Raw genomic sequence first — 71,338 nt, 5'->3', positions numbered from 1 at the left:
CTATGCTGCCTGGAGACTCAACTAACAAAGAGGAGTGTTTCATAGCAAAAGGGTCAACAGAATGTGGACCTCCTACAGTGCTAGATTTCCTCGACTTCTTTACCAAACTAGCTGTCACTTTTGTTGTGCTACGTGGTGTCCAAACCTTTTCAGCACTAGTATTTAACCCGTCAGGATCATTTCCTCTCTTAACTGCTGGAGGCACAGGTGATTTTAATTTGGGAGAGATAGGGGGGGACAGTCCTGAAGGCTGCTTAGTTTTAGTACCTGCGGCATTACCAGCTGGTTGCATTAATGGTATAGGTGGTACTGCAGTTGGTTCCTGAGTAGGAGACTTTGCAGGTGAGTTCTTTTTAAGTGAATTGCGTCTTTCCAAGCTAGGAACTTGATTGGATTTTGGCTGAAGGACCGGGCGGCCATTAATCTTAGCAATAGGAGTAGCAATATTATTAGCACTTCGGTGCAGCCTAAATTTAAAGGAACACATAGTGAATATGTGCTTTGTATGGACAGCAAAAACAGAGGAGAGTGAATGATTTGGGTGCAAGAAATTATTGAGTGAGATGAGAGATGGGCAATGGAGATCGAAGGCGAAGGACTTAAGGAGGGTTTGGGAAGGATGTGGGGTTTATAAACTGGGAAGTGGGGACAGAGCAGAGGGAGTGGTAACATGGGTGGGTTGGGGTCTGCCATACATTTTGTGAGGGGTATTGCTTTTGGGGTAATATGCGAGCACAAAGATGACAATGACTCCACGGTCTAGATTAGAGTTGTTAATATTTCTCTCAAGAAAAAATGAAAGTGTGGGGATGGTGGTAGTGCCAATGCCAGCCTTCACATGGACCCTCAAATTGAGATTTAAAAAAAAAAACATTATCATAGTAAATTAAAAAGAATTAGCAAATTGATATAGGTTCAAAAAGATTCAATGAAATAATATAATTTGACCATATTTTGTTTCAGAAGTGTGACATGATCAAACTCTAATCTTCTACCTCAATCGGTCGATCGTTTGGATCCAGTTATATTAACCGGTTAACCATTTCATATAAAAACCATAATTTTATGAAATTTTTTCTTTATAAATATGTTTTATGAGTTAAAATATACATTTTTGTTCAATTTATTAACTAAAAAATAGACTCCAATTAAAATATCAAAAAATTATTGTTCATATGATATGCGTGATTCTGAGTAGTCAGGTGTAAGTATACCATAACTAAATGAGGATTTGCCCCAAACTGATTACGTGGATGATCTAACAAATGCATTTATAGATCAATGAGATAGGTTTAGGCTCAAAAGAAGGTCTGGTCGCGTTAGACCAGAATAACAGATCATAACAACTCAATTTTTTTTTACTCGACTGTTGAATTGCATTCAAATTTTTACAGGAATTTCTGAAGGCCATTTTCCCTATAGTAACAATTGCTTTGCTACATGAACTATTGGATCTTTATATATTAAAAATCTTGCCGAGTCCTCCTGTTTTGACAGTTTTAAGATTTTCTTTATTATTTTTAGAACCGGTCAACTGAATGAGCCATAAATAGCACAATTTTACCATGTCGCATAATTTGACTGTATCCCGCTTCTAAAGCATGACATGGTCAAACCATGCTACTTCGCAAAATTTTTTTGAATCTATATCAATTCGATATTTTTTTTAATTTATTGAACTAATTTCCTAATTTATCCCTTAAATTGCCTCTTCTTTTTGTGCCTTAACTGCTCAATAGTCCACGATCTCTTCCCTAATCCCAAGTTGGAGTGAGGATCAATGAGAGAATCATTGCTCTCTTGAGCTTGCTGGAATTCTCAAGTATAAGGATATTTGGTTTTGGTATGATATTAGCTTAAGTTTAGCCGTTGAACTAATCAAATTAAAGTGGTTAAAATCTTCTGGGACCTTGTTTTATGGTTATGGCAGATTTTGTTGTCATCTTTGTTTAGAACAGCTTGTCTTATTTTAATCGTTATCTTTTTGAGACGATGAGTATTCATGTCAAATGGTCCCAAATCTCAATTGTGAGACAAATGGACCATCTTCATTGAACTTGAAGACTTATTATTATTTTCTTGAACAATTTGAACTTCAAGACTTTGGATCATAAACCCTTGAGTGTTTTAATTAATAAATGATTGAATTTATTTAATACTATTTAGCAGGGAGTCAATTTGCTGTGTGTGTGTGTGTGTAGTTGAAGAGAGAATATGTTCAACTATCTTAGGCTATACAAAAATCTTTGATGGTATATCCACATTTCCACAAACATTATTGCTAAAAAACATGACTTCCAAGTTAATTTTTACTTGATTTTTAATCAATGGTGTCATTGATATAGATGCATGAGGAATGGATTAGTGGGGTCAGAGGTCTTTCTTTCTCATCAGAGAAATATATATTATACTTCAGTACTGACCAGGAAAGCTCACACATTGAACAATATTTGTCAAAATTGGCACCAGATAACCATGTGACTTGAGGCTGTAGTAGCAATGAAACGAATTTAAGAGCGAACCATGAGCAAGATTTTGGATAGAATATTGCTCCACATAGATTTGGATTGCTTTAATAGCCAAAACAATCTAGTGACATCGGTTGTTCGTAAACTAATTTGAGCCTGAATTCACAATATGATCGTGGAAGCTCTAAACCTAAGTAATTGGTGAAGAAAATGAAGATGTTGCTAGTGATTTGGGCTATATTTTAATATAGAGACAGCTCCTTTATACATGTCCAACTTGGATGAATCAAAACCTGAAGAAGTTTTTAATTTTTTTGCCTGTCCTTGATAAGAAGAACATCATGGATAGGATTTGGGACACACTGACGCGAAAGGGTTCACGCGGAAGGCTGTGGATCCCAGTGATTAGGGCTGCTTTAATAGCAATCAACACTCTAGAACCACCATTGATGCCCAATCTACATCTTGGAGCTTTCAAGCAATTGTTAACAGCGCACATGACTTGAGCAATGATAAGGCTAGGATCATTAATGACAAAAATTGATGCTTAGATATCATCTACAGTTTATTCTGTTGGGTCAATTACATGATTGGCCCGAACATCTGTGTCCTCTACAGTGTATTCTGTAGGTAGAACTTCAAACACAATCCTTCGAGGGTCACACGCAACAATATATATGTATGTATACATACTGTGAAACCAATACGGAATTTGTTAAAAGTGTTATGTGTGTTTGACTTCTGAAACAAAAACGAAGCAAGATGGTAATACAGTGCAACGTATTTATGACAATGATTATAATAAAATCATATTTTACGACCTCATGAAAGCAGAAATGCGTACATATATTTTTCAGTGGGATTGGTAGGGTTCTAAAGATATAGAAATCCCTTTTTTCCCCAGTGTATCTTGAATATATAAATGAAGGAACAAAAAAGATATTCCAGTAAAATCTCGGTCAAAATAGCAATAATTACGTGGCAATGAATTTAGGTTTTTTGTAAATTAAACTGATGAATAGAACATGAGCGTATAAAAACATTTTGAGGCTTCTCTCTATTATCTGGGATGATTTGGTATATTTATTTACAAATTCCTTGTAGCCATCTCGGTTGAAATGTGATTAGAGGAGGAACAAATCATGTGCTTCTCTAGCACACTTGCATCAATAACGACAGACATTTCTTAGACAATTCCATGCGAAAAAGGTTATCGACGTTTTAGACGGTAGGCCGTCTGATTTTCTCATTGATTTGACAAAAAGAGGGTCAATAGTCAATTATATGAACCCCTTCCCCGATTTCTGGAAAAAAAATAATAATTCTGTCTAGTCAAATTCAAAGGATTTATACAGAAAATTATCTTCCTTCTAAAAGAAAATTATTTGGCATCGCAAGTTTGGCCAAATGAAAGAATACATAATCTAGTTGCTCCTTTTTTTTTTCTTAACAGTAAGTTGCTCTTCTTTTGGCCCACGATATAGGGAGGCACAGGATTGTTCAAACTCATCGATCAGTGACAGTATTGTTTATATATATATATATATATATAATTCTATTGCATGCAATCGACGAGAGTTTCTATTTCCAAGAATGACATGGAAGACTTTCATGCAGTTTCCATACATTTATCTTATCAGACCTGTTCTATTTCCGAGAAAGTTAATGCCATGGAACCCTACCATATAGTTTTCATATATTAAGATTAGTTCTTCTTGGTATTGATAAGCACTTTCTTGACGTCTTCTTCAGAGAGAAAACCTTCCAAAATGCATTATTGTACTTCGTGAAAACCAAATGTTGAGTTTTTCTTGTGTCCTCGAACAATCCGCAACAATTTTGAATTAAAACAGTTGGTCACGGGATCATGAAAAGTGCAACTCAATCTTGTTGCTAAGTAAGCTAATCTATGGTGGGACATCCTCGAAATCGACATGCTCTCCAATAATATGTATGATGATGCCCACTAAAGGAAATTTGGGACACAAAACCTTACAACCTGGGTACTAATTAATTACCGGGAGCTGGTTTCATCTGTTTTATTTCTGTCTCAACATAACAGGGTCTAATTATTTTTAATCCCATGTAATATCTATGAAATTATAGCGCATCTTTTAATTTTTCATCTACATGTACCTGGAATAATTTGATAATGTTTTGTTTCCATGCTGAAATTTTGAAGATTTATTCATGGTCTGTTATCGTTGATCAAGCAATATTTTTGCAGATCATCTTCTTTCACTGCATGCAAGCCATACTTTAATAATTTAATCTTCAATAATTCCTCTGGAAACTCACATCAAATTCCAATGAAACAGTAACCCAAAAACAAAAGAAAAAACTAAATGAAGATTAGTGCACATAGTCCTGTCTTATGAGCTGTAACAAGCCAATCTTGATCCTATTGAAAGGGAAGAGCCAGGTGGCTTTGTCCCATTTGTTTACTCTCCAAGTTAACAGGAGGCCAAAGTGCCCCAAGAGGTCGATAATGTGGTTCCGGCATCTCTCAGTGTCAGCATTCTGTCTGACAATTACCAAATCATTTATAAAAGAAAATACAGATCAATATAACTGTTGAGGACAGAGACTTATCATATTGTATATTCAAGTGATTTTAGACCCTATATAAAGGGTGTCCTTGGCAACTTCTGAATTCATCGGGACCGTATGTGTACGGTCCTTCATCATCACAGTTTTGCTAGGTCATGGCTGTATCTGCAACCAGAATATTTTTTTGCCCAACAATCTCAAGTTATTTGAGGCCTGAATGTTGTCTATTAACATTATATATGTCTGGCTCTCCCAATTTATCTTAGAAACGCATCAATTTAGGTCATTTTTTTTTAATGACTGGCAATGCAAAATAGTTGGAATTTGCCAATCATATAGCAGAAAATTCAAAGTGTCCTTCAAATTTTAAAACTGAAACTTAAAAGCAGATTTTATCACGAAAGAACGCGAACATGATCACTGAGGTTGTCCGATTTCTTGTGGGACCTATTGTTGTGGCCACTTATTGAAAATTCCCATCTCTATCCTAATTGAACTTAAACTAGTAACTTCAAATTATCAATAACTAAACCGTGTGGCTTTCTTACATAACGCATTGTTGACTTTTTCACCAATTATGGATTGGAATAATATATATTTTCTGAATTCTCAATTTGGTCATGAAATATTTTTGCACAATTGAGCTTTAGTCCAAATTAGAACTCAATCGCATTTATTTTTCTAAAGAGAGAATTCTTAAAATGGTACTATGGCAATTGTCATAATCAATTTTTAAGGTATTCCATAAATTCATTTTTTTCTTCCAAAATAAAAATAATAAAATAAAACTTGACAATGTGGAGAAAGCAAACCGGGAAGGATTTCAAACATATAGAAAAATCAAGCTGCAATTTTGAATGAAATTCAAAACCTAATTGTACCCTATTATACCCAAGACCAAAGAAACAATGCAATTCAATGTCAAATTAAATGATTATTGGATGAATTTGCATAAAAATTAAAATTTTAATAGGCCAATTTGATTTAATCATGGGCCAAATTAAAGATTAATTATGTTTTAGAATTAATTTGGCTCTAATTAAAGGATTTAATTAGGTGTAATGACTTAATTATACTTTAAATTGGTCAAATTAATTTTATTAGGGGCTTAATTGGTGAAAAATTAAGTTTGGGATCTCAATTTGAGTTTTATTGAGAAGATTGGAATTATAAGAGATCAAATTTAATTTTTACCAAGTCAATTGATTGAAATCAGGGGTAAAATCGCAAGAAATTAAAGTTTTGTGGTCAATTAGAGGTTAAATTGAAAAATATCACAACCAAGAACCAATCTGCAAAAAGTGTTAAACTACAGGGGTTCAATTGATTAAAATCGGGGGTGAAATTGAAGGAAATTGAAAGTTTAATGATCAATAAGGGGGTAAATGGAAGAAATCTGAGATCAAGGATAAAAATGAAAAAGACGTTGAAATCTAGGGCTAAAATTGAAGTTTTCTAGAGATCAAATTGTATGAAATTTAAAGTTTGAAGCCAATAAAAAATATATATGAGATAAATTAGCAATCGAAGGACTAAAATAAACTTTACCAAAACATCATTGTTACTATTCATCTTCTCTTTTAATTTTATATGAAATGACAGCTCAAGAAGGCTAATTTGTAGGTGTATTTAATGCCTTTAACCTCCATCAAATTTGACAACACTTGAATCAAAATGATCACCTGACATTTGACTACACGCCAGTGTGGTCCTTTTTGGCAGATTGACATTACAGAGGTCATGGCGCCGGCCTAAAGAGGCTAACTCAAACAATCTTCAAGTGACAAATTTGACATTTCATGGTGTCTGCTGTGAGCCAATGGTTGAGATCTTTCCCAGTAGAACCAAGGGCCAATATTTGACACAATTAAAGACAAAACATCCCTCTTCCACCCCCTATAAATAGGGGTGGATTTCATGGCCTTAGCATCAAGAAATTCAGGTCTAAAGTTGGCAAAAAACTAGCTTTTCCTACTAGTAATTCTGCCATTTTTTTCTCCCACTCTCCGTCGTTCCAGCCACTAACTACCACCATCTCCCTCACAAGTCAGTAGCATGACCGCCAACCAGCTATCTCCACATCAGGAATCACCATGCTAACTTTTCTCTCTCCTTTGTCGGTTTTTTCTTCTTTCTCCAGCACCAGTAACAACAAACTACCATGCCGGCTCCTCCATGAATGACTGCCATCAACCTCTCGTCGACCAACTCCCAGACCAACAGCTCCTTCAACACCAGGTCAATTTCCCCCTCTCTTCTTCTTCTAAAGGTTTCACTGTCTTTAAACAATGGAACGAGAATTATAATTCACGCATTGTTCATGCATCTTAGTCACTAGGTTGGGCCAGTGACTGAGTTGTGTTGGACCTGTCTCGACCTAGCCCAGAACCCAAAAAAGAGATTTGTTGGGCTGACTTTGGTCCATGCTTTCTGGTCAATTCAGCCCAACAAGGATGGGCCCAACCTAGTTGGCGGGTCGGGCCCAACCCAATATATTTAATAATAATAATAATAATAATATAATAATATATATTATAAAAAATGAAAAAATTCCAAAAAAAATTCTAAAGTCCTTTAAAAAAATTATGATTTTCTTGCATGTTTTTTTTAATCAATTTTGTATAAATATTGGGTTGTATATTTACACTGTAAGATACAAATCCGGACAAAAAAGTTATTAATGTAAAGTGGATTTATAGCATCATCAAGATGGTTCTAAAAGAATAAGAAAAGATTGATAGCTAAAGATTATTTTCAACTGTCTGGAATCGATGTCTATAAAATTTTTGCTTTGGTAGCTTGTTTGGATACCACTAGAGCACTCATTGCACATATAGCTCATAAAGGCTGGTTGTTATACCAGTTTGATGTAAAGTCAACCTTTTTAAATGGGGAGTTGAAGGGAGAATTCTATATGTAACACCCACAAGGTTTTGTAGTTCATGGAAAAGAAGATAAGGTGTATTTGTTGAACAAGGAATTATATGGCTTAAAACAAGCCTCAAGAACTTGGTACAACCAAATTAATAGCTATTTCATTCAACATGGGTTCGAGAGAAGCAAAAGTGAGCCACTTTATATGTGAAGAAACAAGGTGAGAGTGATGTTCTTATTGTTGTATTATATATTGATGATTTAGTGAGTAGTAATGGAGGATAGATTAAAGAGTTTATGAAATAAATGATGAGAAGATATGAGATGAATTATAAGAGGCTACTACATCATTGTTTGGGTATTGAGATTTATTAAGATGATGGTGTTGTTTTCATTTGTCAAAAAAAATATATTGCTAATAAAATCCTTAAAAAATTCAGAATGTGTGGTTGCAAACTTGTTAATGTGCCTTTAATAGTGAATGGAAATTTAATATAAGATGATAGAGGAAAAAAGGTGGATGCTATTTTTTTTATAAAAGTTTGATTGAGAACTTATTGTATTTGATAACTACAAGGTCTGATGTAATATTTGCAGCAAGTTTGTTTTTTTATGTTCATGAATTCTCTAAGTCACTTTTATATTGGAGCTGCTAAAAGGTGTTTAAATACATTCAAGGCATCAAATTTGATAGTCCTAAGCTGAAGTTGATTGTGTTTTTAGATGGTGATTGAGGTGGATGTGTAATGTTTTGAATTAAAGGGATAGGAAAAGGCTAGAAAGCCCTTGAAGTCATAGATGTAGGAATAAGTTAAATGAGGGGTAGTGTGGTAATTGAACAATAGTTGATAAATATAAATAGAGAGAAGGAAAAAAACAAAAAACAAAAGAGAGATCTGAAAATTTGAGAGAGAAACGGCAAGAGAGAAGGGAGAAAGAAGAGGAAGAAGAGAAAAGAGGGAATTAGAAGGGAAATAGAAAGGAGTTGAAGATAATAAGTTTAAATGTAACATTTAGGTTATTAAATGTATAAATGTATGTTAATTGAACTTAATTTCAGTTTTGATTAATGTTAGGGTTTTGAAAATTTATATTTTGGGTTTAATTGATGAATTAAATTGAATGTTATAAGGTTGATTGTTATGGGTAATTGATTAATGAGTTGATTATGAAAGATTGTGATGATTTTGAGTTATGAATTGTGTAAATGGTGAGTGTTGAGTTAGAAATTTGGCAAGAACAGTAGGTAATCTGTGAGAATTCTGGGTTTGAGGTTGAATATGACAAAATTTTGGTTTGGTCCCTCAATTTTGGAAAATTACAGTTTAGTCCCCAAACTTTGAAAAATTACAAATTGGTCACTGGAGCATATTCCGAGATTCTAAACAGAATAACATATGAATTATGGGCAGAATTACTGTATAGATATGAAAATTTAACACTTTCAATTTGGTCCTCCAATTTGACAAAAATTACAATTTGACCCTAAAAATTTGGTAAAATTCCAGAATGGTCCTTGGAGTATAATGAGATGATTTGGACAGAAATGAGGACTAATTATGGTCAGAATTTCAGTATAGTAATGAATTTATGATATTTTTAGTTTGGCCCTTCAATTTGACAAAAATTATAATTTGACCCTTAAAAATATGATAAATTCCAGACTAGTCCCTAGCTGTAATATTAGCTTGTGCAGATTGGTTTGATGAATAATTGGGGGTTATTTAGTGAATTATTGCCAATTTTATTAGTTGTTTTATTATGGATTAGATTTCGGGAAAACTGTTAAATTTTGGGTTTTTGAGAAAAATAACTAGTTTAGTCTAAAAATATATAGGGTTATGCAATACACCCTTAGATAAGTGTATTAAATAGGTTATATATTCTTTTGAGTCATTCTTGAATACGTCTCATTTGTATTCAGATAATCCTGATATTCTACCGGCGGGACGTCAGTAGGATTTCGTTTGATATCAGCTTTGAATTTTGTTGCTTTCGAGTCAGGTGAGTGGATAATTTTTCATATGCATGAGAAATATTATAAATATTTGATTTGCTAATATGAATTGGATCATGCTTCTTGATAATATATATGTTGATTATTATCCTTATTACGATAAAGCATGATCAATTGTTGAATCTGAATTCTTGATATGAACCAGTATATATTTTGAATTGACTTCTGAATTGATAGCTCCTCATTTGATTGATGTCATGAGTTGAGCCTTGAGATATGAATATGTCTGTTTGATTATGATTATGAACCTATGGTATGTCAGTCAGAATACCCATGCTAACAGGATAGTGTTAGTCTTTATGCACATCGTATCTGAACCCTAGTTGGTCGGGGGAGTCACCAACCTGTGTGGACTGATCATCCCACAGTACGGGGCCTCATGCTCATTGCATTTTGATTTTCTAACGAGTTTTACCATATGACATTCTTGTTATGGCCAATTTGAGAAACATTTCCATAAGAACCTAAAGCCATACTTGTATATATATTTCTCATTGTTTTATTACCTCGTGTGTGTATATTGAACGTTATCTACTCACTGAGTTGTTGAACTCACCATCTCATTATTTATCCTTTTCAGGCTTATAGCTTGATAGCAGGTTACTTTTGTTGAACCTTCCGAACCTGTTTTTTGGTTGTAATTTGTACCTTCCTTTTATGTCAAGTTAGTGCTCCAAAACTATGAATTATATTAACTCTTGTATTAAGACAATTCAATTATATTATGAAGTTGATTTTGTTATTAATGCTGCGTTGAACTCTGATTAAGTTAGGATAAGTTTGTGTATAAGTTTGGGTTCGCATAGGTATGGAACCTTGTCTATGTGCCGGTCATGGATCCGGGATTCGGGTCGTGACAGGATGTGTGATGATATGAGAAGTACTTTAGACTATGTTTTTCTCTTGGTTTAGGTGTGTTTGCTTGGTGTTCGAAGAAGCAATAATCAGTAGCTCAATCGTTTGATGAAGTTGAATATGTTGCAGCTGATTTAGCTACTCTGCTAGCTATTTGGTTGAGAAGAATTATGAAGGATATGAGGAGAAAAACAAGAAGATACAACAACATTGTTTTGTGACAATAAATCAGCTATAACAATGACAAGGAATCTAGTTTTTTACAGTAGAACCAAGCACATTCACTTAAACATCATTTCATTCATGAAGCAATTTAGGATGGAGAGGTTGATATGGAGTTCTGCAAATAAGAGGAGCAGGAGGCTGATATCTTTATAAAAATATTGCCAAAGGATAAATTTCAAAAGCTGAGAAATGCACTACGAGTTCAAGTTCAACATATTAAAGGGAAGAATGTTAAGGTTAATATGCTGTAACTAGTTAAGTTATTGTGACAACTATTTAACCTTGACTTTAGTTAGTTAACTTGTGTTAAGAGAAATTAAGTAATTAGAGTTAGATTAAAAGATGATTAAGATGAACAAATGTAAAGCTGAGATGTGTTGTTTTTTTGTATATATTTATGGCTGAATGTTCTGGACATGTATGAGAGAAAAAGAAAGAAGAAAGAAAAGAAAAGGAGTGTTAAGTTTCTGCCGTGTTTTTTTCTTTGCTGTTTATGTTATTCTACAGAAAATTGCCGGTCTGTTTTTCCCTTTAAGAGATTGTATAATGGTGTTGTTTTGACCACACACAAGCTAGTAACTTAGCCAACAATATTATTATTGTTGTTGTCGTAGTTTTCCACCATAGCCAACACACTATGAGTCCATGAATAAATTTCTCTCCATTAGCTAACTTGGACTGTTATAGCCATAATACTATTTAAAAGACAGCACATTGAAGAAGAAGAAGAAGAGGAAGAGGAAGAGGAAGAAGCCTTCGTAAATTAAACAACAGCCTACTGAGACTGTTAAATTTTACTACTCAAAAGCATTTACAGCGTAAATTTGAAAAGGAGAGACAGTATCGATCAGATATTAATTGTGACTACAAAGATTAGATGGTTATATTGATCCAATGAGGTGAAAGAAGCAAAGTAAAAAGATTTGCCTTTTTACAAAGTCAGCATCAAATGCGTTAAGTTATATGAAAAAGACGGTCCTCTAGAGCAAGAACTCGTTCACCAGTTCACTATGAATCCAGGAATGCTCGCACGACATCCAATATTGGAGCTCGACAAATTGGACATTTTCCACTGCCCTGCCGCAGCCCGTGGGCGCATTTGAGACAGGTGCACATATGCCCACATCTGAAACATATCAGCATCATATCAGGCTATTAATGCAGCTCATGATACTGAAGAGAGTAGCAATGAAGGTTCAAAATGACAAAGGGTTTCACAAGCAAGTACCTATACAGAAAAGAGTCGACCTGCTTTCCATAGCAGATACAGCAGCTACGTTTGTTTGGTCTCCTATCAGGCGAATTCTTTCCATTCCCTTGAACTGTATCAATAATTTCAGACTTGAATAGTTTAACTGGTCATTCTTAAACAGCATAGTAATAAAGAAATATATTGAAATACGCAGAAAAGATTAAGGACGGCACTTCTTCTTTCACAACCACCTCCAAGTTACAGAAGATTAAGGTTTACTGTTGAATACACTACCTAGTAATACCCTCTTGCATGACCAGTGCCCAGAAAAAAAAATGAAGCAAATATTTGTAGTAAATGTAAAGCAATCCCCCATTTAAAAATTATATATGATACAATATTAGGTTGATTAAATTATTTTAAATGGGATTAGTTTTCTCAGCTCACCTGGATATACTTCCCGCGCCTTCCAGGAGTTCTGCAAATTCATTTGCATTTCCATGCAGCTCTGAATTGATTTTCGGAGTTCTGACATTTCACGCTGAAGTTGCTCCATATGGCCTTTTAAATCGTACACGAATTCCATTTCCTGATCGTTTAGAGTGTTATTTCTTTCCTCATTAAGTTATTTAAGAACCTGCGAAGAAGGTAACTTCAAACTGTATAGTGAAAAAACTCACAAGTGATGAATGACTTTTAGAGGAAGAGTAACGCCTATCTTGATTGGAAGCTTGAGGTGGAAGAGGTAGGTGCAAAGGTGTAGTTTGAGCCTGTTCACAAAAATCAGCAACTTCATTATCATCACTGTAATTCCATGACCTAGACGGATACGGAGAATGCTGAGATGGTGAGGATTGATCAAAATAGTCAGTGGCTTCCATATATTGATGGCTAGATGGGCTTCCTTCTTCTGATATGCATTCTTCTTCTATTGTCTCTTCTACTTCACTTCTTCCATCCAGTTCTTGTTCTTGTTCTTGTTCATGCTCTTGTTCTTCTTCTTGACTGCCTGCTGGGTGTAAGTGCCTTTGGAAGTAAGACAACATCAGCTGTCCCATTCTCTCCTGACTATCCTCTTCTAGTTCTTCATCTTCTTGACTGGCTTGTCTTTGTGCATGAGACATCATCAATTGGTCTATTCTGTCTCTTAAGTCACTAGCAAGAAAATTTGAGACTGTTCCTCTGCAGTTGTAATGTGAAGCATCAGATTTATGCACCGTGTAAATCAGTCTATTTCTTATTTTATGGAAACTGCTGTTAGTGATTTTTTATTGGAAAATGAAATAAGGAAATCAAGGCAGACTATCTTACCTTTCAAGGAGTTGCCTTATCTCATCATTGTCTGAGCTAGTACCAAGCTTCTCTTCATACCGTGCTTTTCTTTTATCTTCCCAATAACTTCGAGGGCGAGCTATATCACTAAACCAATCATAATTGATTTGTTCAAAATACTCCTCCCCCTCCTCTCCTATCTCATTCTCATCCCAGTCATTCAAGGGTGGTGTTGTTTCAGAAGTTTCTGGTGGATCAAAAATTTGAATCAGCAGGCGTGTTCCTTGCCATGTGATACCCGAAACTGCACAAGTTTCTTCAAGAACTTTTTCGTTGACTTCAGATGTGGCTGATGCTGAATTCTCAACTTGGGGTTCACTCTCATGCTCAGTACTAGTAGAAGTTTCTTGCTGACAACTATCCTGCAGGCTTGTTCCTTGCCATGAGATATCCGAAACCGCATAAGTTTCTTCATGAACTTTTTCAATGACTTCACGTGTGGCTGATGGTAAATTCTTAACTTGGGATTCACTCTCCTGCTCATCACTAGTAGAAGTTTCTTGCTGATAACTATCTGAAGTCAACTCGTTGTGTACGGAAGCATACCTCTGCACAATGCTAGTGACCATCTCTGTAGTGCTTCTTGGAGTAGTAGAGTCACTCAGAGTTGTGGTTTGCTCCACTCCTGCACTAAATCTCTCCCTATATTGAATTCGGATTCCAGGTTAGAAAAGGTCTGATAAAAAGAAAGACAAGTAGGAAATATTACATATATTAAATTGGCCAAAAGAAGCTGAAAGTTGCCAAATGTTTCAGCATCAATTCTCTCAGCACATTTGAGTAGAGTTTCTATGGAAGCAACAATTGGATATAGCCTAGAAACATATCCAAATGGATCCAATTCATACAATATGATTGTTTTCTATAAATTCTCAAGCTATGTCCTAAATTTAGATTTCATTAGTCAATAATTCCCAACAAATGCATCCAAATCACACTCTTCGTGATGCGTACTAAAAAATTCACTTGCTGTTGCCATTCTACTTCTACCAATTTGACAGTGCTATTGCTGATTATTATGATTTGCAAACTTGAATTTTGTTGTATGATGTACATGACAGATATCATCAACTTGTTCAGTAAATTTAGAACAATGTCTTTGAGTTGACCAATTCACAAAAGCGCATGTGAAATGACACCAAGGAAATAATTTACTTGGTGGTAGACATAAAATTATCATAGAAACAATCTAATTCCAGCAATATGAACATTAGCATTCACTTTGAAAACATAATATTTGCATATAGGTGTTGCCAGGCAGTAAAAATTAGTTTTAAGATGCTATGGATCGATAATTTTGCATTAAAACTGGATGGAATTCACAATTTTACAGATGGTTTTCATCTGGGTGTGTTAACTGCCTATGAAAACCTAGATATGAATATTGTGATACCTGAGATGCATGATGGTAGACCCTTGTTGTGAACGGTCACCATTGCACGATGTTGTTGATTGAGATGATCGCGGTCGCTGTTGATCTTCAAACGCCATACTACGATGCAGGAATCTCAGACGAAGCAAGGACTATAGAAGCATTAAAGCACACAAATAACTACATGTTTTCAAATGATACGAACTAAAAAGAAAAGATTAACCAATTACGTTGCAAAATTATGTTAACTTCTGGTATTGAAATCAAGAAATGAATGAAGAACTTGGCTTCACCTGAATGCGGCCACGTTGAGAAAATTTTGAAACAGCTTGGCGTTCTCCTAACCAGCCAAGCTCTCTATGCCTTTCTTGCTCCATTTGCAAAAGTAAATCATTAAAGGCTTGTCGTCCTCTTATCTTTGGTGGATTTACAACCTGTGGCAAGACTTTCTGCTCTGTCCGATCAGAACCTGAAGAATCCCTACGCTCTCTGGATAGGCAATCACCAGCACTGTTCAACTTCTGATCGTGATCATTTCCATCAGATGTTAGTCTCCTAATGATGTCAACAATCTTAACTTTATCGGGCTCTCCTGCATCTGTATCCCTGAAATGTATGGATGAAGGTGCACTCTTCACCGTGCCACAATCCACAAAAGTGTCCTCTTTTGTACTAGAGTCGGCTATATCAGATTGTCTTGATCTCTCTTCAGCTCTGGATGATGCAGTTTCAATATGGCTAGATGCAGGACTTGTCCTGCTATTGTTCTCTTTTGTAGTAGAGTCGGCTATATCAGATTGTCTTATTCTCTCTTCAACGCTGAACAGAGCAGTTTCAGTCTGGCTAGATGCAGAGCTTGTCCTGCTATTGTTCAGGCTACGGGACCTATTAAGGCACGCGTCCGATCGATGTAGCCTTGCCTCCCATATCTGAACGAGAGAAGAGGCTCCGCGATTAGAACTTTCAGAGTTTTGAGAGTTCTGTTGCATCGGAGATGATTTCTTCAAAGATGTAATCAACAACCCTGCCTCCTCACTCTGCCTCTCAATTGTTGACACCATTTGTCGAGCCTGCATAGCGGCCCATTGGTCAAGAATTCTCGCTTGCTTGCTTCTCCTAGTCGAAGAATCATTTACATTATTGGCGATGCTATCTTGGTTAGCGGGTAAGCGCCGTAAGTCTTGATGATGATCATCAATACTGGTATTAATATGATTTCTTGGATTGTCATTAGAGGCACAATCAGAAGAAACAGAGATGCAAGTATGGAGATTTTCTCTAACCAATCCTTGAAGATTCTTCTGAAAAGCAGCAGCAGCAGCAGCCCTGGCATTGCTCTCTCTATTACATCGTTCATGCCGATTGTGATCTCTTAGAACACAAACAAACGGTGAAGACGAAGCAATCTCAATCTGGGAAGAAGCCATAAGTCTAATAATGAGACATCACGACATAGAATAGAGTGAATGCAACAATTTTGTGCAAGCCATAAACGAGATACAACCCATTTTTCCAGAAAAAAAGAGAGGATGTATGGGGGGAAGGGTTGTTAACAAAACCAAACCCAGAAAACCTAAGCGGTAATTCTGGACCACAAAGAAACGTATGAATCTTGTGTTCTGGATGCTAAACTACCCACCACCAGCAATACAAGTCATAGCTTGGCTTTTATTTCCTAATTTTAGGACTCTATTGTAGAAAACTGCTGTATTGCCTTAAAAATGAATGGCCTGGCGTTGATAGGACTAAAATATCAGAAAGCAAGAGAAAGACTGGGATAGGATAGGTGTTATTGAAGGAAACAAATTCTGAGGAAACTTCAGACGTAAAATAAAAACAAGTACTCGTGTTTTTGGTCTGGTGAAAGAAAGCCGTCGTGTTTCGTAGGGGTCCGTAAATCCCAAGTTTAGGAAGAAATCAAAAAATCATTGTCATCAGAGAGCAACTCTTTTCTGTACATACCATATGTGTAAACACCTCTAATCTTTTCACTCGACTGGTTTAAATATGCTATTTACTTTATTAGCTTGCCATGTTTTTTACGCTAAGCTTGATTTTAGTGCATCGTTCCACATTCTTATTGTTAGAGATTGGCAACTCACATGCCTATATTCGTAATGGGATTTTATTTTGTTTATGTACCAATGTTTTGAAACCCGAACCGGCCTGACAGGTAGATCCGGGACCCGGCTGACCCGGGCCCTGGGACTGGTCCGGGTCTAAGTAAAACCCGCTTGGGAGTTGGCCCGGCGAAACCCGATCGACCCGGACAAACCCGGATGAGACCCGACATATATATATACACACACACACACACATAGTCGTGAACGCTGCAGAATTGCAGACAGAGAGAACCTAATTAAAGAATATCAATTTCAATTCATAGCTCCTGTGCCCGTAATACGTTTCCACCCCAAACACGGCGTCCCCTCCGTCAATGGGCTCTACCCTTATCGGCATTCTCTCATAATGATCCCTACTCGTTCCCTTCAATTCATCGAGCCTGGACAACCCTTGCCTCAACACAACGTATTAGAGGTTATTTGATTGAGGAAAAGTTAAATGAATCAACTGAGTTTTATAGTTTAATGAGAAAAGAAGGTGTTGTGCCTGTTTCTTTCATATTTATTGCTCTTTTTAGGGCTTGTGGTGCTAAAATGGATGTGAGTTTGGGGCGGCAAATTTATGGGCAAAGGATTTTGGTTGGGGGGTTTGGTGAGGATTTGCATGTTGGGAATTCTATGATTGATATGCATATAAAATCTAGGTTTTCAGAGTGTGGGCGAAATGTGTTTGATTAAATTTCCAATAGGAATGTGATTTATTGGATGGAGTTGATTTCTGTTTATGTGAAGAGTGGGAACATGGACAGTGCAAGAGAGTTGTTTGATGGGTTATTTGATTTTTAATTTTTTTTGTTGACTCGGGTCAATCCATCTGACCCGTGACCCGATCATTAGACCGAATCGATCACCAGATCGGGTTTCAAAACTATACTGTGAACATTATTTGATGGGATTCAGTTATCTACGTGGGTGTGCTTATCAGCCATAAATCTCTCTCTCTCTCTCTCTGTTTTTTTTTTCTATTCCAACGCTGATTAGGGGAAAAGTGCATCGCAGAAGGGTATACTTACCAGCCAATTCTTATTTAACCATGCGTCTAGCACCACCAAAGAGTGATTAAGGACCTTCACTGACAATTATACTAGAGAGAAGAAAAGAAAGGGCCTTTCGTTTTATGGAAAACTTGATGAAATTGCAAGGACAATATCCTCTCCAAAAAAAAAATAAAAAAAAAATTACATGAACCGGTGATTAATGACCTTGGAGTGCAGGAGAAAGCTAAATGAAAATAATTATCTCCTTGGGCAAGGACGAGGAAGATGAAAGTTCTTTGATTATGGATTTTCAAATTTTAACACTCAGGACAGCTACATGATTAATTTTCAATATCGGAAAGAAACTTGACCATCAAAATAGATCTCTTCAGTGTTAAAGAGATAAAAATGTAATCTGCCACTATAAGATAAAAACGACATTAGCTGTAACATTTTGTTTTGAGAGGGAAACTTCGTGTATCTTATTATTTGAGGCGGTAACAATTCTAGAAAATTAAATATTGTCCATGTAATTTTATTTTTTCTATTTGGCGAGATAGTTTTTTTATTTTTATTTTTCTATTCAATATTATTTTTTTAGTTTTTTTTTCTATATAAAGAATTGTAGTAATATTTTGATATGTGAGAATAGGATAAATAAAAATCAAATATTTTTATTGTCTTCACATAGTTAGTGCTCTTGATTTTTTAGAGTTGTAACTTGTAGTAGTTTTCGTTATGTGATGTCGAATCACCATGGTTTAAGTTTGTAGAGGATATCTTCATGGTGAAAAACAGTTTTCGATTGAAGAAGATCTGCTTGAAGAACATTATGTGGATTGTTTTTTTTTTACTAAAGAGGTTTTGCTTGAAGAATGCCATGTTAGACTTTTTATGAATAATTTGAACTCAAGAACAAGTTTTTTCCAGTCTAGTGAAACTAATGCAAGAGTAGTTTTAGAATATTAAATATTAGCTTTATAATTTTATTTTTTTTATTTAGTTTATGAATTTCTATATTAACTCTAAAATTGTTTCTTAGGACTTTTTTTCGCTTTAAGGATTAAGATTCAGACTTCAGACTAGTATAAATAGGGTTGTTTGACTTGTATTTTAATTAAACATAAATGAATAAAATTAAGTATTTTGGTGTCTTTCTATAGTTATGGGTTTGCTTGGTCTTAACTAGTCAACCCATATTGACTTGACTTATTTTTTGTGTCATTTTTTTAATTAAAAGTTTTACAAATCTCATCATTCAACATTTAGTTATCTCATTCTCATTACTAGAGTCATGAATCTGACAAGTTAATTTGGGTTAAATCATATCATTTTTTAATTTTATTTCAATGAGGTTATCTCAATCTCATGACCTGAGTCATAGGTTTGACAGATTGACTTGATTTATTTTTTATATTCTTTTTTTAATTGATTTCTTTTTTAGTCTCATCATTCAATATTGGACTGATTGAGAATTGAACTTCATAATTTGTTTTGATTTTTTTTTCTGTGGGGTTATCTCGGTTTTCTGACCCAATTCGTGAGTTTGATAGATTAACTCGGGTCGTTTTTATAGGTCATTTTTTAATTGATTTTTTTTTAATTTTATTCTTCAATATTGGGTTGATTAGAAATTAGGCTTTATAATTTGTTTTGATTTGTTTTCTATGAGATTATCATAATCTCATAACTTGGGTCATGAATTTAAAATGTTATCATGGGTTAACTCAAGTTAATTCAATATATTGTTATTTTAATATTAAAAAAAAAGATGTCATCTTGAAAAAAAATTGAGTGAAATTATGTTTTTTATAGGTCGTCTAGTTTGCTTTTGAACAAGCAAAATCAATCAGGTTACATCGAATCAACCCCGATGCAATTAAAATTTTTTTTACACTGAAAAAACATTACTAATATCTGAATACTTTTTACAAGTAAATATTTTTTAATTATAGTGTTGATATAATGGTTATAATGGAGGAGATGATCGTGGTGATGGTGAGATGATGGTGATGATGGAGGAAGTTGTCATGATGAGGGTGAGCAGGAGGTGGTGGTGAGACGGTAGTGGTGATGACATGGCGATAACAAGATGACGATGATGATGAAGAAGATGGTGGTTATGAGGTGGTGGTGAAGATGGTCATGATGATGATGAAGGTGAAGAAAGTGATGACATAACAATGATGATGAAGAAGGTAATGGCGAGATAGTGAAAAAGAAGGTAACGATGAGATAGTGATGGAGGAGACGATAGTTGAACTAGTTAAATGAGATGGTAAGTAGATTAATATTTTTAAAATATTTTATGGTATTTTATGAGCTATTTTTTAATAAATAAACTAAATTTAAAGGTTGATTGTAAAATATTTTATATGGATTAATTTTTCTACAAAATATTTTACATGAAAAAATATAAATTTAAGAAATAAACATAGAAAACAAAACAAATCTACCAGTAACAAATGTAATTAGACCCAAACTGAAAATGAACTTATGTTTTTGTACTGACAAATGGGTTAGGTGATATCGAATTAATTGTTAGTGTATATACAATATAAAGGCTCCGGCTTAAAATAATGGGCTTCACGAAGAAAATATCCAGTGACAGAGCCCTTAGTAAACCCGTAGCCCACCTCCCCTTAAGGAAAAAAAAAAAAAAACTCAACATGGCAAGATCGAACTGATTTGGATGAGAGTCACAAGGAAACACAAAGACAGAAGCAGAAAATCCTCAAAATAATAAATTGGAAGTGAAGTGGAGCGAAGAAGGTTGAAAGAAGGAGATTTGTTAGAAAAATCTACCAAAAAAAGATGGTATTCAGTGCAACAGTGGTAGGAGCACTGTTGGGGCTGGGCACCCAGATGTACTCCAATGCTCTCCGCAAACTTCCTTACATGCGCCGTAATTATTTTCTACCAACAAATCACTAATCTTTTATCATTGATTTCCATTTTAATCTTAAAAAAAAACTGATTTTGATGATGATGGTCTTGTTTTTTTTTTGTGTGTTTAAAGATCCGTGGGAACATGTGGTGGGCATGGGATTAGGAGTTGTTTTTGTGAATCAATTGGTCAAATGGGATGCTCAGCTTGAACAAGACCTTGACAAGATGCTTCAGAAAGCTAAGGAAGCCAATGAGCGCCGTTACTTCGGTACTCTCTCTTTCTCTTTCCTCGATCGTATCTTCCAGTTTCAGCAATTTTTGTTTTCTGGGTTTGCGTTGTTTTTCCTATTTTTACGTCATTTTGATTGGGCCTTCAGTTTTCCTCCTCTCAAGCTTGGGTTTTTCTAATGTACTTGATAATTGGGGGTTCAATTTTATTAAAAAAAATTATATTGTGAGGACAGTGGAATTGTTCAAATTAGGGCAAACCTGTTAATTAGCATTTGTGTTGGGGGTTTTCTAATCAGTGTAATAGTAAAGATCATGAATATTGTTTTTGTGTGTGTGGATGAGGGAGACGAAGAAAAATTATTTCTAAAGTGGATTTTTAGGGAAAGAAGAAAAAAATGGGAAGACAATTTTTGGAAATAGGGGATTGTGGAAGACTTGTAAAATGAGAAAAGGAAGAAAATGGAGGTTGTTGCTACAACCTAAGCTTGCACGAGTCTAAGTTTTTGTACTTGAAACATGCAAACATGATGGAGCTGGCAACATCCATAGTAAGTCATTCAGAGAAATGTCTTGGAGTCTAGATTTGATGATGCTCCCCACAGGAATTTAATGTGCCTGCTCCATCATAGTAAGTCATTCAGAGAAATGTCTTGGAGTCTAGTTTAAATTCCTGTTAAACATCACTAATGTTTTTTCTTAATGCACCACCCCACAGACAAAACCCCTTTAACACCACCACACCCCACCCCCCCCGCACATTATGAGTGATCGTTTAGCTGAGCTTGCTTTAAGTTTCGTTGTGGTGAACTAATCCATGATTACTAGCCCTGGCATTTCTTTGACCTAGTTTCTACCTAGAAGAATTGAGCTATGAATGTAATACATTGTTGTGATCATCTCTGAGGCGCTGACAACTTAATACATGACCATATCATGTGGATATCTCTGTCAATTTCATTTTGCAAGCACTCCTATGTTAGATTATAGGAGGAATGTGTTCTCTAAAGCATGGAAAAGTTACAAATTTAGCATTGAAAACTTGTAGCAGTGGCTTTGGACGTGTGTTAATCTAGAGTTTTGTAACAGGTTTTGCTTACATCCAGTATAGGTGTATGCTGACCTATTCATAGATAGTGTAACCAGCATGATTAGATTGAGATGTGTCAACACTGATACCCTAAGTCCAGGCCAGTTCAGATCTCAGTTAATAGAAAATGAGCACATAATTCTGTAAGACTTATTCTCCAACATTTTGATCATCTTCAATGGTGGATTTCTTTGAAGCCCAAATTTGAAGCCAACTTCAGTCTCTGGTAGTGGATTTTATGTTGATATCTTTTGTGGATTTGGGAGGAGGAAAAAGTGTAAGACTTTGTGATTTTATACCATCATGCAGTCGTATAATGTACATGGCTAGAATTTTTCAGAACCATTGCACTTTAAGGCGGCTATGTTTATTTCCCGGAAAGTGGTTTCCGGAAAATCACTTTCCAAACTTTCCTATGTTTGTTTGCCATTAGGAAAGTTGATCGACGGAAAACACTTTCCAGTCAAAGGAAAATTTGGCTTGGTTTTTAGGAAAGTGTTTTCCTGGAAAATTTGAGCGAAAAACACTTTCTGGAAGTTGTGAAAAATTTAGAAATGTCAAATTTGGTTCTCAAATTTTTGATTGATATATATATATATATATATATATTTTAATATTTATTTTTCAATTTCATCTCTTAAAATTTAATTTTTATTTTAACTTTGGTCCTCATTTTTATAATTGTTATTTGCTTTTCCCGTATTATTTTTTATTGAAATTTTTTATCTATCAAATTTGATCCTCATTCTTTTTATTGTTACTTATTTTATTTGAAATAATTTATGAAATATTAATTATTATTATTTTAATTTCTTCATCTTTCATTTTTTTTATTTTTTAGATTTGATCTCTATTATTTTGATTATTATTTATTTTATTTGAGATAATTTATGAAATTATATTTTTTTTCAATTTCATTCTCATTCAACTTTTTAATTTGTAAGATTTATTTCTTATTATTTTAATAAACTTGAGAAAAATAAAATATTAATAAGTTATTTTTCAGCTCATTTTCCATAACATAATTAAACACTGGAAAATGTTTTTCACTTATTTTCCATTACACTACCAAACATCAGAAAATAATTCACTTTTCTGAAATTCACTTTCCAAAAGAAAACTACTTTTCAGCAAACAAACGGGGCCTAAGACAATTGTTGTGGGATAGGATAGTGTCCTCTCTTCTTTTTTGTGTCATGCTTTGGGTGTTTTTAGGGCTGTTTCCTCTTGGCTGATTTTCAGCGGGATTGAGCTGCCATGCTTTTTTTTCCCTCTCTATCATGTTTTGGAGGATAACTTCATTCTCCGACATGCTTTGTGATTCTTTTTAGTCGGTTAATCTATTTTTTCTTCATCTAAAAGTATTAGTACCTAGGGGTATTCAGAATCCACTCTTTTCATGTCCAAAATCTATTTATAGTTCTGATGGTAATATTTGATGATGATAATTATGCAATTTAATGGATCAAATTTTAATTTTATATGATCCGACTGATTAGATTAATACCAGAATCTGCTTATTAGCAGGACATCAAGTGGAAATAATCTTGTGGGCTTAGTGTAATATTAGAAAAATTCTTTGGCTTAGAGTTTAAGACCCTAGGACGGGCATTGGTTTTGGCGTCTCATGGCATGTTTATCTGTGAAAGATGAGGTTTGGATGAGGACCCTAGCAAGGGTGATGTATTTTTTTGTGGTTGAAGTTAATGGAGAGCTCTTTGCACTGTCAACACTTTCATGCAAGATTCCTATAGTAGCCCACACTGTTTCCAATGCCTGCCATTTTTTCCAGTTTAGGAAGATTTTTCATTTGCATCTTTGTTTTTGTTTTAATGTATAATTCTCTTCACTGATTTAAGTTTCATTTCCTTTGCAGATCAAGATGATGATTAGCGCATCTGGATTGATGTCCTTTGGCATAGACAGCCCGTTTCTTTTGTTGCTGTGCTAGAAATCTTGTGAGATGTTTTTCTTGCTGTTGCTGCAAATGAGATTTAGGATGCTTTCATAATGTGGACAGCATGGAGTTGGATCTCCAATAATACCTTGAAGCAATCTAGTGATTTTCTCCACTGGAATACAGTTTTTATTATGATTTTGCAATGCTTGTCATGAATTTTGGGTCCTTCATACCTTGCCGCTTGATCAAAAGTTTGGAACAGATCACTCTTGAAATAAGTTAAATCTTGGATTTGCCTTGGATTATTCCTTGTGTAACTGTTGCTACGTTTTAATTTTAAGGTTGCTTCAGTCAACATGGGTGCTATACCAAACTACCAATGTGCTATAATCATAACAGCTTCAACCGTGCTTTTGGGAAAACAGTGCATGGTGTTAGAAATCTTAAATTTCAGAAACTACAGTTTTAAGTATAGAAGAAATAGCTACAAAAGAGCATAATTGAGTAGAAAGATCAATAATATTTCATTAATTTCAAATGTTCATATATAGACTTATATAGAACTTATAATGGATTGAAACTCTCAACAAACTTTGAGAGATTATTGGAATTGAAGTAACAAACTTAGCAGAAAGTTCTTGCTGCAAATCCTGAAGCTAAAGAAGAAAAACGATTACATAAAATTCAAATAACATAACTGCACTTAACTTTATCTTTCTCAAGGTAGAATCTCATAATTCTAACACTCCTTCTTGAGACTTCTTTTGGACAAAACAAGTTTCATCCTTAGAAATTCCAGCCTTGATCTAGGAAGAGTTTTAGTCATTATATCAGCAAGTTGAACATCTGTTGGACAATAGTGTAGCTTTATAAGCAGATTCTTCTCAGCTTCTCTTATAGAATGAAATTTCACATTGATATGCTTGGTTCTGCCATGTTGAACATGATTTAGAGCAATAGCAATAGCAGATTTGTTGTCACAATAAAGCTCAGTTGGTGAGTTTTGATCTTGACTCAAATCAGCAAGCAACTTGTTCAACCAAATTGTTTGATTTGCAGCAGCTGCCATGGAAATATACTCTGTTTCTGCAGTTGATTGTGCCACCACCTCTTGCTTCTTTGCATTCCAACAAATTGCACCTGAACCAATGTTAAAAACATACCCAGAGGTGCTTTTCATGTCATCAACACTCCCTGCCCAGTCACTGTCTGCATAACCAATTAGTTTTACTCCTCCTGTCTTCAAGTACCAGATGCCAAGATCAGTTGTTCCTCTAATGTATTTCAACACCCTTTTAGCAATTCCCATGTGAATATTGCTAGGTGAGCTCATGAACCTTGACAGCAAACCAGCTGGAAACATCAAGTCAGGTCTAGTTGTTGTCAAGTATAGTAAACTGCCCACTAAACTTCTAAATCCAGAGGGATCTTTAAGTTTCTCACCATCATTCTTTGAAATCTTTCATTTTGTGCCAAAGGAGTTGCTACTTCTTTGCATGACTCAAGTTTGAACTTCTTGAGTATATCAACAATATATTTCCTTTGTGAAACAAAAATACCCGAACTGCATTGATGTATTTCCATTCCAAGAAAGTAGTTCATAATGCCAAGATCAGACATTTCAAAAACATCTTGTATTTCTGTTTTGAACTCTTCCAGCAACTTTGCATTGCTTCCAGTAACTAGCATGTCATTTACATAGAGTGATATCACCAGCTGCAGACCATCTTCATCTTGTTTCAGATACAAAGTAGCTTCATTTTCACTTCTCTTGAATCCCAGTTGAATCAAATGAGTGTCAATTCTGCTGTACCAGGCTCTTGATGCTTGCTTCAAGCCATAAAGAGCCTTGTGTAGCTTGTATACTTTGTGTTAATTACTAGCAACTACAAAGCCTTCTGGTTGCTGAACATAAATTTATTCAAGAAGTATTCCATTTAGAAAAGCAAACTTAACATCTAAATGATATACTCTCCATCCTTTTTGTCCCGCAAGAGCAAGTATGAGTCTTATAGTGTCATGCCTAGCTACTGGTGCAAAAGTATCTCTATAATCCACTTCAGCAACTTGAGCAAAGCCTTTAACAACCAATCTAGTCTTGTGTTTGAAGATTGAACCATCTGGATTGAATTTGGTTCGGAAGACCCATTTCACTCCAATTTCCTTTTTATCTTCAGGAAGTTCAGTCAATCTCCAAGTCCCATTTCTTTCAATGGAATCAATTTCTGATTTCATTGCTTCAATCCAAGCTGGAACTCCTGCAGCTTCAGTATAGTTTGTAGGCTCAACATATACAAGATTACATCTTTCGTACACATCAGACAATAGCCTAACCTTAAGTACTGCTGTATCTGAAGTTGCTTCAATGTCTTGTTGAACTTCAACACCAATACTTCATACTGCTAGTTCAAGTGCAACTGTGATATTCTGATAAACTCCTTTTAAGTCCCAATTCTAGCAAGAATTCTCATCAAAATGCACATCTCTGCTGACTTGAATTTTAGCTGCATTCAGATTGAAAATTCTGTAACCTTTTGATTCTGTCGCATATCCCACCAGAATTCCTTTCTCTACTCTTTCATCCAGTTTCCCTCTTTTGGTAGATGGTACAAGAAAGTAGCACAATGATCCAAACACTTTGAGATGTTTGGCAGTTGGCCGGATACCAGGTCGTGCTTCCAATGGTGTTTTGCTTTGAACAGACTTAGTTAGAAGTCTATTAAGCAAATATACTGAAGTATTTACTGCTTCAGCCCAAAGAAACCTTGGCAACTTCTTTTCAAACAAGATACATCTGGACATCTCCATCACAGTTCTGTTCTTCCTTTCAGAAACTCCATTATGCTGTGGAGAGTATGGAATTGTCAGCTGGTATACAATCCCAACTTCTAAACAAAAGGCATTGAACTTTTTTGAAATATACTCTCCTCCATTATCAGTTCTCAACACCTTGATCTTCTGTCCACTTTGAGTTTCAGCCATGCTCTTGAAGTTTTTGAACATTAATAGTGTTTGTGACTTGGTTTTCAGAAAATAAACCCAAGTTATTCTACTGAAGTCATCAATGAACAATATAAAGTACATATTATTGCTTAAGGAGGTTGTGCTCATTGGTCCACATATGTCTGAGTGGATTAACTCCAGCTTGTGAGTTGCTCTTTTAGATATACCTTGAGGAAATGATTGTCGGTGTTGCTTTCCTAGTTCACAGCTTCTACATGTATGAGCAGTAACATGAATTTCAGATATGTTTTCTACCATTCCAGTATCATACAACAACTTTAATGAATTGAGATTGTAATGACCAAATCTTTCATGCCAAAGAATGCTTTCATTTATCTTAGCACTAAACACATGTCCTTTAACAGCATCAAGCTTCAAATATAAGCTATTACCATCCATTTTGATTTTTGCTATCTTTGAATTATGTGTATCAGTGATAAAGCAAAATTTCTCTTTAAAAGAGACTTCATAACCATTCTTGAGCATCTATGTAACACTAAGGAGATTTTGATCTAGTTCTGAAATGTAAAGAACATTTGTGATTTATTTGTGCTGACCGCAACAGTGCCTTTCCTCTTAGCCTGCACAATATCTCCATTTCCCAACTTGATCTTCGGTTGAACTGATCTGTCAATAGAAGAAAAGATTGACAGAAACTTAGACATGTGACTTGTGCAGCCACTGTCTATAAGCCATGTATTTAGTTCAGAAGTATTGCTAGCTTGTGATGCCATAAATAAATGCTCTTCATCATTTTTGCCTTCTTCAGGAACATTTGCTTGTTATTGTATTTATTGTTGTGATTGTTTCTTTTTGATTCTGCAAAATTTCTCACTATGACCCAGATTATTACAGAACATACACTGGAGAGAAGGTTTACCCTTAAACCAACAATCTTTTTCAGTATGATTAGTTCTTCTGTAATAAGGGCATGGTAAGAAAATTTGTCTTCTTGAAGGTGTACTTGTTTTCCTTTTAAAAAACTTGACAAGTTTGTTTCTTGTCAGGTTACCAACACTCCTTCCCTTGTTGTTTGCTTGGAAAGCCCCTTCAACAGTCTCATCATCTCTCATATGAACCCTTTGCTCCTGAACATGAAGTTTGCTAATTAATTCTGTAATAGTAAGATTTTGCAGAGATCTTGGCTTCAAACTTTTACGGCACTGACATCATAAGTTTTTCTACTACCTTATGATCTTCAAATGTATTTCCAAGAAGTCTCATTTGATTTACAACATCCATTAATCTGCCAGAGTAATCTTTGACAGATTCATTGTCTTTCATCTTCATCAACTCAAATTCCATTTTAAATGCAAGAAGTTTTACTGCTTCGACTCTGTTGCTGCCTTTAAATTCAATTTAGAGCTTATCCCATACCTGTTTTGGTGTTTCCAGGTTCATTATCTTCGTGAAAATATGATCTGCAAGTCCAGAATGTAGGCAGGTAATGGCTTTGTCCTTCTTGAGTTTTTCTTCTTCATGTGCTTTCATTTGAGCAATTGTAGGATTTGCATTCAATGGTGGTGGATCAGAATCAGTCACCACAACATTCCATAAGTCTTGAGATCTTAGATAAAATCTCATTTTGACAGCCTAAATATGATAGAGTTCACCACTAAACATTGGAATTACAGATGCAATATTGCTTGAAGAAGACATTGATAAAAAACAGAAGGAAAATAACTCATTAGTATTTATGCTCACCCTCTCTGTGTTTAGCAATTAGAATACTTGCCTCACCCTCTTTGTTTTTATCACTTAAAAGAAAGAAAATGCTTGCCTCACATCCCGTAGGATTTATATGCTCTGATACCACTGTTAGAAATCTTAAGTCCTAGAAACTACAGTTTTAAGTATAGAAGAAATAGATACAAAAGAACAGAGTTGAGTAGAAAGATCAATAATATTTCATTAATTTCAAATGTCTATATATAGACTTACATAGAACTTGTAATGGATTGAAACTCTCAACAAACTTGAGAGATTATTGAAATTAAAATAACAAACTTAGCAAAAAATTCCTGCTGCAAATCTTGAAAAAAAAACGATTACATAAAATTCAAATAACATAATTGCACTTAACTCTATCTTTCTCAAGACAGAATCTCATAATTCTAACACATGGGAGGTTGCAAGAGTGAAAATAGCATCAACAAATGAAGAATGATACCTTCTGAAGACTGACCTAGTTAGCACAAGATCTACAAAACAAGAATGATGCTTAATATGATAATTGGCTTCGTCTCATAAATATAGATGTCATCAGTTATGCATTAGGATCTATATTCATGTCAAAATCCACCATTCTATTCTTGTACAAATGTAGTAATTGATCACATGCATGTCGGGAGGAGGGCCTCTCTTGTGGGGTGGTTTTTGTGCACTGCAGTGCAATTTCAAGCATTTGATACGCCGCAGATTCTTCGCAAGGCACGAGTGGTTTCAATGCAGGATCGATCAACTCACGAGCACTTTCACCTTGCATTTCCGTATGTTTTTCTACCCATCTCACCATGTCCATATCGACACCAAAGGTTGCATCAGTTGGCGTTTTTCCACTAACGAGTTCCATCAGCACAATACCCATGCTATAAACATCACTCTTCTCTGTTGCCTTGAACGAGTATGCATGCTCTGAAAACGCATAAAATTAGTTATGATATGGAGTAAAAGATGAACTAAAAGCAGCATAATTCAATGCAGAAAGTGCTATAATACCTGGAGCAATATAACCGTAAGAGCCCGCAAACCATGAATGCGACTCTGTATTGGAGTCATAATTCTCCTCGAGTGCCTTTGCCAGTCCAAAATCCCCTAAATGCGCCTCCATATTGGAATCAAGCAATACATTGCTAGATTTGATATCTCTATGCATGATCTTTGGTACACAATCATGGTGAAGGTACTCCACTCCCTGGGCTAATCCCACACCAATCTTTAATCTCGCCTCCCAGTCCAGGCTTTGCCTCTGCTTGCTGTTCACTGGTTGTTGATGCAGCCAATCCCACAAACTCCCATTCTCCATGTATTCATAAATCAAAAGATTACAACCCGCCCCTTTGTTGCTACAATACCCTATCAGCTTCACTAGATTCCTGTGCCTAATCCTTCCAAGTGTCTTTACTTCTCTTGCGAAGCTTTTATTAAGTAGAAACTCATCTTTCCACAAAATCTTCTTCACCGCTACAGTTTCTCCACTTTGAAATTCAGCTCTGTATATTGTTCCAGATCCACCCGAGCCAATGATGAACTCATCACTAAGATTGTTTGTCGCTTCCATAAGGTCATCCCACCTGTAGTCTCTCTTGGCAGTACCCTTCAGAAAGGGTGTTTTGCGAGCTTGGGAAGAAGTGGAAGAGTAAATGCAGTTCCCTTCACTCACGCTTTTGAGGAATTCTCGCCTGCGTTTGAAGAAGAGAGCAAGTCCAAGTGCGAGCAGAGCAATGGCAGCTAAGGAAGTAATTGCTGAGATTACCACCACTGATAACTCACTTAGGCCTGACTGCTGATCACTTAAGATAGAGCAGCGATTAAGAGGGTTTCCACAGAGCTGCAGGTTTCCTTCAAATGCTTCAGGTGGCCAGTGTGAGAATTGCTTGTCCAGTTTGCCTTGGAGATTATTGAACGAGAGATTAAGCTTGCCAAGACTGCTCAAGCTACCAACTTCAGGAGGGACAGCTCCAACTAGGCAATTGTGAGACAGATCAAGAGCTTCAAGTTTGGACAATGTACCAATAGAAGGTGGAATTTGACCACCGAGATTGTTGTAGCTGAGGTCTAAAATGCTTTGGAGATTCTGGAGTTGCCCAAGTTCAGAAGGTATTTCACCGCTGAAACTGTTATTCGAGAGCCGAAGCTCATACAGCTTGCTCAGCTTACCCAGGGCCAGAGGGATCGATCCTGATAATTGATTTTGATTGAGATTGAGTACATTTAGAGATTCTAGATTACCAACCTCCACAGGAAGAGTTCCATTCAGAAAGTTAGCATCAAGGGAAAGCACCAACAATTTAGAACAATTGAATAGCTCTCGAGGAAGAGACCCTGTAAATTGATTGGAGAAGAGCTTAAGCTCCCCTAACTGAGGCAAATTTCCAAGCCATGATGGAACAGACCCATAAAGAAGGTTGTTGTTGAGATCAACGTGTTCCAATTTCATGCACAACATAAGTTGTGCTGGAATTTGTCCTGTGAGCAAATTCCCTGACAGGTCTAGCAACGACAACTCTCGGATGTGACCGAGTGTCCATGGGATTTTGCCAGTAAACCGGTTGTTCCCTAATCTAAGCCTTTCAAGAGAAGGTGAATTTCCCAACAGGGCAGGAATTTCATTCCCAAATGCATTGCTTGTGACATCAAAAGAAAGAAAAGAACTCGAGCCACATAATGCAGAGATGCTACCATTGAATCTGTTTTTAGACAGATTGATTCTGGTCAGATTTCGTAAATTGGTAAGCGAATCGGGAAGGTTACCTTCAAGGGAATTGTTGTAAAGCATGAGTTGCTCAAGAGCATGAAGAAATCCAAAAGTAACTGGAATGCCACCAGATAGGCCATTATCTGCCAAGTCTAGAATAGTTAGTTGATGACAGTTACCCAAAGTGGCGGGAATATGACCGAAAAGCTCATTTTGTCTCAAATGAAGCAGATTCAGTCCCTTCAGCCTCCCAATAGTAACAGGAATCTCTCCACTGAAATGATTTCCATAGAAATCAATCATTTGCAAGTCTGAACAATTGCCAATCTCCATAGGAATCTCCCCAGATAAGAGATTGTCGTATAGATACAAGACTTTAAGATTTCCAAGCATTCCAATCTCCTTAGGCAGATTGCCTAGCAAATTGTTGTGATACAATGCAAGCTCCTTCAGATTGCTTAAGTTTGCTATCAAAGGGGATATTGAACCCACCAAGCTGTTGTTGTGGAGATAGAGATGAGTCAACTGAACGGACTCATAAATTTCATTAGGAATGGATCCATTAAGGCTGTTGTTGGACAAGTCAAGCTGCATCAGAGATTGACACAGCCTTAATTCTTTCGGAATGGGGCCAGAAAGTTGAATCTCTGACAGAATCAAGCTCTCCAAATTGGTATTGTTTGAACATAGGCTTGTTGGTATCACACCGGAAAGATTGTTATTTGATAAAACCAAGAAAACAAGCTGAGCCATGCTGCCCAACTCCTCTGGAACGCCTCCAGTGAGCATGTTCATTGATAAATCAAGATTCTGAAGAGTACCCATTTTTGCTAGGGACTTTGGGATTGAACCTCCAAGCTGGTTTCCCATGAAATTCAGGTAGACGAGCTGACTCATTTCCCCGAGTTGAGTCGGAATTTCTCCAGAGAGACTATTGTTTGCCAGGTTTAGTATTTGGAGATTTTGAAGACGACCCAATTCTCCAGGGATTGATCCATTTAGATTGTTGAGAGCTACAGTGAAGACAGTGAGGCTCGAACAATTCCCTAGCTCGGCAGGAATCAGTCCTTCAAGTTGGTTCTGCTGTAAAATCAAGTTCTGGACTTGGCTTAGTTGTCCGAGTTGGGGAGGTATTGGGCCTGTGAGACTGCATGAGGCCAAACCAAGAGTAACTAAGTTGACAAGATTACCGAAAGAGGCAGGAACAGGTCCACTGAGTCCATTATCACCGATCCTCATTACTAAGAGACTCGTGATGGAACCGAGTTGAATTGGGATGGGGCCAGTGAGTTGATTAGAGAACAAAAGCAGAGTTTCCAATGAAGAAAGATTTGAGAGAGTAGTTGGAATGGGACCCGTGAGGCTGTTAGAAGAAAGATCAAGGTGGAGCAGGTGCTTTAAACTACCGAGTGAGGGTGATATTGAGCCGGAAAGTGATGAGTCAGATAAGTTTAGACTCACAACTTGCACTGAGCCATCAACCGAGTTCAAGCCACAGGTAACTCCTGTCCATGTGCATGAATTTGGGTTGCTTTCATTCCAATCATGCAAAACTTTTTCTGGGTCTTCCTCGAATGATTTCTTCACCTCCAAAAGAACGGAGAGCTCTTGGTTTTGGCACAAAACAAAGCCAAAGGAAAAGCACACTAAAATGGCAACAAAAAGTAACAAAACTTGTTTTGGCACACCCATTTTCTATTTCTAATGACTAGATAACATTTGAGAAAAGCTTTTAGAGAGAGACTGAAAATGGCAATATAACATTTATTATCATGTTTGGTTCATCTTATGTAAGGGTGAGTGGTTTGGGTCATGTAGGCATTAAAGACAGAGCAAGCCTGTGTTTGTGTTGGTTTTGTTGTTGGTGGATGGTCTTGGGCAAGGGAAGACGCGTGGTTTGGGAAAAGAAGGCACAGCGGCAGCCATGCATGTAAGGGAGCTATATGCATGGTTTTTGAATTTCAAAGCAGACAGGTAATGTATTGATTGCTGAGGCTGCATTGGAAAAGTTGGCAATCTGCAGTGTCTTTAAAAGAGGCCTTAAAATGGTTGGCAAGAAGAGATAAGAAACCGTGATGAATGAGAGGGCAGTATTTTGTCAGTCAAGTGCAACAAACGCCATAAATGACGATCGTCAAGCTGCTACAACTTAAACTGAGCTGTTGATTACAGTGTGTTGTAGGCAAGTACTGTTAAATGAAAACCGAAAGAAGAGGGCCGCAGCTGGGGCCTGGAAGAGAGATAAGGGTAATGTATCAATTGTTAGGTTGGCAGGTTTCGGTTGAATAAGAAAATATATGGGATTCCATGGAGGTAGATACAGTGGTTACATGACCGACAAGGGGATGAGATATTCATGGGTTTGCTAGTTTTCTTGTCATGGTGTGTTTGCTCTGAATTACTTTAAACCCTACTAAGAAAGTCAGCTGTCGAATTACTACAAATTATATTTCGTTTTGTTTAGTTTTGGCATTATCTATTTGTACTTTGAAGCTTAACAAAGTCAATGGATCCCCTCCATGAACGTAAGCAACATCACTTCAAAATTATACCTAGTAGCTTAATTAGTACTACAAGTTTGATATTTTGGTTCCAATGTATTACATTATAGATTAACACACACACAAAGTAAAAGGAAACACATGTTTAGTGTATAAATTACACAATTAAAATTTTATCCAATTTTTTCACCGTAGTGGTGGCAAATTTGTAGTTTTTGTTTTTTAAACAAGTTTATATATATATATATATATATATATATATATATATATATTCTTTATACTTGATATTTTTATTATTTTATACCTGACTTGTTCATTATCATTTTGTTTATTTTTTTAATATTGTTTTCCTTTACATTTTTTGTTTTGAAAAGCAATCGAGATTTTCTCTATCTGGAAGTACAATAGTGGTGGCAAATATGTAAAATTTGGTTTTTTTTAACTATAGAAATGGCACAATTAAAGTTTTCTCTAGTTTTTTCATTGTAGCGGTGATAAATTTATAATTTTTGGTGTTTTTATTTTATTTAAAAATAAGTTTTTCTAATATTTTTTTTATACTTGATATATATTTTATCATTTTACACTTGGCTTATTTATCACTATTTTGTTTTTTATCTTTAATTTTCTGTAATATTTTTTTTAATTTTTCCTTTTTTCTTTACATTTTTTTTTAGAAAAAGATATTATTTTTTATTCTTTACACTTGGAATATTTATTACTCTACACTTAGCCTATTTATATCATTATTTTTGTTCTTATATTCATTCTTTTATAATTTGTTTGATAATTTTTTTTGTTCTTTATACCTTTTGTTTTTCAAAAAATTCTTATACAAAGACTAAGAAAATAATGTTTCAATGTAGCAATTGCAACATTATTCTATTTTTCTATTATGTTAAAAATAAGCTTCAAATCTTCCATATTTTTATTAACATATATAATTTTCACTATATTTTATTATATATAAATATTGATTTTTTGATTTACAATTATATTTTTTACTCGCTCTCAAAAAAATATATTAATAACACCTGCACATTAATTTATTTACATTAGAAAAAATAATTATTCAACTTATAGTTAGGCGAGTCAAATAGACTCGTTAACACAATTTTTTCCATTTAGTAGTACAAATTGTTTTTAATTTATTTAATTAAATATATGCATAGATTTTTTATTTATAATTCAGATTTTTATTATAAAAAAACACATTTGAAAAGTTTACTTATTTATTTATTTTTTTAAAAAATATATTATTTGACCTATGACAAAACACAGTTAAAATAACTAATATTACCTCATCTGAAAAGCATATAATTAATGCCATTACTCTTTTTATTATTAATTACACTTGTTATTATTGGGTTGAGTACCAAATCCTAGTGTCCTTTTGTGGCCTTTAATCTTTGATTGGTTGCGTGTAACCCTGTTGCCTACTCCAAAATGCCCTACTTAATTAATTGTTTCCCCACTCGAATTGTATATGCAAATTGGGTATTTGGGGATGATTTTTAGGAGTAATTAATTACTCTTATTTTATTGTTTCTCACACTCTTCCTTCAATTTGTTTTGTGCAAAGCAAACAAATCCATATGTATTGTTTGTCAAAACGATTATAAAATCATTTCGTGGGTACCTTTTTTCTTGGTCCTATTGTTCTTATATATATATATATGGGAGCATGGATTAGAATGAAGTACTAATGCAGAATTATATCTGATCTACCAGACAACGTTTGATTAATATATTTACCTTCTTTTGTTCCTTTTTAATTAGCCAATATAATAATTAGATCATCAGTATTAATTATTGTTTCAGATTTGAAAGAATAGTACATCACCCCTCTGTCAGCGGAGAAGACCATTTACGAAGCTAAATATGTTTAATCTAGATCATACCTTGGAGAGGCAATAATTGGGGCTATGTTGAATTACACAAGTAATTAACTCATACTCGGGGATTAATCATACAAACTCGCCTTTGAACAATGGTGAAAATATCACTAACAGGCATAGCTAGATACTTTGCATGAAGGCAACATATGGCTGGATTTCTTCTTCTTTTTTCCAGAATTTCATAATCCCCCGATTGTGAACTTGGGTTTTTTTCCTTTTTTTTAAAAAAAATATGGGAATGTTTTTATTTTCACTTGAGACAAGTTTTCTATGTATATAATATATGATAGGGTACTGTCTTCTAGAAAAATGTCAATCTTCCAACACCAAATGCAGGGAAATTAATGGTAAAGGTTTTATACCACAATAATTAATGGTTGGCCGAAGTAGGATGGAATTATTCTTATCGTCACATCCCACATTGATAGAAAAGTGTTCAAAACCAGAGTATATTAAGATAATTGATACCTAACTTTGTAGAATGTATTTTGGAACTTGTAGGCTGCCAGAAACAAAATTATGAGACCTGAATATCAGGTTGGGCTGAGTCATAATAGACAATATTCTGCAAGGGGAAGTGGGTCGGACCTTACATATGGTATCAGAGCCGATGACAGCTCGTTCTTAAGATGGAGGATTGTAACATTCCACATTGAAAGAAAAGTGTCCATAGTCAGGGCATATTAAGACAGTTAGTACCTAACTTTGTATGACGTGTTTTGGAGCCTGTGGGCTGCTAGAAACAAAACCGTGAGACGTGGAAGCCGGGTTGGACTGAGCCATAGCGGATAATATTCTACAAGGGAGAGTGGGTCGGGCCTTACATATGGTATCAGAGCCAAGGATTTTAAGTTTAACCTATATATACTTTATTTATATTTAGGTTAGGTCTAAACACTTATAATAAACAGATTATTAAAAATTCTAATCTCTTTTTATATTTATTCTTAGTTATTTTAACAAATATAACTGTTATTCTCAAGAATCACAAGATAATTAATGTTGAATGGAATCGATGACCAAAACTCCTCAATTAACGAGTAATAATATATATGTAGTAACATTATTTGCCCAATGTTGCGATATTTTTTAATTACTAGAATCATATCACATGTGTCAAGCATGCAGAGAATTGATTGTGTTCAGATATTGATTAAACACTGCTCAATGCTTCGTCCAAGAGAATATGACAAAGAAATACATTTAAAAAGGTCTTAACTCTTGATTAAACACCGCAGCCATTCCCAATGTATATCTTCTACGGTTCTAGAAATTACAACATTATCTCATGCTTGTTAATTGCAAATTTGGCATTAATCAAATGAATGTTTCATATTTAGTAGTGTCTTGACAAAAATTTTCCGCATATGTACTGCTGCCTTTGCCTTCAGACTTTCTGTACTTTAGGCCAACAAGTTGTCGTGAGTATTCAATGTTGGAAATTCACTTAATTAATCTGTTTTTATATATATATAATAATGGAAAAATTTATTAATAGATGCCATTGCCAAAAAAAGCCAATGAAAAAAAAATAGAATTCTCTATTTACAAAAGAAAACCAAAAATGAAGAAACAACTATGGAATATTTACAAAAACCGTTCTCGTAACTAGAACTAATAAAACGTTACTTATTTGACCCATTAAGAATGCTTTTCGAACCTCTGAATAAGTTCAATCATGTGCACTGAAAGTTTCCATCAATTATCTGCAACTATAAAGCCTGGCGGTGGAGAATTAGCTCGAACATTATATCCCATTCGGTAAACTCTTCCTGGAAAATCAATTTGTTCCTAGCCAACTAGATTCCCCACAAAATACCAAAGGCCAACATGAGAGTTGCAATGTGCTGAATTTTTCCTTTAACAAGGAAGTACCACTCAAAAAATAATTCTTTTATGGTTCTTGGCAAACATCATTGTAAGTCCAAACGATATCAGCGGTTCCACAATTTCCAAACCACAAAAGTGTAGAAAAAGATGATCCCCAGTTTCTATTTCTTCAGCACAAAATGGACAAATTGCTTCCTCCAAATGCATTAGATGTCTTCTAGCAATAAATTAAACTCCTTGGCACAGATTCTTCCATGAAGTAAAATCCAAATAAACACATCAAATTTTGGAGGAAATATTCCTTTCCATAATAAATTAGACGGAGATGAAGAAATACCCACGTAATAAATTCTATCAATGAAGTTGTTGCACGACGTGACAGGATAGTCACCATTTCTTTTTGGTTTCCAACGTTTGGAATCAACTATATTCTACTTCAACTTAATTCCTTCAATCAGATCAAGAAGACGTTACTGCTCCAACTCTGCAGGCCATATGCTTCTCTTCCAAGTTAAGTTCCAGCACCAAGAGTCATTATTCAAATCACCCATGTTTGAAATATGTGCTTTTGGTGCTGCAGTGAGATCGTATAACTATGGAAATTGAAGCTTTAGAGACCCATTTTCTAGCCAGGAGTGTGTCCAAAACTGAACCTTTTTCTCATTGCCAACTGTGTAGTACAAATAATTTTTCAAAGATGGCGAGACTTGCCCTTCATTATGGATGATAGAATATATACCGGACCATGTGTTTGAAAGCGATTGATTGAAAATAGGAAGTCTTTCTTAAAAATAGGTTGATAATTTCTGATAATAATATCCTGCCATCCTCCCCTATTTTGATCACCCAGCCTCCATAAAAATAGGTTGCTAAGCTTAACAACTGGCCTTTCTATCTTTCTAATCTTGTATATATGGATCCGAGAGATCACAAGTTTTCAGGTTGTTATCCTTTTAGGGTTAGCTCCCAAAGGAATGCCTAGCTAGGTACCTTATAAGAAATGAGTCTCATCTAAAATACATAGAGTTAGCCATATTTGTTGTATAAACATCATCTAGATTTATTCCAATCAATCAAGGAGTTCTTATAGAATTTCACACGCAAACTTAAAGCTAGCTCAAATTATCTTAAATACGTAACTTTAAGATTTAATCCGGATATCTATCTTAATAAAAAGAAAAATATTCTCCTAATTATAATTGTTTAGGACAAACAGTACTAGAGTGTCATCTACAGTATATATACTGTAGATGACTGAGAAACTCTCATTGAACAAAGTCAATTCCTCTGGAATAGCCAATTGAATAAGCTCTTTGAAACAAGACTAAGAATCCCTCAACTACTATGTCAAACAAAAAAGAGTGAAAGAGGATCTACTTGTCTTAGAACTCTTTCGACTCCAAACTCTCGGCTTAATGAGCGATTAATGATGAGAATGGCAAGTTGTGAACCTGAGATGCATTCATGAATGACAGATTCTTTATTTGTTGCCGAAGACCATATATTCCATCACCTCATCTAAATACTCCCACAATACTGAATTGAAAGCCTTATGAAAATTAACTTTCAAGATGAAATTGTGATCCTCTAATTTCTTCCTTGCCTCATGTATTAATTACCTCATTAGCAATTATAATTAAAGCCATCCAAAATCTGCGTTCCTACTATGAAAATTGTTTGATGGAAACTAATAATACTAGGCATGAGAGTTTTCAACATGGATGAGAGCAATTTAGACACAATTTTATGCAATCCATGCACTGGAATAATAGGTCTATACTTTGAAAATCCAGTGGGTATCTAAGTTTTCAGAAATAATGCCACGAAAGAAGTATTAACACCCTTTAGAAGCTTACCGAGCCTTAAGAATTCATTAACTAGCTGGACTATTTCCATTCCATTTAAGTTCTATTCTTTCTGATAGAAAGCAAAAGTAAAGTCATTTGGTCTCGGAGCCTTTGACCCAGCTTGTTTTACTTCGTTTAAATTAGCATCCTGCTCCAGCCACATAGATTGATGCGAAGTGAGAGTGTCTTGAATACTATGGCCCCCATTATGGCCCTTTGTGACGGTAATTTAGTAAAAATCTTGGAGTAGAATGAGACAGCAACATATCGTGTGTTTGAAATTACTTTTATTTTTGTAGTTATTTTTTAAAAGTATTTATGGTTTGAAAAAATATTAAATTATTATTTTTTAGTAGTTTTTGATAATTTTAATATACAAGCATCAAAAATAAAATAAAAAATATTATTTTAATTTATTTTCAAGTAAAAAAGTATTTAAAAAAACACCCCACTATAACCCCAATATTTATTTTTAGTCTTGGGCAGCAGCATATTAGTGTGTCTGCTTTTACTTATTTTTTAAAAGTAATTTTAATTTAAAAAAAATATTAAATTGATTTTTTTAGTAATTATTAATGATTTTGATATACTAATATCAGAAATAAAATAAATTTAAAAATATTATTTTAATATATTTTCAGATAAAAAACTATATTAAAAAACAATCTACATCACAATCCTGAACACACCCTAATATCTTGAGATGAGGTATATATGCACTTGATCAATCTGGTCAGTGAAATCATTTAATTTTTCTACTAGAATATATTGAGTTGCTATTATATATTAGACACTAAACACACTCGGAGGAGAAACAGAGTAATTTCCAAAGCAGTGACATTTCAAACTTATGTTACAAGAACTCAGAATGTGAACGAGGCGTTGGATTTTTTTGAGAGGTGACCGTGGGTGAGATTTGACGGTTTGGAATATTGCCAGGAGACCATGAGAACTTTTTTGAAAGTTTTATTTGAGTGAAATATCATCTTTAATGATCAACATTGATTATTACTAGAATTTTTCTTCTTCTTTTTCCTTGGAAAACTCATACGCTTTTGACTGGCTAATTCAGCATTATTGAGTTGGAAACTCCAACGATTATTGAAAAAAAAGCTGTATTTAAAAGAGAAAATAAAAGTCTTTATCGGAATGAGAGAATAAAAAAATGATATTTTAATTAAAAAAAATATGTAATCATGTTGATGATGCAATTATTTTTATCTTATGTGTAAGCTAATTAACAATTCGGTATCCATTTATTTGCACGTTTTAAAAGTAAAAAAAAAGTTAATTTTTTTATTTTAAATTAATTTTTTTATATACTTTTAGATATTTTGATACATTGATATGAAAATTAATTTTTTAAAATAAAAAAAATATTATTTAAATATATTTTTAAATAAATAAATTTTTTTAAAAAAATTTTATTACCCTTTCGGAAAACTGGTGGCATTGATAAGTTAAAAAAATGCGGGTGGAGATTTGTTGTTTAATCACATCACAATGACGATTTTTCTTTGTTTTTTTTGCCTGAAATATCTTTTTTAATCGGATTTCCTTGCCATCTAGTCAGATCACCGTGTAGTTCAGGTCTTGTCATGGGACATTTATCCAAGGTTTCTATACCACGGAAAGGTATATACTGATCTTTGAATTTGCAAGGTAATATCAGGCCAAATTGTCAAAGAAAACATTCATGGATATGCTTGATGCTGAGAAAGTTCAGTTGGGATTAATTTTTAAAATATTTTTTATTTAAAAATATATTAAAATAATATATTTTTATATTTTAAAAATTATTTTTTATATTAGTGATCTAAAAATATCAAAAAAATATTAATTTATAATAATAATAATAATTTAAATTTTTTCAAAAATATTTTTAATATATATATATATAAAAACAGGCTTACGTCAAAACTGAATGACAAGAATAACTAGTGTAAACGTCCAACCTGCAGAGCAATATTAGTTATCTTGTCTGCTATTTCAAGTATCATTGTAATTTCTGACTTAAAAGCTCACCCGGCCCCGCCCTTGGCTTGGACCTTAGAGTTGCTGGTCGCTAGAATTGATCGATCTGTTCGCTTGGATTCCAAAGTTCACATGATGGGTGGTAGTTCAAGGTGGAGGCTAGCGTTGGACAATGCGTCATTGTGACTTCCAAGGGCTTCGAAGAATGGTAAATGCTGTATACCTTTCTTATTTGTAGAAACATTATCAAAGAAAATATCCATTAAGAGCAATTCGATTTGGTTTGGTAAACATGAACTTGCAAGTGTTTTTGTTTTTTGGGTAGTTTTTGTGGTTTAAAAATATTAAATTTTAAAAAGTATGGTTAGCTGAGATTAGTTGAATTTAGATATGTATTTATTAAAAATTATGGTTGAAGTTTATATGCAACAAAAAACATGTATAAAATATTTGGTAGTTGTGTGATTATGATTGCTTTTTAAAGTGCTTTTTACTTGAAAATACATTAAAATAATATATTTTTATTTTTTAAAAATTATTTTTGATATCAACGCATCAAAATGATCTAAAAACACCCAAAAAATATTAATTTGAAGCAAAAAAATAAAAAAAATTAATTTTTTTAACAGCATTTTTGAAACGCAAAAACAAACAGTGGTTTACGAAACTCAATTAAAAAAACATGTAGAAACTGTTTTACAAAAACTACTTTTCAAACTTAATTTTTTTATGAGTCCCGTAGTATAAATCATAGTTTTTACAGTTAACAAACACCTTATTGTATTTTTTGCACTGCAAATATAAAAACAGGTACAAAACAAACACAACCTGAATCTCCGTGGTTAATTAGCAATGGACACAAAGTCTTCTAAAGTTAGGTGAGGGAATGGACACCATGTATGATTACTTTGTTTATTTTTATATTTTAAAAGTATTTTAAAAAAAGTTTAATTTTTTTATTTTAAATTATTTTTTTTATTTTCAGATAATTTTAATACATTAATATCAAAAATAATTTTTTAAAAATAAAAAAATATTATTTTAATACTTTTTCAAATAAAAAACATTTAAAAAAAAAAACACAACCATGCTATTGAAAACCGTATCATGATTGTGCCATGCTAATATCAAAAGCTGAAAGCACGTAGTGTTCGACGAGCTATAGCTAGCTGGTCAATCTACGTAAGATTGGAACAGCGTGATGAGGTTGGGAGCTTCTCTTTATTGAATTATCGAAGCTAAAAATTGTACTGAATCGGAAGTTGCCGCTGGGACAGGTGAAAATCAAGAGGAAATGAATCGGAAAGGGAAATTTTTGAACTCTGAAAATTTTATTAAAAATACCATGTTTAGGTGTGTAAAGTTTTAGAGTTGTAATGGTAAAAAAAGTCTTTCTTATTATCGCTACAGACAGGGGCGGAGATAGGAAAGGCTGACAGGGACTGAGACCCCTGCAAGGAAATTTTGTTTTCCAGTTCCCTTCAAATTTATTTTTAGTATTCTTACAAGATACCACACAAATCACAGCATTTTAGTCCCTTTTAATTTTATATTTTGGTTCCGCCCCTGGCTGCATAGTAAGTACATTACAAGAGATATATAGTAAAAGCGTAACAAGAATTTAAAACTCAAGTTTACATTTAAATATACTACAGTTACGGTAACTCTCTAATATCAAATCTAAACTTCTTTTATCTTATCCTTATTGACCTGGTCTCTAACAGTTGTGTCTTGTCTTAACTTGGTCTTCAATACGCCCCCCATCATCGCAAGGGGGATATGGCTTCCCTTAAGATTGGTCTCAGAAGATTAAACCGTGTATCACTCAATAGTTTGACAAACAAATCTGCAAGATGATCTTTACTTGAAACAAATTTAACTTGAAGATAGTTGTTCATCACTGGATCTCGTACAAACTGAAAATCGATCTTGATATGTGTTTATGTGTGCATGAAACACTGGATTAAAAGAAAAATAGGTTTCACCTATGTTGTCACACCATAATATATATTGGTGTTGAAGAAACATTAATGCGTAACTCGGTCGAATTGTATGTTAAACCATTGAATCTTTATTGCAGCATTTGCTTGTGATTTATACTCAGTCTCTGGCTCTCTGCACTGCTTCTGGCAACTATTTTTTATGTTTACAGCTCTAAGAGATTAAGTTTTTGCCCAAAAATACACAATATGATCCTACAGATCTTTGTCATCAAGATCTCCTCCCCAATCAACATCCGAAAAACCATGAAATGAAAATTGCTTAATATGTCCGTTTGGACGAGCATCCCTGTCCAATACTAGTATCTATGTCCGAGCCTATTGATTTTAATTAAATTCTACCTTTACTTAATGGCATTAAATTAATTGTTTAATTTTTTTTTTGTTCTTTATAGAGTTGTGATGGCTCCATTCTGTTGAACCATGATGGAAGTGAGAGAAGAGCAGAGGCAAGCAAGTCTCTTAGAAGGTTTGAAGTAATTGATGCTATCAAAGCTGAGATAGAGGAAGAGTGCCCAGGAACTGTATCGTGTGCTGACATTCGTGCTGCAGCCTCTGGAGATGCTACCGTTCTTCTTGGTGGTCCGTACTGGGATGTTCCGCATGGAAGGAAAGATGGGAAAGTTTCTATTGACGAAGATGCTGATTTAGTGCCAATGGGCCGGGAAACATCACTACCTTATTGAATTCTACCAATCTAAGGGTTTGAATGTGCTTGATTTGGTCACTCTTTCAGGAGAATTAATTAGCAGAACATAATTATTGGTGTTTAACTAAGAAATCAAGAACCAAATGTGGATATGGATTTATAGTAATTGTATGTTAATGCTTCGTTTTGTCTTCGGCAGGGGCCCATACAATTGGCTGGTCTCCATGCAGTTCAGCACAGCATAGGCTGCACAACTATGCAGGAATCGGCAGACCTGATGAATCCCTTGATTATAGATACGCAAACTTCTTGGCAAAAAAAGAATGCAGATGGGCCTTTGAGTATGTTGATCGAGATGCTAGAACCCCACAGACTTTTGACAGTGTTTGCTTCAAGAATCTCCAAGACCACACGAGGCTTTTGTCCACTGATCAATCCCTATATTCTGATCCAAGGACTTCTTCAATTGTTGATGCATTGGCTGATGGACCAGAGTTCTTCAATCACCAGTTTGCAGTGTCCATGACAAAGCTCGGCAATATTTTAGTCCCTACAGTTCAAGACGGACAGTTTGCAGTGTCCATGACAAAGCTCGGCAATATTTTAGTTCCTACAGTTCAAGACGGAGGCGAAATTCGAACCAGATGCTATTCTGTCAACTCTAAGTACTGAAAGATTTTGTTTCTGTAATGAAATAGTTTTCTGAGTTTAATTTGTTCTCTTTAATTTCCATGTTTTGATTTTTTTTAATGGTTTTTTCTTTTTTCTATGTAACAATTTCCAATCTATGATAGCCTTTGATGCAGGTCAAAAATATTTTGACCACATGTTTAACCCGTAATTCTTCTGCAAGTTAATTTACTATAGCTAGAGGATTGCAAGGTGATATTTTATTGATCCAAGGCATTTCATGATGTTTTCAAGTCTGGTTCGGTCGTTGAACCATCCACAAAAACAAGAAGGCCAGGAAATAATTAAGGCTTAAACAAGATTTAATTGGAATCTGAATCGAGATCCATAACAAAGTTTATGATATCATTAATTGAATATCTTATGAAACGGTGGATTGATACAGATGCAAGACAAAGTTCTGTACTAGGCTCCGACCAGTTTTAACGGGCCTAATATGTTCGAAACTTGTCGAGGATCAGCCCATCCTTTGTTTGAACTTTATTTATTATTATTGTTATTATTATTATTATTATTATTATTTTACAGTGGAATTATGCTCTTTCTTGATTGTGTTCAGCAAATTATATATATATATATATATATATATATATATATATAAAGACTATAATATCTTCAATTATATATTTATATGGTCATTATACACATATTTAATATACATTCATATAATTGTCTTGTCTTTATCTTAAATTGTTTAATTTTCTTATATATAATTTCAACAGAAGGATTTACAGGACTCGGCCTCTGTAAGCCCGACCTTCCGGCAACACATTTGCTTCATCCTACAAAATCTTAACACGGAGACTTCTTTATCCAGTTTTGAATCTTGAATTGTTTGCTTGTGCTTTTGTAATATATATAAAGTATGTTCCTTCATCCCTTTCAGGACCCACTTGGTCTTCCTCCCAGGAGACTATATATAGTTTGCTTCCAATTAAACGCTCCCTCACTGCCATAAAGGTCAAGTACGTGGTAAACGAAAAACACCAAAACACCTCCCTCTCCCTCTCTCTCATACGCAAAAAACACGTTATTTATCTAGTTAGACGACATTACCACTTTGCATATTTTCACCGCCATTGGATAAAGGACGTTGATAAAGCCACACATTGCTAAAGCAGTCCACCATCCTTTGCTTTCCTTCTTTTTAGATCTTCTTTTAGCTAACTCCTCTCTCTCTCTCTCTCTCTCTCTCATTTAAATTCTTATAATCAAGTCCCTAGCTACAAAGTCTTTCCTCGAAGTATACAAACCCCCTCTTTCCTATTTCATCTTCTCCAAGCTTAGTTTTCACCTTTGCCTACCCTTTGTTTCACTGGACAATTAAATATATAGATGTTTCAATCACTTCACCTTGTGTGTTTTTTTATGGTTCATCATCATATATAATAATCCATAGTTTTGCATGGCTAGTGATGTAGGATCTCCCTATCCCACTTCTTTAACCATCTTATTCTTCCTTCTCATCATGTCCCACACCACCACGGCCATCAAAGAGCATAGATTCCTACTAGGTACCTCAAGAGATGGAGAATATATCAAGAAAAACGGCATGGAGTACTTCGCTAATAGAAGACATGACATGGGCAATGCAAAGACAGTTTCGAAAGCTAATATTATCCACATTCCTCCTCCGAGTAGTAGAAGGAGAGGCCGGTTTCGAGCTCATAGATCTCCATTGCCATGGCAAGAAGGTGTCTTCAATGATAGCGCCCATGAAGTTCCTAGTGGTCCAAATCCCATTTCTAATAGGTGAAGGGAGACCAAACCGGATCAGTACTTAATCTCAACCTTCTTTAATTATGTTTTAGTTTGTGTCTGTTTCTTTTTATATTTAGTAAATTAGGTTTTCTTTCTTAGTGCTTATATATACATTTACAGCAATGTGAGATCACTACAGTTTATTCTTATAATTATTAGTATCCCAAGCAAGTACCTATCCACCAATCAGTTAGCCATGATGATATATGTAAATGATGATAATGATATCTGGGGGGGTTTCTGTTGACGTAGAATAGTACTCATGATTATGCGACACTTCTTCTTTTGTTTGCTTCTCTAAATTATTTCTGCAAATTACCCTTCAAGATTTTATATCTTAATTGCATTTTACTAACTCCTCATTAATTAGTTTTTATTGTCTATTAAAAGGGATATAGATTTATCTCCCCCACAAAAAAAAATCCATCCAAATCATGAAATTATTCAGTCATCCCCATTAGACCAAAAGATCAAAGAAGAATTAATGAGTAGTGACGTAATTTATGGAAGAAGCCAAAAAGTAATTCTATAAAACCTCAAAAAAAAAAAAAGTCACCAACATATTTAAAGATTATCTGTCAGGAGTTAAACAAAAAATTTATTGTGTTTTTTTATGCGAAAAAAAGGTTTTGCTTGTGCTTGTTTATAAAAAGCGTGATGTTCCTTTAAAAGGCCTGCCCTTCTCTCAGAGGTACATGGACCATAAACTCGATCACTCCGATTGTACCTTATAGATTTGAATACCTACAAGCTACAGCTCTATTGTTTTTTTCCTGGTATATAAAATGGAAGGATATATAGGTAGGGAACATTTAGAAATTTCATGCAAGCATTTTAAATTCTTCAAGTGTTTTATGTTTTTTAATAGAAAAAATCAGAAACAACTGGAGAAGGAGAGATGTGCTAAGTATATTAAGAGAGAAATGTCATTTCACAGGCAAGGGAAGGGAATCACCATTTCCACTTTTGGTGTACGGCGCCCTTTTGTTAAGGACGAGACTAAATACAATTATGAAAGGGAAACGAAAGGCCCCAAATACCAGAGTTTTGCGTGTAAAGTCACACGGACCTGGCATCCAAAGCTGTAGTGGAGGGTCTCTTGACTTCTCTTCCTTCCTCATTCCAGTTTCCCAAGATAGCCCTGCTTCACTTCAGTTAACTACATTAGCTGCCACTCTGCCCCTCTTTGTAAAGCTCCATGAATCTCCATAAAGTGTCCTCTCTGTCCATATCTGCCATAACCATGTCTTCATCTTGTTTTTGGCCACCTTCCCTTGTTTGTTTTTTAATGGAGCTACTTGCATTTAGTGTTCAATTGCCTGCAATATAATGCTCCCCCAAGTTAACTTATATACGAAACGAAACATGAACTTCAAGTTTTGAGAAAGATTTGGGATATGTTTTGGAACAATCATCGAGTACTTCTTGTTTTTTATGACCGATATTGTGAAAAACTTGCATTGCTAACAAGAAAAAAAAAAAAAAGGAAAGTTCAGTAGACTTGGCCAAACAGAAAGAAAAGGGAATTTAGGAATTTCTTTCAAGAGTTTATCGATCACAATAAGTTAACGACTGTGAATGATCACATGCATATTCCATGGTGGCACGCATGCATTCGTGCATAGAGTGGCTTCGTTTAGTTTAAGGAACTGGACAAAATCATTCCATCACTTTCACACTATACACATGCACAATCTACCACAAAATTAATAAATATTTACAGAATATTATGCCGGTGTTTAGATTATATTTTCATCAATATTTAAATTATTAATAAATTTGTTAATGAAAACTTGTTATCAAAGAGTTTCTTATCAAGGATTTTACTTCCGTCAATAAAGTAAAGTAAATAAATAACGAAAACACCGATAGAATATTCATAAAAAAAAATATTATTGACCACTTTTTTGTTAGCCAATCTATAGGTATGTATTACTAACAAATCAATGACCTACTAACCATCAACAATTGATCATGTAATATTGCTTAAGAATCCCCTGATAGAATTGCCAATATAAAAATCATAACTGTGATTTTATCTTTGTAATTCTCAATGAAATTGCATCAATATAACTGACAAAATCACTAATAAAAATTTTATGTTTGGTGGCAATTCCTTCAGTATTTTATTAGTTTGTTTTTTAATACGTGTTTATTTGGATCAAACAAGATTAAATAACATTAAACAACTACATTGAATTAAAAATACATTTTATATTATTAATTTATTCATGAAATCAATTACAAATATCTTAATACTTTAGAAGAAAGTTGAAGGCGGAAGAAGAAGAAAATATCTTGGAGGTCAATGAATGGGAGGATAATAAATCAACATGTATGTCATTATCTGCTTCCATTGCTTTCTACTTTCTTTATACCCCACCTCCAATTTGACCTTTAGATCAATCTTTGCAGCAACGACTTGTTCTGGAACCAACTTTTAAATGACTGTTAATGGTTATCTCGAGTAGAATTATAGAGTATCTACGGTCGAAACACTACAGTCCGCCCTCAAATCTTAGATAATGGTTATAAAGATATCGTAAACTTGATTCCTATCAAGTTCACCAGTAACTCTAGCTTCTAAACACAACTCTAGATATTATTCCGGATAGGTTGAAAGGAGTCATCTCTGTGTTTGACAGGTATGCTAATGTTATATATTTTCTATTAAAAAAAAGTCAAAGTTATCAATAAAAAAATATTAGTCTAAAAAATATTCAAAGCTTTCAAAGTTTACATACAACAAACTTCTCGGTTGGGGGGCTATCCACGAACTACCACACCCATTTCTCTTTATTCTCCTTTTGTATATGTTTTTTCACATATAACTCCATCATAGTTAGCTCCCGTCCAAGTTATGTAGCAAGCAACCTCTCTCAAAATCTCATCAAACAAACAAAGTTAAATAACATTATGTGTTTATTCCATGAGATCTTTTTTCTCCTCATCATTCATCCCCTTAGGCAAACTATCCCCACCTTTTAGTGCTTTAAATAAACCTTATTGAAATTACAAGGAGTGCATCTTAATATGCCATAAATTGAAATTGTTCTTATCATTAAATTTCTCTATATCAAATTTCACTACTGACATTACTTTTGTCGTCATCATAAAATCTAGCTGGTATCCAGGTAAGCTTTGATATTAGTTTATTGCGAAAACAAGCTTAGAATCTCAAACCAATTGGCAAATAAAAAAAATATAAAAAAACAAGTATAATCAATAATACAAAAAGTATACAAAAAAATTTATATGTTTCAACAACTTAGGCTACTCTATGGGTGAAATAAGAAATTCACTATAAGAAAGTGGAAGATTACAAAGTGTCACAAAAAATTGCTCTTTCACCCAAGATTCTAAATTAATCAAAAACTCACATCTTCTATCTTCTCTCTAGACATTCAAGTGTAGAAAATAGAAGCACTTACAAATATAAAATATAATAATATAAGTTTTTATATATGGATCACTAAATACATAAAATATTTATTTTTTTACTTTGACCATAATTTAAAACAAACCCAACACCTTTTGAATTATGATTCAAAATAAAAAAACTATAATTAAAAAATCATGCTAAACAAACTCTAAATTACTATTGATAACACAAAGTACCTTTATGATAATCTTTTAAATACTATAAACTTTAAAACAAATAAGTAAACGAGCATCATTTGAGGCTTCGGCTTCTAATTGATAAGTGAACATTCTCATAATTAAATTATCATTTAGGATTCAGTTTTTAAGGATGAATATGTATTAAAAATTAGTTTATTGTAATTGTTCTAGTTCCAATATGAATAACCTGCTTAAAAACTTAGTTTTTATGTAAAATGCTGCTTTGAAGATAAACTGACTAAAAAAAGAAGAGAATAAATTAGTATATCTAGCATGCCGAACTAGTAGACTGTTATAATTTTGCGTGAAATAACCATAGACGAGTATTCTTTGACGGATAATATTACACTCTTATAGTGACATGCTCGCAAATTAATGTTACTATCACACTAATTAAGTAATTACCAGTGTGCGTACAGACACTCACACATACTGTGCTACATATAAAGGTAGCAAGATATTTGTAATGGATTATATTCCATCACTTTTTATCATTATAAAAACTTTGCTAAAAGCAAGTTTAAGTCAAGACAGAGGCCCCCATATGCCTGTTTTTTTATATATATTTGTCGTTGCCGATCTCTCTCTATATTGTCCGTAGTCCACAGACACACATATACACTCACAGGCCTGGAAGAACGGGCCTAAGATGGTTTACTTTTGGCAATCAAAGCATATCATGCTGTCTGCCCTTTTGATTTTGAGGAGTTTAATCACTTTAAGAAACTTTTGTAACGATGACTCAACCAGACCTACCTACCTACCTTCCTGTGCTGTCTGCACTATGAGAGACTGTAGTTTTAAAACTGAGAATAAAACGCTTTGATATTACACCAGCAGTCTATTCATCTTCAAAGGGAAAAGAATTGCTTGTCTCCCTCGATGAAAGCGATTAAAGAAGAGTTTATATATATAGCTTTTATGTTCCTTTATTAAAAGTGAAATTGTGGTCTGGTAGCCTCTGGTTGTTTTTGCATGGATAAGAAAACTTGAAAGTATCAGTTCTAGGGTGTGATTGGATGACATTTGCGACACCTCAAAAAAAACGCATGCATGCTGAACATATCTCTATACATGTTTTTTTTTTAAAAGAAAAAAAAAGGAGTATTAATCCTACGTCACTGGAAAAATAGAATTTTTATGCTTCACATGAAAATCTCGTTAATCTCCTCTCTTGATCACTCGTTTCTGATAGGATATAATTAAATTTTTTTTGTTAGTTTTTGCAACTTTTTTTGTGTTACAAACTTATAACACGATTTTATTTTTTAACATTCTTTCCAATTTAAATGGGCACAGGTCTGGACATAGATTACTGTTTTCATCGTTACGTTTTGATTAACTGATAGTAAGAAAGTGAAATGCATATAGATTCCGTTAATCAAATTAATAATAAAAGACCTTATTAACACAATTACATTAGTACTCTATTGAGCTTTATGATTAAATAAAAAATTTCAAGGTAAGTGTCCGTGTGTGTGGATATATAAGCTAGCCCCCCCCCCCAAAAAATAAGAAATATATAGAGATGCTGGCAATCTTGAGTGAATCAAACTTTGGATACTCATTACTGGTCGCATCTCATCGTCGCATCTTCTCACTGAAATCGTCAAGTTTCCTGTCGAATACCTTCTGTAACTTATGGTCACCATTGACCATTAGAAGTTTATGAAGGAGACTCTGTTACTTCAATGAAGATGCCACTGGAAACGAAGAGTTTGGTCTGCATGATAACTAAAGATGAAGTAAATTCTATATATTTCAAGATTGGTCGTTTCCCATTTTATGAACGTCAAATGATGCACAAATTAAATCTCCAATACCATCCCAGGTCTCCCAACAACGCTGACGTGCAAAGAGATTATCAAGAGCAAATATTTCTTCACAGAGAACCAATGTCTGTCATTTGGTATTTGTTGAAATTTGCAAATCACTGTGATTCTCTACAAATTTTATTACCATCTTAAATCAAAACAAGACGACATGACCTTAATTTGTTTCCTAAAAATCTCCACTAAGATACAAAGAAGAGGTAGGTTACTGCCATCTACAAAATGTTCCAGTATCAACAAAATTCGTGCGCTCGAACATTTCCAGGAAATGTTCTAGCGTTGGAGATTTAAATCCACGGTGACTCTTTTCTCCACACTGGTATATGTTAATCAATGGTGCTCTTGACTCATGACCAACTAATGTAGAACAGTCCTTCCTGTGATCCAAACCATGTCCCCCAACTATGGTTCTGCCTAGATGAGCACTCTTCATAGCTTTTTCCTTCATTCAATGTCTTCACGAGTCCTGCAGAATCAAATTTGTAGATGGTAAAAGATTAAACAAGTGAAATAGCACCTGAAGGTTATCCATCCTGACATAAGAGAACAGATAAAGAACCAAAGACTCGTCACGATACAAGGCAGGTGGCTTACTTTCAGATCTCTTCCAACACACAGTTGAGAGAACTGAATCAGAAATTTTTTCCTCGAAAAGCAGCTTGCCAGACTTGATGCTCCAAAGTCGCAAACTGCAATCCTCTCCTCCTGAGAAGAATATATTAGTGGTAAACACAAAATAATTTCTGAAGCCTTTATCAAAGTAAAATGGCTTTTAAAAGTACTGGTATGAATTGAAATGGTACAAACCTGCCATAACAAATCTCTCAGATTGGTCTACTCCAAGCTGTAAACGAGTATGAGAGTTAACATGTCCTTCATAAGATTGCACAGCACCTCTCTTAGTCATGCGTTGATCATAAAGCTTAATCTACAAGAGAAAATACAGAAGCAGAAAAATGAAGTTCCTTTACTCTTAGTCACTATTTTAAAAATGTAAAAGAAATTTGTGGACTAAAAAACTGGGCGATATTGAAGCTAGAAACTGAAACAGCAATGAGATTTATTAGCAATTACGGGAAAAAAAAAAAAAAAAAAGCAGGCATGGTAAATAAAATAACTAACAGGAAGGGGGGCGAAAGCATGCTCTGAGACATGAGGCCCTTTTATGTGTGATTATAGAGCTTTCCTTTTTCAGAGAAACAATGGGTTTACAACCCTATTAGTCCTACAACAAAATATTGACCCCCTACCTCAAAAATAGCAATCGAGTCCTTGTACGTAAAAAAAACTTGATTCATGCCAGCCCTCATCAAATGTGAACAGTAACTATGCTCTTGACACTGCACATTTCCTTTTAACCTTGGTTGACATGCATTTTCTCATAAATATTAATATTTTATTAATTTTGAAGAAATTTTTGAATGATAGTGAAAATTAAATTGAGCAATGAAACATCAAAATAATTTTTTTTTTAAAAAAGAGAGAATACTACCATCACTGCCCTCGCCAACACACACCATAGCCAAACAACCATTACCCCCATCACCCACCATGGTCAAACCATCATCAAAACCTTCCTTCAACACTCCAAACGCAAACAGGTTACAGAAGATCAAAATGACTTTGAACACAAACCAAACACCTACATACAAATACATATACAACACCATCACCCACCATGGTCAAACCACCATCACCAAAGCCATCTTCCATGGTCAAACCACATCATTAAAACCTCCTTTATGACACCCCCAACAATGGTAATGTGCCTAGCTACATTTCAGCTGGTGTCCAAGTCAACAACAATGACATATTAGAGTAGCAACTTTTACAATAACATATAACAATGCTGATGTTGATCTAAGCTACAATAACGACAACAATGTTGGCAACAACTCTGCAGCAAACACCACAGCCTCCACCTTAGCCTCCCTACACTTCCACAGCCAGCCCATTACAACAACCAGTACCACTGCCACTGATAGTTTTCATATTTGTAATTTAAGTGTGATAAAAGGCACTCGGGCATTTTGATGATACTCTCTCAATATAGAGTTGTTTCGTGTGACAAATGAGATTGATGCAACATGCATGAGTTGGGAAGAAACATAAGGTTCTTTTTTTTTCCCTTTCTTCATCGACCTTTTGCCTCGAAAGGGACCGTAAAAAAAATCTCACCCTGAACATTAGCAAGTTTTAATCCTTCATTCTTAACACTAACAAAATGCCCTTAATTGGCTATCACAAGGAAACATCATAAAAAACTAACTTTTCCACTCTTTATAGCTACTCATGGAACAGTTCGCCTTTACTTGTCTAAACTTGAACCGAATGCACCCCAAACAGAAAAGCACACATATGCCAAAGAGATGGAAATGGGAGATTTACAGAATAAACTGAGAGAGAGAGAGATGTGGGCTGCTTTTGGCCCACCTAGGTGGAACAAAATAAAGACCAATTATCTCAAATTCACTGCAGGTTGGTCATGATGCTTTTGCAAGGCTTTCAGACATTGTTTCATATACCTTGATATTTCAGACAACTCATGCATAAATTCTTATTGTTGCTTATCCACATGTATATCTCAACCTCCCTCGAAATTGAAATGGACTTTCCAGCTATCAGTCCACCTAGGTGCAGAGGGTGGAGGAGGGGTTTAGTTAAACTATCAAAAATATTTTATGATAATACAAAAGGTAAATTAAATGCTCTTGTTGGGCCATGATCCAATCACTTAGTGAACTACTTATTGAAAGGAGAAAATTCTGCACCTTGTCATCTCCTTATACATATTAAGTTAGAAAAAAAAAGATGCTTTGATCTGTTATTAAAACTATTCAGGAGCACATTAGTAAGAGGACATCCACAAAAGAGTCAAAAGAATGGCAAACTAAGAGTCAATACTAACCAATCCATCCATAGAGCTAGCCAAGAAGTACTGGTCGTAAGACTGAAGCGATACCAAACTAGAGATTCAAAAGAAGGCAGAAGTTACATAAATTGAGAGAAAATATTAAAACTAGAAACCAGGAATTACAAGTTTTAGAAGTCCACAAACCTGCATACAGATGAAGGCATCAAAATAGTACGAGAAGGGTATATGTTTCCTTTGACCTGCAAAACATCACATCCAGGTTAGTTACCATAATTTTACCGAAATGAGCAGTTCCAAATGAGTAAGAGATACAAAGTAAAAAAAATGAGTAAGAGATATTCCATGCTTAATTCATCACTAATGAGTAAGAGATATTGTGTAAAAAAAATCACAGCAGGAAAGGAAAAGAGCTAAAAAAGAAAGAAAAAAATCTGAAATTACCAAGCTCAAATACAACACAAAACAAAACTACTACAATCACCCAAGTTTTCACAAACTGGTTCCTCAATGAACAATAAAAATACAAAACAAAATAACCAGCTGTGAAGTTACCCTTTGCTTAGCTGTAGGAGGTATCCAATGTGAAAAAAGTTACAGCAGGTAAAATTTTACATGATATTTGATCTTTATGATTTAGGTTCTATTGAACACTGTAGAAGTTTAAAAAAATGGCATTGTAAAATCAGGATCAAACCCATGAATTGGTGCTATTGACCAAACTGTAAAATTGGGATCAAACCCATGAATTGCTGCTACTGATCAAGTTCTTTTTTACCAAAATAAAAAGTTTTCTGGTTTTTAAGTTCATCTATTTCCTAATAATTTCTCATCACCTTTTTTTAAAAAAAATCATTAAATTAAGTGCAATAATTAGGAAATAGATGATCCATGCACAACTTCAATAGATGGATAGATTCTAATGACTTTAAAAGTGAGGACACTAAGGAATCCTGGTGTCCTCTAAAGGATTCTCTTTCAGCAGAACAGCTATGTAGTAGTGCCCTTCTGTAAAAATCAAGTATATTCCACAAAATTTCAAGTTAAAAGCATGCACAGCTTTATGCATTCATTTCTTTTAACGAAAACAAAACCTGGGAAAAGTATATAGAATGAATTTAGAAAAAAAACACTTCATTTCAATTTTTTGGATGCTGCTGAAGGGAAAAGTAAAGAAAATTTCTTATTGTTTTTTTTATTTTAATTTCTCATTTCAATTTGGGGTTTTGATTGGTCAGACATGAACTTGAGACTTAATCCAATCCCCTGGTGCTAATTCTAATTTGAGTTTTATTTCTCTTTGTGATTCCTAGATGTAGAAGTCAATTTAGTTAACATGGTACCATCCTCTCAAGTTCCATAATATTTTTCTTAGATGAATGTTCACTCTGGGAACAACTTGGCAACGAATTTGGTACCTGCAAAATTTATCATATCCAAAGGTTTTAATACCTCAAACCATTGTTTGCTAGAACTTGGACCCTGTCTGCCCAGTGATGAATAAGGTATTCTATGCCTAATAAATCTATCTGAAACCCTCTCTTGTTTTTCACGAACATCAACGGTCAAAATTGCTCCATTTCTTAGCCCACATAAAACAATGTTCCCCTGCAGCAAAAGAAAAACCAGATATATTTCAGAAATTGTAAGACAGTTGATTGACAAAGGTCAATAATGACCAGTGGCTCCAATTTTTTGTGATTATGTTCCATGTGCCTCATGATCTTTAAAATGACATTAAACTTATCAGTAGAAAGCCACCTTATCGGTAGAAAGCCACCGAACTTACTATACAACTTGCAGTTTGAGCACTCAGCATGCAAAACTAAAATTCAGAAACAGAATCATTTTCCTTTTTCATCATTTTCAGTCTGTCAAATTGCTAACCCTCATATATAAAGGTCCCGCAATTTGAGCAAATAGGTTCAGTTTGGTTTTAGCGTGAGGTTCAGGATAAAATATCTTTTATCAATTTATCAAACCATTTCCACGTCTTTAACCATCATAGTACAGTCACGTGAGATGATAATGTCCCAGTGACCATAAGGAAACTTAACGCACGTGTCATGTGTGGTACCAAAAAGGATTAGAATGTTACCGATGGATCAAGCTGTTGAGACAAAACATCACTTTTGCTTCTACACACCCATGATGTCATTCCAGTTTCCAAATTGACCAGGGCAGCTCCTAAATTTGTTCCTGTAACCAGAAATAAACAAACATGTTAATTCCTGAAATTAACACAGAATTAATGCCAATGGGTTTTAGCTATCATTAAATTCCTACCAAATAAATCATCAAACAGACCTCATCTCAAATAACATGTATAGTAGTAAATAATTAACATCCAAGTGGTAAACGACAGACTGGACCTGGCAAGTTTTTATTTATCTTTTCAAAGCATCAATCTAAAAGACAAAAGAAGCAAACTAAATCTAATAACATGCAAAACTCCAAGATACAGGTTTCTAGCAAAGTTCTACATCCCAAATCCAGAGCAGTAAACATAATACAAATCCAAGTTAATTTCAAGACTGATACACTAAAATGAAAAAAAAGAAGAAGAAGAAGAAGAAAGATGAATACTTGCCGATCACTGCCCGATTCGAGTTATAACTGCAATCTGCAGTCCAAATGGTGCAATTGAAATCAGCAGTTTTGCGCATCATTTCACCTATAGCAGAACTTGAATCAAAATCTACTGGTTCAACAAGGTTAAGATTATAAACAGATCCTCCGGATGTCTCGGATCCAAGAGTAGTTATCCTGTTTCCTTGCATTAAGGAATTACAAGGGCAAAAATAGAATTCTCTGCTTTCATAATGAAACTGTATTGTGCATATAACAGGTATGAGAAGTGAAAAGGGAGTGGCTGGAGCAAACAAGATGTGCCAAGAGTGAACTCCAAATATGTAAGCTATAAAGGCCACTAATCAAGAAGAAAACACAACAGCCAATTTAACAGAAGACAATGCATGCCCACCACACCCTGCAAGATCTCTGTATCTCATAACACTGAGATTTCCAGGACAGGAAATGACACTTTTAGCCTGGTAAAAGAATCCATTATATAAGGCTGACTGCACCCAAGACAAACAAAGAGATCAAATCTCCTGAACAATCAGGACCAAATAGCAAAAACCAACATGGGCTAACCAAGTTCGATTTCTAGTAGATTGACTAGTGATTTCTAAAGAAAAAACCATATGTGCATGTAAATTAAAAGCAATGGACAAACTAATTAAGTAAAAAATGAAATTGAAATAGGATACAATGCCCGCTGGATGGGAGAGTGCTTTCCACACATTTTTATACAAGATATATTTGAAGACATATGTAGAGAAGCTCCTGGAGGTCTCCAGATACACCCAGGGTCTTTACCACACTCTGCTCTCTTCTCTTCAATGACAGGCCACATGCGATCTGGAATGCATTCTACCCCATGATTACGTTCTCCAACTTTTCCAACTTCAAAAAGACTGCGAGAGCACCAAACTTGAAAAGAAATAGCCGGTAATGTACACTAATAAATATTATAGTCACAATAAAACGACAAAAGATGCGGAAGAACTGCATAATGATAAGAAAAGCAAATCACAAAAGCACATAGTTATCTCAAAACTAAACAGTAAGTCAACATTGCTACTGAACTTAGCAGAGAAAAAAGAAAGGATCCTTTGATTGCACAAAGGAAGCTGTGGCAAAGAGTGATACTTTTCTGCAGGACATACAAAGGCACACAAAAATAGTTATGTGCTAACACAGTCAAGCTAGAAGCATATTTGGGTGAAAGTTCTGCCGTACTCTCTAATGGTGGAGCATATTTGTTCTTTTTTTTATTAAAAAAAAGAACCCTCTCGAAGAACCTAACGGTCATATGTTAATAATGCCAAATATTAGGAAAGAAAAGTCCAGACCTAGATACATTGTGGCAAATCAAACACCTATATAATCACAAACATATCAAAGCTCCGGTATCACCATGAAAAGATAATCTTCAAGAAAACCATGAAAATATTTCCAGACAAGAAAATGGTTAAATGATACTATCAAATATAGTAAACACAATAATTCCTATGGAGGTACTCAAATCTTTACACTTTATCTGATTCGCTCTGAAGTGAAATGCAAATTTTGCAAGAAGGTTTATGTTGAAGATAAAATGTCACCAAGCAATTATACAACATGCTTACAAGACACAGACTTCCACATAACAATGCTAATTATTATATACCAGGTTAACTAACGAAATTCCACTACTATCTATAGCTTAACATCATAGTTTACAAGTTAATCTGCTAGGAAGCATGTAAATGTTTCTTTGTAACCTCAAGCACTAAAACTGTTTTGAGCTTCATGCAAATGTCAGTAGCAGAATGCTGGAAAATAGCAAATCAAATTACAAGCATCAATAATACCTCAGAGAGCCATTTACACCGCCTGTTATTAGAACATTTGCTTCAGTTTGACCTTCTGCTGTGTGAATATCAATATGTATTTGGTCCATGGCACTATCAGCTATCTTTTCAGTTGACCGGTACTTCCAAACCTTCAACATAAATAAAATTATAAAACAACAATAAATTTGGGCAATCTCTAATGAGAGAAAGCGATAGCACAGAAATTCACTCTGAAATCCATGAAGGTTTTTGAAAATCCAGCAAGATCTTGAAATGTTAATTGACATATCAAAAATTGACAGCAATTTGTTTCAAATCAGTGAAAAAAGTCGTCACAATAGATAGGAATAAATGGCAAGATTACATTGAATTTTAATAATTTTGAGATGTCATTTTTAGTACATTTCCAATGGTTACAACAAAGGAAAGAATGAATGGAATTCACCTCAGTTAAACAATGCATGCCTTTACCCTTCACTGACTAAAGTCACTAACATTCACTCTTCAAGGGATTAAAACATTCACTGATCCATCTAAAGACACACACTGCTCTTCAAATCTCATCCAACATCAAAGTGTCCTACTCTTCAATTTGAGCTTCAAAACTTATGCAATAAATTTACGGTTCTAATAATTTGTTCATTTAAGAGGCTTTTATAAGTAGTTCAAAAATAATAAGAAAGTTCTACTTTAACAGTACAGAAGTGCGTATTGTTCATGCTGCTGTAATCAACAGAAGAAACCTGAAAACAATTGCATTCAAATTTACAAGCCCATATTTTATCAGCATACCACTGGTTGGGATGCTTGTATCTTTAGGAATTCCTCCACGAAGTCACACTTCCCTTTGCTGGAAGTTATTACATTACCATTCAACTCCCTACCCTGAAGCAGTTGGGATATTCTTACTCCAGTTCTCCTACAAAAGTTGGATTCCTGCAGCATTGAAAGAAGTTAAAGAAACAACCAAGGATAAGTTACAATATTTGGGAACACACTCATCGACGGAGCAGGAAAAGGCGAAACATACAGTTGCTTGTATATATTGGGTAACTTAAGATGCATATCTAATTTGTTATAAGTTAGCATAAAATATTCTCATTAGAACAAATTTAAGGAAAAGGAAAAGATCATTATTTATAGACAGATTTAAAACAGCCACAGCAATAATCTTGACTTGCTGGAATGCCTAAATAATTTTACATCATGATAGGTGGAAAACTCAAGATTAGTTAAGTTACACACACCACTATCATTTTTTTCCTTCCAATCTATATGTATATGAAACCATTGGCTTGGAAGCAATACATACAATATAAAATGATGGAGAATTCTATCATTTGCCACACAATTTTACTTTAATTATTGGGGTGTACACCACACCATTTTATTATTGAGAAACAATTCAAGCTCTAAAACTGAAAGATCACAAACTTTCTTATCTTCATAGAGAATTTCAAATTTACAAAGTAAAGACAGGTTCTTCCAAAACCAGAAATAGCATCTCATACAAAAAGCATGCATGAAGATCAAATAAATGATGAATGAAGCCCCTAGCTTTGGGAAAGTGCCAGTGTTATGAACAGGAATCATGGAAAGTGATAAATATGCCGAAACCAATTTTGATCACCTATGACAGGAAGAAGAAGCGAGAACAGCATAAATAAAGTAAATGATTTTAGTTTATCTCACAATACTCGTGGATTAAAAGACCACCAATTTTGATCACGTATGACTAATGGGCATTTTGCCCAGTATAGTAATTCCGCAGAGCAAGAAGAGGGAGCAAGCCTTGGAGTTCCAAGTTCTACCTTTTCCAAAAAAGATTAGAAAATGAAAAGAAAGCTAATGCAGGAGCATCCTATTAGACACATTGCAACACATATTACATCATTTAAAGTAATCACCCCTGAACAACTTTAAACAAAAACCAAAAAGTTCAAAACTTTATTTCAGACACAGATTAAAGCCATTGTTAACAATACTAAGCATCCATCACCAATTAACACGGAATTGACATCTTTAATGAAAGCACTTGAAACCCAATAAATCATACACTAAAATAAATACAAGAAATACTGACCTGGGTATTGTTTGTAGATGGTTTTTTAACATTGTTTGAAGAAGAAGAAGGGCGAGAGGAACCAGGGATTGGGCCTTTGAGAGGAAAATACCTGTTCTTCTCTTTATCATAATAAAACCCCGGAAGTTCTGCGAACAAATTTCATTACTAGTCTTATTAGTAACAAAACAAAAAATAAAAAAACCAAAAGAAGAAGAAGAAGGGGAACCTTGTGGCATGTTTTTCCAAATAACAAAGAACTGTCTTGCTGTCTTTGTTGGTGTGCTTTTTGTTTGGGCAGAGAAATTAGGAAGGAGAAATCAAGGAAGGAAGAAGCAAGCGGAGGGTGACGGCGCTTTTAAACTATAGCAGCTGATGGTTTTAACTTGTAGTTCCCATCTCGGTCGGTTCATTCGAGTTCGCCACAATCTAGGCTTCCTCGAAAATAAGTGAGGGCAAGCCTCAAAAAAAGCCCCCCAGCGATTGGGCCAGTAACAATCTTGCTCCCAAACAAATAATTGTATCAATTCTATCGCTAAATAATTTTGATTTCTCAATTACGACCTTAATTCCTAAACAAACAAAAAAATGTTAAAAACAAGTTTTTTATTACAAAATAAATTACAACCTGGGTTTGATTTTCACCCACTATCAAAAATGGGTGAAAATACTTAATTTAGAAATCCTAAAACTTAAAGAGCAAAATTGATACAAGTTTAATCTTTTCAAAGTTTATTCTTTTAATGATGGGAAAAGCTAACGGGTGGTTTTTATTAAACTTTATGAATTGTTAATTTATGTCAAAATAGGATTAAAAATCAAATATTTAAATAAAAATCAATGATATTTATTAAACATATTAAATAAGTTCTATTTTATAGAGGACTTTTTAAAATATATTTATAATAAATTCTAAAAGAAATATTGTGATTAATTAAAAACAATAAATGACTCTTAACTATTCTTAACATGTGGCATAAGACACTCATTATTTAAATCTTTAATTATTAAATATACTATAAATTCTTCGAGATAAAGGTTCATGATCTTTATTTTCTACTATATGTATATTTTTAGAGTATTTTTTTATAGTATTATTGTATTTTTTTCTTTCTAAAAAAATATTTATTTAAATATATGAGAAATATATTTACTTAAATAAGGTTACTACATTCACCAAAATAAAAAATTTTACAATGTTGTTGTACGATTTAAAATGAGGGCATGTACAATTAAAAAAAATGTAAATCAAAGCAATCTAATTCGAGATTTAAATTAAGAAAAACATTACTTCAAACAGTGTTAGTGAAAGAACCTGCATGTAATTCAAGTGGTGCAATTAATTTGTGCAGATTTGTCGAAGGATTCAAAGTGCAGTACTCTCGAATTAAGGTAAGTACTTAGAAACAAAGAACCAAATGTCTTCCCCTCCCTAATATATATTTGCCAAGTGATTCCCATGCATCATTTTTGCTTTGAATATATATACCGCTATTAATTTAATTTGTTGCTGGAACGGGGAAAGCCGGCAAGGACCATCAAATTACAAGATTGACAGCACTGTGTCTCCTTGAGTATCGGAGTCTTTTCAATTAGTCTTTTGTTGTTGCTTTGGTGGACAAAGGGTCTCTGCTTTAGAATGGGGAGCAATGCTTTTGCATTGAAATGGCCTTCACAGGTCGTTGTTTTCGAAACAGTTTTAGACAAGGCACATACATTATTATTTTTTTATGAATTGTCACAAACCATTACATATAAACTTGAGAAAAATCAATGCATGAGAAACTGCCCAGTTGTAATTATAATTCGGTATTGAATTTAGATTTCTTAAAGAAGTTAAGAAACTATGAACTATTGTATCAAATTATAGGAAGAAGAAGCTAGACACAATGACTTCGACTAAAAGTGGGGAATAAACGAAGAGAAGGAAGCTACTTGATTATTGGATACAAGTTTACTGCCAGAGTATGCTTTCGTACTACTCTATGACATTCGAAGTTACAGAATTAGTCCAGCTAGAAACTATGTACTTAGAACATTAATACAAGAAAACTCCATTGCTTCAACTGATCTTCAAACTCTTTCAAGATTACGTACTGCTATTACCAACACCGTCAACAAGCATACCAGTACTAGTCTTAAACCTTTTTTCTGTAGGGTGAAATATTAGTATCATTGCCACAACAATCATTTTTTCTCTTGCAAGGCCCATGAATCCCATGCAAGTTGATCTATGGGACTCTGATTATAGTACATCCCACAAGGCAGCAGAGTCGACTCCACAAAATCAAAATCAAAATCAAAGTTAGAAGTTTCAAATGAAGCATCCATATTCTGCCCAGCACTTATTAACTCATGACTGATAATCTTCTCAATTCCCACTTGCTGCTCTGGCTGCTTTTTTTCAGGTAATATGGATTGAGTGGGCTCGTAGCCACCAGCCCACATGCAGCTCTCATCTAACATGCCAAACTCGGATGGATGTGAAGTAGAAGAGAATATAGGAACACTTCCGATTGAAGATTGGCTTGCAGTACTCTCCAAGAAAGCTTGCGTTTTAGGGTTTTGGTATTCATGTGTCAGTATGGATGAGAATTCGTGTGATAAGGGAGGATTAGTATCAGGAGCAAGAGGAATCATAGGGAATGGAATAGGGGGTGCTTTCATAACCATTGATGAGATATCACTGATTTGTGAATTCACTGTGAAAGTTGAGGTGGGTTGTTGATGGAAATGATAAGAGAGCTTCCATGCATTATTGTTATTGTTGTGTTTATAACTAGTAGAGAGGAGATTGTGAGTGTTTGGATCTAACCCTTGTGCAATAAGCTTCTTTTTTATGCATGAGTTCCAGAAGTTCTTGACCTCATTGTCAGTTCTGCCAGGCAAATGCTTAGCTATTTGAGCCCATTTATTGCCTAGTATCCTGTGAATATCAACGATGATCCTCTCTTCTTTTGCGGTAATTGAACCTCTTTTGAGATCCGGTCTCAAGTAGTTTATCCATCTCAATCTACAACTCTTTCCACACCTTTCCAACCCTGAAAGAATAATTATAAGCAACCATTTCAAGGAAAAGAAACAGTACAATGGAGGGGGGGGGGGGGGGTGGGCTGGCTGTGAAAGAAAGAGGATTAAAGAGCTCTCCTAAATAAGAGAGAATTAAATTAAAAGATCAAAGAGCACTAGAGTCTTATGTACATATGTATACCTGCTAGATTTGGAACAGAACTCCAAGAACCATGACCATGGATGGTTATATATTTTATTAGCTTCTCGTCTTCTTCTGGAGACCATAGCCCTCTCTTGACTTTCTGTTTTCTGCAGCATTGATGGCCCATTTTATTTCCCAAACCCTCCTGAATATCACAACTCACCATTTAGAATTGGGGGGGTGCTTCCTTCCTTGTATCTTCTAGCTAATCTTCTGCGGGTTTAAAAATGCTAACATCTTTGCACCTTTATATAAAGGTAGTTTTCCTTTCTTGATTCCGCTGTGGACGTCTATATGCAAATCAATATGTAGAGAGAGAGGGGTGGGGGGGATTGTGTGGAAATTTAACTTTGGGTGTACTCATGAGAGGACCACTGGTCTCACTGAGTGTCTTGGAAACTTCAAGTGTTCTTTTGAACCTTTGCTCTCAACTTGATTACTACTTTCCTTTTCACCAAATAAAAAAACACGTTACTGCTAATTATTGGGCTGATTAGTAATTTGACACAATCAATTAGTTACAAAACATGATACCTGAAGAAGCAACATCCTTGTATGGCACATATATATTACTTGTAAGTACTATTTGTTTGCTCGATATATATATATATATATCTTCATGTCTAATTAAACCAGCTACATGAGAATGAGAAAGCTTTATGCGGATGATGGTATAAAGATATTTGTCCTTTTTACGTGGAAAGTATATATTGAAAATATATTTACGAGAGGATTGAGAAGACCAGGCTTGAAAAGTAATCCGCAAATAAACCCAAACACGACTAAATGCCTTAAAAGAAAAAAAAAATTAAAACTAGAGTTTAGGATTTTTTTTTTAAATCTTTTTAGGATGATTCTTGCGTCATTATTAAGTCATCTTAGGGGTAATTTAATATTTAACTAAATAAAAAAATTAAAAAAAAAAACAAAAACGTATACGACATCAAGAGACACATGGAAAGAGCTTGCTCACTTCAAGTGACGTGTGCGGTGCCTTTCAGCTTTCAAAAATACTTTTTCATTGTGTCTTTAGAAGCAATGTATTATTGTCCTCTTCTTATTGGTGCGATGAGTATTTTCGATGATGATCCGATTTCTCGTCGATGGATATTTCTTTTTTTTTTTCCTTCTTTTCTCTCTTTTCCCCCAAAAATTACACTTAGCCCTCTCTATTATTGGTATTTCAACTTAGATCATTATTCTTTTGATATCTAATTTTTATTCTTAACCACTTTGTATAAGTTTTATTTGTTTTCAATTTTATCCTTCAATTCCAATTAAAAAAATATTATATTTTTCAATTTGGTCCTTATTCTTTTGATTTCTAATTTTTTTCCTTGGCCCTTTTGTAAAAGTATTATTTGTTTTTAATTTCATCCTTCAATCCAAATTGGTGGTAGTATGTTTTTCAATTTGGTCCTCATTGTTTTGGTGTCTATTTTTTTCTTGGCCCTTTAGAAAAGTTATTATTCTTTTTAATTTCACCCTTCAATCATAAATTTATTTTTATTTTTATGTCGATTTTGATTCTCATTGTTTTGATTTTTTTTCCTTTTACTAAATTAATTTTTCTTTTCAATTTCACCCTTCAATAAAATATAAAATTTATTTGGTATTTGAATCTTGATCATCATTCTTTTAATTACTATTTTTTAATTTTTTTGTATAATTTAAATTATATTTTCAACTTCACCCTTCAATATTTGATTGATTGAAAATTAAACTTCATGGTTTTATCAAATAGGGTACTTCGGGTCTAATATCCCGGGTCATGGGTTTAAAAAGTTAACACAGATTGTTTTTTTAAAAAAAAGATTTATAATTCTCTTATTTTTTATTGGGTTATTTCAATTTTATAATCTGGGACACGGTATCTCGGGTTGGTGCAACCTTAATTATCAAGGTTACAGATTTATCATACTAACTCGAGTTAACCAGAACTAGTTTTTTTATGTTTTTTATCTCGTTTCGTTCTTCTGTATTTAATAAGATATGAATTGAGATACATTATTTGTTCTCTTTTTAAAAAAAAAAATTTCTAATTATCCTAATTACCTCTCTTTTCATATTTAATCAATCTATTATTGTTTCTTATTTTTTTATCTAATTAAATTAAAGTCAACTTATTCGATCTCGTCGGATCTGTGCGCGCGCAGCAAAACATGTTACAAGATGAAATAATAGGTTTGATAAGTGAAGCTAACGAAAATCTTCTTTTTGGTTTGAATCTAGTAAAACATAAAAGCAGTGGAGTTGTAATGAATACTACATACCTAGATAGAGCAAACAAAAGGTGTTCTTACACAATTGGGAAAGAACATGATTAAGGACGTTGGAGGATTAATCATAATATGGCCATTTAGGGGAAAACCTAATGATTTCAAGATAAGCACATCATTTCTTGCATCAAAATTCAACATGAAAAAGCCCTCCACTCCGAGTGCTGTCTCCCCCTTTTCCTTTTCAAAGTATAGTACTGCACATACCGGCCATATCTGTACATACTACATACACACATGCTCGTACATGTGTGCGTAGAATTTATAATTTATACAAATATATATAGTAGGCTTATGATATCCTTTCTTCACTCAAACAGCTGATTGGACGTGCCAATTTCTTGATGTCAACGAAGATCATTATGATTGGATATGTCTGCTTCATCATTTTCACCCTTCGCTCTCCTTGGTTTTTTCTGTTACCCTTTATTCTTTTCAGGGGAGAAAATCACGTGCTAAAGCAAGGCAGCAACGATCGAGGTCACACAAAATCTAGCACACAGACTTTATATAGGAGGAAAACCTGTCCTTTCAACCTTTTGGGTTTCATTTACAAAATGTTGTTAATTTGGTTTCCCTCTAATTAATATATAATTGCACTTAATTAAAGCAGCTGGATCTTACCATATATATACATAGAATCGACCAAGCTTCTTTTTCTCTTTTGGGAGTTGAAAGTCAAGGCATGACTCGGAATTCGTCCCTCGTCTTGATTGATCATTCTGTAAGGCAAGTCGTTATTGAAATACAGCACTCCATATATAATTAGACCCCTGAGAACTATACTTGTGCGTTTTTTAGTTTAAGCAGCCTCCTGTCATAAAATACAGTAGTGATCAAATTGTTAAAAGCTTTCTTGTAATATTTGTTGATCAGTCGGCAAATCACTCAAAGCTCAAGTGACAATAATCACAACTACATACCTAGCTCAAAGCTCAAGTGACAATAATCACAACTACATACCTAGCTCAAAGCTCAAGTAGACACACACAAATTTATGGAAATATTCAAACCTAGCTAGGGTATGTTAAAAAAAGACAATGAATGAGCAACAGCATGAATTAGCTTAGTTAATTTGTTCGATACAATTAACCAGGACGTATACGATAAGGGTAGATTGCCTCGATCCTAGCTAGCAAATCTCAAAAGCCCGTACGTATATCTGGGTTGCATTTTCCACTTTGGCACTTTATAATCTTAATTAACCTTAAGTATACATTTCGCATGATTTGCTTAAACCTAGCTAATTACTACTTACAATATCCTCCGTCTAACAAAATATTAGTTAAATAGTATTAATTTAGTGGCCAATTTTAAAGGGAAAATTACCCTATAACCCAATTCAAGTGAAAAACAAAATTGAGTATCAATGAGAAGGGTTTTAGTTTAAATAGTATTAGTATCAATGAGAATAGAAGAGAATATCCGAAATCAAATAAGTGAACAATGTTTAGAGGGAATTAGTAAATTCGTTTGTGCATCGGTGCGGGTCCAATTACTTTTTTTGAAAAACTTAGAAAAAAATATTAAAAGTATGATTTTTTTAATATAATTAAATAAAAAACAATTCGATCTTGAAATCTGTTAACCTGGTTTCATGCCTAGCTTGAGTTTTTAAATAAACCGTGTGGGAGCTAACTCAAAAGTCACTCAATCAATTGAATAGATCCAAAAACAATTTGAATGACCTGTAAAAATATAACATAGTTTTTTTAAAAAATTAAGATAATAATTTTTAAAAAAATATTGAGAAGATGTTATATTGAATAAACTTCGATCACCCTGTGATCTGGATCAAAGGCTTCAATCATTTTAATAACTTTAATGTTTTTTGAAATTATTTTTATTTAATTTTATAATAAAATTAAATGTTTGTAAAATCAAATATCAATCATAAAAAAAAAATATTTATTTAAGATTGTAATAACCTATATAAAAAATAAATTAAAATAAACAATCGCTCTCAATCACAGCAAACTCATAATATAAAGATTGAAATGGTTACATGAGAAGATTTTATTCTGATGCCCAAAAGATAGCTTGAAATTACCATACCATCACCGTAACTGGACTCGAGAGGCTGGACCACAGGTCAACCTGAAGTGAGTCCAGCAACAGTAAGGGTGTGTTTGGTATTGTGGTAGCGGTTGTGGTTCTGGTTTGAAAAAAGTTATTTTATAGAAAATACTTTTAGTTGAGGTTGGTTTGGAAAAATATATGTTTGGTTAAAACTGTGGTTGAAATTGAGGTTGAACAAAAAGTAGTTTAATGTGTTTGGTTAAAAGAATGCTTTTCAAATTGAAGTTATAAAATAATTAAAAAAATATTTATTAATATTGATGGTTTTTAATTTAAATTTTGTCGATTTAACTACTGTTATGATATCATGAAATAAATAATATTGATATCAAATATTTTTTATTGTTCCATTAAACTATGTGTAATTTCATAACGTACGAAATCTATCCAACAAGAACTATATTTTCTCGCAACAACATCAGGTAATATATCATCAAGAACAAAATTAAGATGGAGATCAAATTCTACAAATACTACGTCATCAAGCAATCTACTTCTATTTTTTTTAATAAAACACAAAAATTAAATTAAAATTAAAAATTTTTTTAACCAGGTCGGACCCGGCAAGAATAAAATTGGGATTGCCTTCTAATTTTTCAAATAAAACACAATTAAAAAAAAAAATTTTTTTACTGAGTCAGACTCGGTTTAATGCATTTAACTTTGACCCGGACCCGGACCGGCCGGAACAGTGGAGACTGACTCCATTGTTCATGTGAAGAGTGAAGAGTTTGCTCTCCACTATACAAAGAGACAGCAGGAAAAAACATGAAAAAATTGCTTCAGCTGAACCTACGGTTGCACCTCATATTTTGTGGGTCGCATGCATCTAAAGACAACTATTATTTATAACCAAACATTGTATTATTGAGGTTGATAAAAAAAGCAGTAGGTGCCGCATACCCAAACGCCCTCTAAGCATAGTTACGGTCTGTGACCACTTGATGAAAACCTTGACCTTAATCACCTCGGTTTTGGGGCAGTCAATCAAGCTCTTTTTTGCGAATGTCGGGGGAGTGGGTCTTGCCTTTAATTTGATGGTTAAACTTCTAGATGACAATCTATGGACGGTGTGGGCCACCGTTCCATTATGAGAACTTCTATCTTTAGATTAGAGTTTTACCGACAACTGCATCGTTATCTCTGTTAAGTTTTTAATGATCAAAAGCAAAACAAACTTGAGTATCCCCACTTGTCAAGTTATCAATGTGTAATAACTCCTCATATAGTATTAGTCCCCTCACCCCCCACACTAATATATTACCAGAATTAATCTCCATCTCTACCCCCCCCCCCCCCCCCCCTATTTAATTTGGTCCGTCCGTCCGTACGTATTGTTACTTTTCTTACACAACATCTTTAGTTAGTTAAAATTAATACTTGCTATATACTAAAGTTAGCACTGTCGTAGATGTTCTTGAAACCTTTTTTAATTTATTTGTTTTTATTAACGTAGATGTTTGAACCAATTTAATTGTATTTTGATTAATTTTAAGAAATTTTAAAGTTGATGATCATGTAAGTCTTTAATGGTTTTAAAATTTATAAAATTTAAATTAATGATTTTTAAAAAATAAATTTAAAGTCTGAGTAATTAAATTACATATCAATCTTTTTAATTTTTAAGTAGGAGATCGGTGTCATTTTCAATGAGTAACTTCGTATCGATCTCCATGTTAAATTCTCCTTTCAACGAGAGGATGCATGCCATTTGTCATTCGTACGGGTCACGTAGTGTTGTAGCATATCCAAATCGTGTCTAAATGTTTTTTTTTTCTGGCAGAAATTGTATAATATACGATTATTGAGAACACAACTGCATGTATTCAATGAATGAAGTGTTCGAAAACAGGATAAAAATTATTTTTTATATAAAAAAATTTTTGAAACGTAATCTTAGGGTGAAAGGTAAAATTTCTGCAGATTTAAGGTTAATTTGTTTAATAAAAACACAGGAGACCAAACTGTATATAAAAATATAGAAAGTAAAAACCAAGAGTCATAATCAGAAGAAGAAGAAGAAGAAGAAGAAGAAGAATTGCGTAAAACCGTTTTTTTTTTCATTCAATAGACATCTAATATTGTTTTTAAACAAGGATCTAATTACATAATTCAATATTAATTTTCAATAGAAGCTTCAGTTCTTTCAACATAAGTTGTTTAAAATCAAGAAGAAAGTCAGGCATTCATCTTAGTTTCAGGAAAATGTCCAGGAAAAACTGCTAGTTTCAGGTTCTTAGGAATTGAATCCATAGTAGAACGACACCCACTAAAATCTCGTAGATGTTCTTGAGACCTTCTATAATTAGTGGGACGA

General features: G+C 34.2%; 6 protein-coding genes and 1 pseudogene across 8 annotated transcripts in view; 2 read left to right on the top strand and 5 right to left on the bottom strand.

Moving 5' to 3' along the window:
- LOC133688592 (uncharacterized) overlaps nt 1–644 on the bottom strand; it is a 2,756-nt gene extending 2,112 nt beyond the window's left edge. The window contains exon 1 of one of the 2 annotated variants that reach the window (XR_009841179.1): nt 1–644. This exon is cut by the window's left edge and continues 177 nt beyond it. Coding sequence is in view for 1 of the 2 variants with exons in the window: in XM_062108126.1 (XP_061964110.1) it covers nt 1–487 (487 nt within the window). In the remaining variant the exon portion in view is untranslated. The other variant, XM_062108126.1, reaches the window with a different exon arrangement.
- Nucleotides 645–11,752: 11,108 nt separating this feature from the next.
- LOC133701112 (uncharacterized) lies at nt 11,753–16,641 on the bottom strand. Its single transcript, XM_062124924.1, has 7 exons — nt 15,179–16,641; nt 14,907–15,037; nt 13,493–14,155; nt 12,862–13,363; nt 12,629–12,770; nt 12,218–12,311; nt 11,753–12,115 (listed from the first exon to the last, which is right to left on the bottom strand). The coding sequence occupies exons 1-7, from the start codon at nt 16,310–16,312 to the stop codon at nt 11,998–12,000; spliced, it is 2,784 nt and encodes a 927-aa protein (XP_061980908.1). The 5' UTR covers nt 16,313–16,641; the 3' UTR covers nt 11,753–11,997.
- Nucleotides 16,642–20,615: 3,974 nt separating this feature from the next.
- LOC133692583 (uncharacterized) lies at nt 20,616–24,397 on the top strand. The gene is made up of 3 exons (XM_062113648.1): nt 20,616–20,890; nt 21,005–21,142; nt 24,069–24,397. Exons 1-3 carry the CDS (start codon nt 20,800–20,802, stop codon nt 24,083–24,085), a joined length of 246 nt encoding a protein of 81 aa, XP_061969632.1. The 5' UTR covers nt 20,616–20,799; the 3' UTR covers nt 24,086–24,397.
- Nucleotides 24,398–28,979: 4,582 nt separating this feature from the next.
- On the bottom strand, nt 28,980–33,828 carry LOC133700337 (LRR receptor-like serine/threonine-protein kinase GSO1). The gene is made up of 2 exons (XM_062123839.1): nt 29,814–33,828; nt 28,980–29,729 (listed from the first exon to the last, which is right to left on the bottom strand). Exons 1-2 carry the CDS (start codon nt 33,202–33,204, stop codon nt 29,362–29,364), a joined length of 3,759 nt encoding a protein of 1,252 aa, XP_061979823.1. The 5' UTR covers nt 33,205–33,828; the 3' UTR covers nt 28,980–29,361.
- A 9,513-nt stretch (nt 33,829–43,341) lies between these two features.
- Nucleotides 43,342–44,972, top strand: LOC133682247 (peroxidase 7-like; annotated as a pseudogene).
- Nucleotides 44,973–52,160: 7,188 nt separating this feature from the next.
- LOC133689714 (uncharacterized) lies at nt 52,161–61,865 on the bottom strand. 2 transcript variants are annotated; one of them, XM_062109713.1, is made up of 13 exons: nt 61,679–61,865; nt 61,471–61,598; nt 60,180–60,323; nt 59,406–59,536; nt 58,260–58,466; nt 57,578–57,753; nt 57,086–57,186; nt 56,440–56,595; nt 55,174–55,229; nt 55,024–55,081; nt 52,923–53,043; nt 52,710–52,820; nt 52,161–52,581 (listed from the first exon to the last, which is right to left on the bottom strand). In XM_062109713.1, the coding sequence occupies exons 1-13, from the start codon at nt 61,686–61,688 to the stop codon at nt 52,463–52,465; spliced, it is 1,518 nt and encodes a 505-aa protein (XP_061965697.1). In that variant the 5' UTR covers nt 61,689–61,865; the 3' UTR covers nt 52,161–52,462. The 2 variants fall into 2 exon arrangements, 1 of the variants encoding a protein (XP_061965697.1); XR_009841334.1 differs by lacking the exons at nt 52,161–52,581; nt 52,710–52,820 and adding an exon at nt 53,608–53,899 and having other exon boundaries at nt 52,922–53,043.
- A 1,451-nt stretch (nt 61,866–63,316) lies between these two features.
- On the bottom strand, nt 63,317–64,925 carry LOC133680896 (transcription factor MYB41-like). The gene is made up of 2 exons (XM_062103925.1): nt 64,661–64,925; nt 63,317–64,490 (listed from the first exon to the last, which is right to left on the bottom strand). Exons 1-2 carry the CDS (start codon nt 64,827–64,829, stop codon nt 63,637–63,639), a joined length of 1,023 nt encoding a protein of 340 aa, XP_061959909.1. The 5' UTR covers nt 64,830–64,925; the 3' UTR covers nt 63,317–63,636.
- Between the last annotated feature and the right edge of the window lie 6,413 nt (nt 64,926–71,338).

Source organism: Populus nigra, chromosome 1 (genome assembly GCF_951802175.1).
Source record: "Populus nigra chromosome 1, ddPopNigr1.1, whole genome shotgun sequence".
Classification (NCBI taxonomy): Eukaryota; Viridiplantae; Streptophyta; class Magnoliopsida; order Malpighiales; family Salicaceae; genus Populus; species Populus nigra.
Note: the sequence above shows the minus strand (reverse complement) of the source record. Positions and strands in the feature narration are given on the sequence as shown.

Excerpts from the sequence above, each read along its gene's own strand:
- LOC133701112 (XM_062124924.1), bottom strand. The coding sequence starts at position 16,312 with ATGGCTTCTTCCCAGATTGAGATTGCTTCGTCTTCACCGTTTGTTTGT. Across the intron at positions 13,364-13,492 it reads ATAAGGCAACTCCTTGAAAG|AGGAACAGTCTCAAATTTTC; the intron begins GTAAGATAGTCT and ends TTACAACTGCAG. Across the intron at positions 12,771-12,861 it reads CTAAAAGTCATTCATCACTT|GAAATGGAATTCGTGTACGA; the intron begins GTGAGTTTTTTC and ends CTAAACGATCAG.
- LOC133692583 (XM_062113648.1), top strand. The coding sequence starts at position 20,800 with ATGGTATTCAGTGCAACAGTGGTAGGAGCACTGTTGGGGCTGGGCACC. Across the intron at positions 20,891-21,004 it reads CAAACTTCCTTACATGCGCC|ATCCGTGGGAACATGTGGTG; the intron begins GTAATTATTTTC and ends GTGTGTTTAAAG.
- LOC133700337 (XM_062123839.1), bottom strand. The coding sequence starts at position 33,204 with ATGGGTGTGCCAAAACAAGTTTTGTTACTTTTTGTTGCCATTTTAGTG. Across the intron at positions 29,730-29,813 it reads TTACGGTTATATTGCTCCAG|AGCATGCATACTCGTTCAAG; the intron begins GTATTATAGCAC and ends ATGCGTTTTCAG.
- LOC133689714 (XM_062109713.1), bottom strand. Across the intron at positions 60,324-61,470 it reads CATCTACAAACAATACCCAG|GAATCCAACTTTTGTAGGAG; the intron begins GTCAGTATTTCT and ends TCAATGCTGCAG. Across the intron at positions 57,754-58,259 it reads TCTCCCATCCAGCGGGCATT|GATAACTACTCTTGGATCCG; the intron begins GTATCCTATTTC and ends GCAAGGAAACAG.
- LOC133680896 (XM_062103925.1), bottom strand. The coding sequence starts at position 64,829 with ATGGTGAGTTGTGATATTCAGGAGGGTTTGGGAAATAAAATGGGCCAT. Across the intron at positions 64,491-64,660 it reads TTCTGTTCCAAATCTAGCAG|GGTTGGAAAGGTGTGGAAAG; the intron begins GTATACATATGT and ends TTATTCTTTCAG.